General features: G+C 37.3%; 2 protein-coding genes across 3 annotated transcripts; both read left to right on the top strand.

The window, feature by feature from the left end:
• The first annotated feature begins 15,411 nt into the window (after positions 1-15,411).
• Positions 15,412-60,511, top strand: LOC145634824 (putative hydrolase C777.06c). 2 transcript variants are annotated; one of them, XM_081686182.1, is made up of 9 exons: positions 15,412-15,640; positions 22,792-22,927; positions 28,145-28,272; positions 29,691-29,838; positions 31,709-31,814; positions 55,797-55,861; positions 56,121-56,156; positions 57,854-57,931; positions 60,386-60,511. In XM_081686182.1, the coding sequence occupies exons 1-9, from the start codon at positions 15,456-15,458 to the stop codon at positions 60,413-60,415; spliced, it is 912 nt and encodes a 303-aa protein (XP_081542308.1). In that variant the 5' UTR covers positions 15,412-15,455; the 3' UTR covers positions 60,416-60,511. The 2 variants fall into 2 exon arrangements, with proteins under 2 accessions (XP_081542308.1, XP_081542307.1); XM_081686181.1 differs by having other exon boundaries at positions 57,854-57,963; positions 60,386-60,510.
• A 5,814-nt stretch (positions 60,512-66,325) lies between these two features.
• On the top strand, positions 66,326-67,507 carry LOC145636884 (uncharacterized). The gene has a single exon (XM_081688422.1). It carries the CDS (start codon positions 66,326-66,328, stop codon positions 67,505-67,507), a length of 1,182 nt encoding a protein of 393 aa, XP_081544548.1.
• The last annotated feature ends 4,582 nt before the right edge of the window (positions 67,508-72,089 follow it).

Below are 72,089 nucleotides of genomic sequence, written 5' to 3'. Positions count from 1 at the left end.
GTCTCTCTTGATTTTTTTTTTATTTTTAATTTAAAAGGGAGAGACCTGTATGTGTTAGTACATTACAGGTCTCTCTTAATTTTTTTTATTTTAAATTTTATAAGGAGATACCTGTGTTGGTACATATATAACCGGTATCTCATTATTTTATATAAAAAAAAATTGAAAAACTTATTAGGAGAGACCCATGACAACTTAACCGGTCTCCCTAATCTACAAATAATATAAAAAGGAAATGAAACCCTAATAATTCACAAACCTTCATCCCGCCGCTCCTACTGCTTCGTTCTCCTTCTCTCTCTCCTCTTTCTCTCTCCAACTGCTCTTCCCAACAAATGAATTCACCACCACCTCCATGATCTATGTAACACCATAATAATTCTCTCTTTAAACCTGTGAAGACCCTGAAAAATATTCAACAGAATTATTGGCGTTGTAGGGAATATTTCAAGCATTATCCCAAACTTGAACCCCACTGTGATCATACACTAAAGTACGGTGTCGTCCAAAGGGAAAGAAAATAGAGCAAAAGAGTCGCCAACAAGTTTTAGGAACTTGTAAACCGTTAACGAGGTGAAGGTTACACCCCTTAACAATCCAGGAGATTGTCAACTTCAATAGGTCTGGATCAATGACTGGTAATTCGGGGATGAAGGTACAAATCCAACCTACAAGAGATTGAACCTGCCCTAATAATAAGCCTCTACTTTATTCTGATCGTATTCATGTGCGCTTTTCTGACTAACATGCAATCAATAGGTTTACCCTAAACCTGTTTATCTATGTTGGTTGAATTTAATGCATAAATAAATCTATTATTGGCGATCACTTGAATTATAATCAAATTAACCCTAAACAAGATTATTAATTATTTTATTAAGCGTGATTACAAGTACCAATTCCCTTTAAACATGCATAAAAGGTGTGATCAAGCAATAACAATAATAATATATCAAGCAACATAGTATAAACAAATTATATATAAGTTATCCGTTAATTAACAAATAACATAAAATAATTCGTAAATTAATAGATTATGTTAAACAACTCGTAAATTAACAAATTACATAAAACAATTAATAAATTAACAAATTACGTAAAATAATTCGTTAATTAAAAAATTACGTTAAATTATATAATTCGACACAACAATAATCATAATCATAATTATCATAATCATGTTAAAGCATAATATTAATAGCAAGATCCTAGGCATGATACTAACAATAAGTTTAATAACAAACCCTAGCATGTCACTAAACAATAAAAATCAAAGCTTTAACTTTAACATGATACTAACATGATATTAGGAAGAGAATAGGAAGCATCGCATGAATCATAATTGTCATATTTGATATTAGAAATTATAGTTGTTACCCTAAACATGATACTAGGAAGATCAAAACACTCTAATATGACACTAGGAATCATAACAACCTAGACATGATTTCTATATCATAATGCCAATAAATCAATTAAAGCACTTACTTGGATGTCTCGTACCTCTTTCTAATAATAAAATACACGCGTTAGTAACTTCAAGGAAAATAAAATCAAAGAATTAAATTAAATAATCATAAGAGAGATTTGGGACCAAACCCTCATAAATCAAACCTTTCACGTCTAGGGCGAAGGCAACTTTGAACTTGGCTAGGTGTGTCTAGATCTTGTGAATGCGGAATTTTGTTTGCAAAAGGCTAGTTTAGAAAACAGAGAGAATAAACTTTAGCGTAGAGAAAGAGTAATCAAGAGATTCTTGATGAGAATTGGTGAGAGAGAAAATTATAAAATTGATGATTGTTTATGTGAATTGATGATTATAAAAGGGGAGATATAACCTCTATTTATAGAGAAAAAAGAGGGTCGAAGAATAAGAAGAGAATCTGAATTCGAATCGAAATAGGACTCGATGGACAACAGTTTTTGCGGATTTTGTTTTTATCATATTTTTTTATCCAGAAGTCCAAATAAAGCATATAATATGTCGTTGGAAATCTCTTGAAGTCTAATTTCCAAACCAATTAGAATCATATTAAAATATTTTTTAGATAAAAAGATATGGCCGAAATAGTAGGACAGTGTCAGTTTTGGATAAAATCTTGTATCTCATTCATATCTTTTTCGTTATACCTCGGATTTAACATTATAATATATCATTGGAAAGATAATTTCAAGATCTATCCAACCATATAAAATTTGGATAAAGATTATGAGGCACAAATATAAAATCTGAATATATTACACTTCGTACATAACAAGGATTCTAAAAAGTAGTTTTATTCAATTTCAAACTCTTTGAAACATAATTATTAATCCTAACTCCATTAGGATTTAAGAGAACCTTCTAGAATATTCTAGAATAATATAATCAATCCTAATAGCTTTAGGAATGATAATTAATAATAGGTCCTCCTCTAGATAATTGGGCCGCATATAAAAACCAAATCGGGCCCAGTTTAGTATTTTGGCCATAACATCCTCATTATTCATCTGAATTGGGCTTATAATATATCGTTGGAAAGGTCTTTTCAAGCCCCATCCAACTACACCATTATTGGACCCTTATCATGGACCAAACTAAACTGAAATGCACGTTTTTTGATAAATAAGGTAAGAAAAGATTTATTTTCAAAAACAGAAAGAAGAGATATTTTAATAAAAACATCCTCATCACTAGACTTTTCACACTTTCGCTTTGTTCGATAATCAAATGACATTAAAGGTACTCATCACTGGGTTTTGTTTTGGGGAGACACAAATGGGTGTCTACAGGCGTGCTACCGCCACGTGTTTAAACGTTAAGGCTTTATCATAAAATAGCAGCGGTAAAACTAAATAAGTTATGAATAAGTTTCAAAACCAATAACCAAAACCAAATTAAATCTTACAACTTGGAACCCTTAAGGCCCTTATTCAAAACTCAAACTAATTGTAGTAGTACAAAAGTATAATTGAGTTTAAATAACTTCAAAAGTAGTTAACAATAAAAATAAGAAAAGCAGCCAAAACTCCACTCAAGATCCTACCACCTAGATACAGATGCTGCATGTGTAAGAACTTATGGTTAATCTTCTCCCCAATATTACAAGTGTAAAAATTGAACCGTTACAGGGTCATTGAAAGGCGAAGGCCATGACCAAAGAAAGACACACAAAGCACGCAATCAGCAAAGCTGAGTACATACAAGCTGCAAAACATAAAAGAAATCCCTAACATGCTACTAATAATCAATCATCACACATCATTAGTTTGTAAACTCAACACATGACTTAACTATTTACATTACTAAGACTGCACTAATTAATAATAGGTAAATCATTTCATTTTATTCATTGGATTATGCAATAGACAAGGTTGTCCAACCTATGCTCCATTTAGAACATCAATAAAAGAAATCCCCATGCCTACATTAGGAAACATCAATAAAACATCCAACGACCACGGGCGCGATTCCTTGACCGTAGCTAGTATGAGATCTCATCTAACTCCTAGTTTTAAAAAGTATTTAAAATAAGAGACTCGTAGATCAGACGACCTCAAGAAAAGTGCACGGCTAATTTTCCGTGTACCCCAACCCCTGATTGTCATTACTCCAGATGTGCACAAATCTAGAGTTTTATTACTCATCCATCTTGCACTTTACGTGATTTACAAGTTTAGAGTTGGTGATGACTCATATTCATAACAATACAATCAATCCAATATCAATTCAATCAAGCAAAGCAAGTTTCCAATTTCAATTCTTGATTTATTAGTGACAAACGACATCTATTATTTGATCCTTTAACTACCTCGGTGTATAAACACCTCGAGCGCATAAGGCACCCCACAAACTTAACCTCGTCATATAAGACTTAAATTCTTCCTTTACTCATCCTGTTTCCATAATCACGAATGAGTAATAAATTAATCATTTCACCAATCACATACCTTTGCCTCTCAGCGCACCTTGCATAATTAGAGCATAAATAATACTTGCAATATATAATAGTGCACGTCATACGAAATTCACAATGTATAACCAAACAATTTAATCCAGTCATCCCTATACATGATACTAAGTTCTCGATCCGTCCTTAAACATGCGCCTAAAAGCAAGGTTTTGTAACTTGTACGTACCTTGTGTAAACAATTCGGTTGGCCACTTTAGAACTAGAAGTCGCCTTCTACAAAGTCATCTCCTAAACCAAACAACGAGAAATAAATCAATACCCAAGCAAATAAATTTACAGCAATACTAAACTACTTTAAAACCTATTAAATCATCAAAATAAAGTTTTTAAATTGTTCCCATTAGTCAATAATAATAATATAACATCCTAACTATAAGTTTATGTGTTAAAATTATGAAAATATAGTGTATAATATGAAATTCCAGCAACTTTAAAGTAAGTAAATAAATCTGAAATTTTAGTTTAAGTATATAAAATAACCCCATAAGCATACTTACTTGAAATTATCATTATATAGCAAGTTAGTGTGTTAAAAACCCAAAAATACATCAATTCAATGTAATTAGAAGCTTCAAAATAATAACTTTAAAATCTGAAAATTTATTCTTGATACACTAGTGCAAAATTAACCTTAAGTAACACCCACAAAGTGTTACATAATGTGGTAAAAGTGCTATTATAGACAATAGGTAACACTTTAGTGGGTGATACATCCGCCCATGTTACCTTAGGTTTTATGTAACACTTTTTAAAGTGTTATCATAAACCCTCTTATGTAACACTTATTTATACTATAGGTATCACTTTTAAAGGGTTACTTTTTAATTCTTATGTAACACTTACTTATGTTTAGTAACATTTTTCAATCATATAATAACACTTTATCCAACATTTTGTATCACTTATACGAACTAATGTAACCCTTGTTGATTATTAGATAACATTTTTCAATCATCTTTTGACATATAGTATCACTATATTCGATATTATGTATCACTTTTTGCGAGCTAATATAGCAGCTTATTATTATTATTGTTATTGTTGTTGTTGTTATTATTATTATTATTATTATTATTATTATTATTATTATTATTATTATTATTATTATTATTACTATTATTATTACTACTACTACTACTATTATTATTATTATTATTACTATTATTAGTATTACTATTGTTACTATTATTAGTATTACTATTATTACTATTATTAGTATTATTATTATTACTATTATTAGTATTTTTATTATTATTATTACTATTGTTATTATTACTATTACTATTACTATTACTATTACTATTATTATTATGATTCTTATTATTATTATTATTATTATTATGATTATTATTATTATTTTGATTCTTATTGTTATTATTGTTATTATTATTGTTATTATTATTGTTATTATTATTCTTATTATTGTTCTTATTATTGTTATTATTGTTATTATTATTATTATTATTATTATTATTATTATTATTATTATTATTATTATTATTATTATTATTATTATTATTATTATTATTATTATTATTATTATTATTATTGTTATTATTGTTATTATTATTGTTATTATTATTATATATCTTAAAAACAAAAGTCCTACAACCTACAATAAATTAGTGGGAAGTCGAGATACAATCTGGGCCCCCACTCCTCTATCTATAGCAAATCCTACCCTAGTGGAGATATGAGCTGCAGCACGAGCCCCAATGTCTTGCGTCGTCGAGAACCTCTGAATCCGCTTCAGTAACGCAACAGTCTCCTTCTCTAATTCCCTAAGCGAAAAAAAGGAGAAGGGAATGAAACCATATCCAATCGTCTGACATCGAGCTTCATACTTAACCCGCTTCCGATGAGCAGCATAAGCCACAACCCGCCCAGAAATAAAGTCAGATAGCCCTGACTGTGTTAAAGGAGAAGACCCTGTCAAATCAACACAGACATCGCGACCACGATCCCATGAATAAAGTAACACATCCGCAGGTCTGAGGGCCTCGTCGCTTCCCTCCAGCCAACCCAATGTTAACCTCCTTTCTCGCTGAAATCCCACAACGATAGCAAACATCAACAAGGGTATCCCGAACAACATTATGCCAATGTTTAATACCCACAATACCAGCACAAGACACCGCGTGATCACCGACTTAGGGCACCGGTTCAAGGGCCAAACAGATGCCTTAGCTTTTATGCTTAAAAAAATGTAAAATTGATAAACAAAACATTATATATATATATATATATATATATATATATATATAAACTTAGATATTTTTATTAATAAATGCTTGTAATATTAGAATTTCATCAAAATTAAATAAAAAAAATTACAATGTACAGAACAGCAACAGCTCGAAAAACAGAACAGTAGCAGCACATACATAAGCAGAATAACAGCTCACATAAGCAGAACTGCAGAAGCAGTAGTAGAACATTAGCAGCACATATGCAATACATCAACAACATATATGCAGAACAACAGCAGCACAAAAGCGGAACAGCAGCGCACAAAGACGGAACAGCAGCAACAGGCAACATCAGCAGCAGCGGCAGTAGCATCAAGCAAGCATCAAAACCTTAGGACATATACTTGCTATGAGGAAGTCGGGCTATAAGGAAACATCTTAATATTACAGCTTATAAGTTGGAAGAATAGACAATAATATTACAGCTTATAACAACCCTTTCCTCTAATCATTCTGAAATTGCCTCACCTTCCAATGTTACTTTGGGTTCAATTGTAGCAAATCAGTCATATAAACTAACTTTGTTACCAGCCTTGCAATGAAAGTGTGGAGCGTAACCCAGCTCTTTGCTCGAGCACATCATGTACTTCACAGAAGAAAAAGAAAGCCTTCATTGCACCTGTAGCAGCCTATGTCGCTCTCTTTGTCTTACCTTCAGCTGGCCATGGTTCTCTTTCATTTTTGGTCTACACAAGAAGAAAGAAGCAAAGTATGAAACTTTATATATACTAATTTTGATCTTTCTTTCATTATTTAGTTAGAATTGATCAAAGGAAAAATGATAGTAGACAGAGACGGGAACAAAGAAGCAGCACCTGAGACATGACTGTAGATTCAAGTACCTGAGCACATAAAGAGCACTTGAGCACCTGATTGCACATAAAACAAAGTCTAGATTAATTGCTTACGACGCTTAGTAGAAAGAGTATTCCTATAAAAAAAGTCTAGTTTGAAGTTTTGAACCGCTTGCCATCTACTTTTTTCTACTAGTGAAACCTGCCTGCAAAACATCATATTCCTATAAAAAAAAAGTGGTAAAAAAACAACCAGCTTAAACTGACAATATATATTCTCACATATTTCATATAACAAAGATACACGCTAGGCAATACTCACAGCCTATCTAATCTGACATGGCATAGAGAGTCGAGAGTGAAAGTCACAAGTTCTCTATATCAATCTCATACGTGTTGGATTTATAAATATTAGCAATTGGCAAAGCACAACAAAAATTTCTTCCCAAATGGAACTCATTAGTAACCCTCACAAAATAAAAGTCCACGTGTAAGAATTATTTATGTCAGCACATGTATGGCATAACAATTGTCAAATTAGAATGCTAGCATTTAACTTATTTTTCATTAATAAAATTAGAATGCTAGCATTTAACTTATTTTCCTTAATACAATGACCATAATCCCAATCTCATCAGACAATTACTTGTTCACAAACTTTGCACAAGGATAGTACGAAGTAACATTCATTTCACATCTCAGGCAAAATTCTTTTTTCTCCCTTGATCAATCCCATTTTGTCAAATACTCATATCACGAGTAACAAATACCCTCGATAACAATCACCTTCATGTGTTGATTAGTAATGATTAATAAATTATCTAATGTAAATGTTTTTATAGATAACTTTCATGCAAAACAGTGAACTAAAACAACTAAGCTACCAATTTTTAAATTTTTTTTTCCATTTTACTATAGTATAATAAGAGGTTGATTTATCAAAACCATGATAAAAAAAAAGGGAGCGCTGTGCATAAATACATATACATTAGACTTATTATTAATCTTTACTAATCAACACATGAAGTATAAATTAGAAAATATGTCTCAGCAGATTAATTGAAAAACAATTAAATAGCCCATAAAAAAAAAATAACACAAAACAAAATACCTCTTATTGATTTTATGAATCACTAAGCAACACTTAGTTACACAGTAGCACCACCAGTCCAACCTTACCCCTTCTCTGCGTCCCCAATCAAGGTAACATTTTCATAGTAGTGTATTCCACAGATTACATGAATTTCCAAACAACTTATTAAAAATACTTTGTATAATAATAATCTGATCAAGAGCATAATCTGACCAAGAAATAAACATCATTCCCCCAATATAATTAGCATTGCCTTAGATTTCTGTATTTCTTCTGCCCACGTACAATTACTTGGGTTCTCGACAAGCTTATGATGAATCATTCAGAAAAGAAAATAATTAAATTAAAATTGGTCAGAGTAGTCAACAAACATCAAATTACAAGGTAAATCAAAATCTGCAGTAATCGAAATTTTTGGAAGAAAAAACAAAAATCCCAAACTCATCTAGATACTTCAACCAATTTATATAAAATCTGTAGTAATCAAAATTTTCAAAAATTGGAAAAAAACAAAATTCCCAAACTTATCTAAATACTTCAATCAATTTAGATCCATGCCAAATTCAGTATGAAAATAATGAAATTAAACCTGTTAATAGGCAAATTCAACATCAGATTAACAAATCATCAATAAGATTAGAGAGAGGGAATTGAAACCCTAACTTAAGCTAGCTCTAATTCTTGTTAAAAGTGGAAGGGAGAGGGAACTAAACTAACCCTAACTACCCTAACTTTAGGTGGAAGCCGCCGAGGATGAAGGTCAGTAGGTGGCAATTGTCGTCTCTTCAACTTGGAGCACGGGCTGTTGTGTATGTGTTCGAGTTGGAGCACAGGTTGCAACGGATGAAGTCTATGGTGGACGTGGGCTATAGTGAAGCACCGGGAGCGAGAAGGTGGTGGCGGTGGAAGCCGAGGAAAGGAGGTGCAGCATAAAGAGACTGTGAAAGCTTGAGGGATGGAGAAATAATACAAGGGAGAAAAAAGTTGTGACTTGTGAGGCTATGACTCTATGAGGGTCGATTTTGATACAGTAAAAATAATTGACAAGGAAAAAAAGAATACGGAATATCAAATTAAGTGTTTTTCTTGCAAAAAAAAAAAAAAAAATTAAGTGTTACAACCAAGTGATACCTAATATTAAAGTGTTACAATAAAGTGTTATCTAATATTAAAGTGTTACAAAAAATGTTACCCAATACCACAATGTTACAAAAGTGTTACTTAAAAATCAAATAATCATGAAAATTTTAAAGTGTTACCAATGGCTGTTACTTAAGCTCAATTTTGTAGTAGTGATATTAGACTTTAAAGTTCAAAGCTTTTTAGATTATAAAATACCCACAAAAATTATTTATAGGCTTAGAAGCATAAAAAAATGAAATTAGCATGACATGCTCATAAAAATCCAAACTTCAATAATCTGAAAATTTATATATGGTCAAACTAATTACTCTTTGATGTAATTTAAACATAGTATAAATTAGATAACTTAGTTAGTATGTTTTCAAGCCCTAAAACACAAAATTTCAATGATTAAACCTTAAATTTTATACATACACAAATCTGAAAATTTATATAATAAATTAAACATGTCAAAACTCATAAATTTATAATCTTTTATAATCTAAACATACTATCAAACCATAATAATACAATTTAGAACAAATTTTAATTAAAGGTTGAAACTTTAAACAATTTAATTAAGATAATAAAGCAATAAAAAGAAAAAAAGTAAGAGAGGAAGAAAAGGGGCGAACGGGCAGCAACAGGGGAGGCACGGCAGGTGGCCGGCGGTGGTTGCAGGCGACAGCAGGGGAGCATCGGCTGGTGGCAGCAAGCAGCAGGAATTTTTTTTTTTTTGTTGTGTGCGTGAAGGAGGAGAAGAAAGTGTGAGGGTTTTTATTTTTTTGTTTTCACGTGAAAGAAGAGAGAAGTGAGGGGAAATAAGGTGGGTTTAAGGGTTTATGTTTTTGTAAAAGTATGGGCTTAACTTTCCTAATCCAAGTAGAATTAGGATTGTTTTTTAGGCTTGAGTAAGTTAGTGTGTTAGGCCACTAAAATTAAAAGGAGATTTTAATTTCAACCAAAAACTTAATTGTTTTAGTTTAATAATAATGAAAATCTTATTACTTTACATCAAAATAATTCATTCTTATAAAATTAAAATAAAAATATTTGTATAAATAATAAATAAATACATTATAATTAAGTTGAAAATATGGGGGATTACAATCTACTTCCTCCTAATCTATCTCCTCACCCGGTTTATATCCGACCAAGTCGAGTGAAAATAATGACCCGCATCCACCTCGCTCTATCAAATCCGCCATAACAAGACAGTCACTTCAGAGAAGACGGCATCGAAAGTGAGTCAAGCAAAAAATCATTAGAGACAAGGTGATGATTTATGGTATGATAGGCTTCAAATTTTGTTATTTGATACTGTAATTATGTTGATTTGTAGGGTGATACTTGAGATTTATTTGAGAATTTCTAGTTTGACATTTATGCTGGTGACTAAATTCGTCCAACATGAGAATTGTAAAATGATTTGAACTAATTATGTAATGCAAATTGATGTTAAATAATTTTAATCATACTGTAGTAATTTTATGTGAGTATAATCATATACCATAGAATCTCCGATGTACTGTTGTTGATTGTTTAGATTTTTGAGAAATTTCACTAATTTTGGGTTTATTTAGGTATTAACGACATGCAAACACTAACAATTGCAATATTCCACTGCAAGAGTCCGCGTTTATTGTAGATCTGTTGTTTGATTTTGCTTTTATTTGTTTAGTATTCATCGTTTTAATGGTAAGGTAATTTTTTTTAGTGTTTTTTTTTATTTACTTGCGTCTGGATTGATCGATTTTAACTCTCAACTATCAACATATTTTTTGGATTTGTTAAACAATATGGGTCTTGATCTTCTATGTCTTTTATTTTCATCTTTCTTTTAGATTCAAATAATATTCGTGAATTTTTGTGCATATTGAGTTAATCTTTTACTCATTATTTATATATCAATTAATCTTTTCTGAATTTATTAACAATTGATTCTTTAGTGAGTTAATCTTTTGTAATCTTATACTCACTAATTTTAATTTTTCTTAATAATCTTAATTATTATTGATTAATTATGTGGTTTTTTCTTTGACAGATATGTTACTTTCACAAAACAAAAAAAATAAAAAAAAAATCTCAAAACTAAGGAGACGAAGAAGTTGGAGTACTTATGATTAGCTACATTTTATATGTTAATGTAATTATTTTTGTATTGCTTACAATAATTTATATACGAATTTGGAGTACATTATTTTCAAGTTTTCTGTATTTGATACTTGTAATTTTCCAACAATTTTATATATTGTAATTTAAATTTTAAATATAAAATAAAATTCGTTTATTTTTTTTATTTAAAATGAGACCAAAGAGACCCGTTATACCTAAAAAGCGGTCTCAATTTCCTCTAATAAAGACTGCCTAATTAAGATAGGCGGTCTTAGTTTTCTGAAAAGATAGACCGCTTTTCTCATAAAGGCAATCTCAACTTTCTCAAAATTGAGACCACTTATCTTCAAGAGGCGGTCTCAACTTTCCCATTCTAGAGACCGCCTCTAATAAAGCAGTCTCTTTGCCAAAGATACCGCTGTGCTAGACACCGCCTCTAAGGCAGTCTCTTTGGCTAATTCGAACGGTTCATTTGGCCAAATTTGTAGTAATGTGAGACAAATGGTTTATACCTACCAAGATATACAGGAGTTTGATGAACAAATAAAAGAATTGCTTAATAAAAAGCTAACTAGGAATAGCAAGAGTCCTCATAATAGTCCAGCATTCATGGTAAGAAACCATGCAGAAGAGAAAATAGGTAAAGCTAGAATGGTCATTAATTATAAGCAGCTAAATGACAATACTTTTTTATGGCTATTACATTCCTAATAAAACTATGTTATTTAATATAATACAAGGAGCCACATGGTTTTCTAAAATGGATTGTAAGAGTGACTACTGGAAAATTAAAATGGAAGAAGAAAGCATTCCATTTTACTGCATTTAGTGCCCCTCAAGGGCATTATGAATGGCTAGTAATGACTTTTGGATTAAAAAAAGCTTCACAAATATTTCAGAGAAAAATGGATAATATTTTTAGAGAACTTAATCATTGTTGTTTGGTCTATATTGATGATATCCTAATATTCTCAAAAGATTTAGAACAACATAAGAATGATCTTAAAGTAGTAACTCAAAAATGTGCAAAGCATGGTATAATCCTTGGAAAAGATAAATGTGTTTATGCTAAACAAGAAATTGAGTTTCTAGGATTAGAAATGAAAGCATTACAAATAATACAACAAAAACATTTTCTAGAAAAGATTGAAAAAATTCTAGATAAAATTAAAGATAGAAAACAACTAGAAAGTTTCTAGGATGTTTAACCTATGCTTCTGATTTCATAGAAAATCTTGCTTTATTAAGAAAACCATTACAACAAAACTCAAGAAAGAAATAACTTGGAACTGGAAGGAAAGTGATTCCAAAATTGTTCAAGAACTAAAAGTTATGTGTAAAGATCTTCCTGTACTAACACTACCTACTAGTGAAGATGATTTAATCCTTAAAACATATTCTAGTAATGAGCACTGGAGTGTTGTGTCAAAAATCAAAGAAGGAGAAAGACTTTGCAGATATAGCGGTGGAAGTTTTAATAAAGCTAAGTTAAATTATCCTACAATGCAAAAGGAAATCCTTGCAGTTATTAGAGGGATCGAGAAGTTCTTAATCTTCTTAGCCCCTAAACAGTTCTTAATAAGAACAGATTGCAAAGGCATACTCGGTTTTGTTAAAAAGAATTTGTCTAATATGCAAGCGCAAGGGAGACTCTTGCGTTGGCAATTATGGCTTAACCAATTCTCTTTTACTGTTGAACATATACAGGAGAAGAATTCTTTGGCAGATAGTCTAACCAGAGAATAGGCTAATGGCGAAGAAACACAAGACATCAGAGAACCTCCTTCCCATCAACTAGAAAAGATGGAGGTAGAGAGAAAAACTCTTATTGAAGAAACAGATAAGGCAATGGAGCGGGTTTCACCCTCCACTTGGGCCTTGATGGAGGCCATGATTGTTTCATCAAAAAGAAGATCTTAAGATGGTTTAATTAAATTTTGTCATGTAGCAGTTCGAAGGTTCCTAATGTACGAAGTGATGGTCATTATCCTGAGATTCATTCCTGATATTCAGGATATAATAATAAATAAAATAAAAGACAATAATTTTAGGTTCTGGTATGATTTAATTGTATCAAGGTCATACAAGATGTATGATGTCTATGATATATGGGGAAGTAGAATAATATTCAACACCAATTCCAGAGTGAGTACTGTGTCAATTCATCCACATTCACCAGAATGGAGGGCACTTTATGTAGCGGAGCACTACAGAGCTTGGGATTATGGGATGGTTCATAATATTGTACCATTTCCTGATAATAATACTACGTTCTTAGGTAAGCTCATGAAATTCTAGAAGTATGTTTTTAGGAGAATTTATGAAGCAATAAGATATAAAGGAAGAGTTGAACAAGTCCAAGTGCAAATTGCAAACATTGAAATGGTTGAAGGAAAAGTTAACTCTCCACATTTCCTGATCATGTTTGAAGACGTTCATCGCAAACTCAAAGATCCAATCTGTATCCAGCAGACAGAGACGAGTAAAAGATCCTACGGAGGCAAGAGCTTATGGAATTTTTCTACATTGCTCAGTATCTTAACCATTTCATAGCGTTAAAAGAAGAACCACCAGTCATAATACATGTGGGAAATACTACTATAGTAGCACCAAAATGGTTAAGAAATTATTTAGAAGAAGGAGTATTACATGGTGAATCACTGTATGATTATCTCAAACAAGTTGAAGCTGGGAGATATTTATCCTTAGAGGGAAAAGAGCACTTATTGGAGATCTTTGTCACATGGGATGGATCCTATACTGCTAAATGTGTGATGGATCTAGGTATAGAAGAAGACAACCCAATGTATGTCCATTATGAAGACAACGAGGACAACAAAGGTAGTCTACAAGATATGATAGAGTCCTGAGCCCACACCAACAATTATGTATTTTACTTTTACTGTAGTAACAAGTTTTATTTGTTTTAAAGAATCTTTAGAAAAGCAGTGAACGATATTCACTTGCTGAGTCATGGTTTTCTTTAAGCCATAGAAAGTGTCGGTGACCTTTGTAAGTCTTCCCCTATATGAAGGGCATTAGGCAAAGAAGTGAAGGCGGAGTTGGAAGAGTTAGCTAGAGCATTTCTCTGAAAGCATTAGAGAGTCCTCTAGAGAAAAAACTCACCTTAAGAGAAAGATTGGTTCTCCATCTCTCTTAAAGTAGAGAAAACTCTAGTTCAGCTTATGTCTATTTAAGCTTTCAGTTTGTGTGCTTGTTGTAATATATGAGTGTTGTAATCTTTTCAAATTAAATAAAAGTTTCGTTCAAGAACGGAACGTTATCCCCTTGAACCCTATATATCATATGAGTTATCTTTCTGTTTAAGAAGTTCCATCATAAACACAATAAGGATTGTTTAATTAGAGATTACGGCCTAAGGTAGGAAACGAATTAGATTTGTGCTGAGCCTAATCTAAGGAAGACAAGGTTGGGGTTAGCTACCTTGGTAAAGTCGGAAGCTCAGAACGCCAAAGATTCCAGTGTTGACTAAGTTCAGGTATTGGTCAAAACTCTCTAGTTAAATAATTATTATTGCGAAGCATGGTGGGCTTTTAAACTGTTAAAATAATTTATTTTGATGTATAAGTATTAGAGTTGTGATAATTAGTACCGTTAAAAGTCATTAATTAAAAACAAGTGATTATTACTCTTAATTATAAAACGTTATTATTAATTGTTCTCTTTAGTAGTACTATTAATATCATCAGTGGTAAAATATACAGTGTAGGTCGTATTATTGATAGTTCCAGTGGTACTATAACGAGTCCCAGTAGTATTATATAAAATTGTTAAAAAAAAAAAAAAAAAAAAGGAACCACTTGTAATGTATAAACATATAAATAACTAACCTCCCTTTTGAGAGTCCTCAGATTTAAAAGGTTTCATTCTCTAACCAAATCACTTGTCCACAAGGGAAAGCTGTTTTTTTTTTTTTTTTTTTTTTTTCCAATTAATAGACTCACACCTAGTGCTTACGCAAGTCTTAAACTAATCTGGTACTTAACCACTAAAGCAGGTGAAACCTATAATAAATAATCAAACCTTTTTCCTCTATTTCCTTTCAAGTTTCAACCATTCAAATTCAACACAAAACTCTAAACTTTATTAAAAAAAAAAAAAAAAAAAAATGGAGGAGCAAAATGTAGCAACAGATTGTAATGGTAGTAAGGGTGAGTCCGCGCTAATATTCTTGGGCACTGGATGCTCTTCTGCTATGCCGAGCGTGAGGTGCTTAATTAATCCGTCTGATCCTGCTTGCCCTGTTTGTTTTCTGTCCTTGAGTATTCCACCTCAACACAATCCTAATTACAGGTTCATCATCTTATATATTTTCACATCTCTTTCATTTGTTAGATTATTTGTGAATTTGAATTTTGTATTGTTGGGTTTGTTTTGATCGGTTGTTTAGAAGTCAACTTTAAGTCATGAAAGTTCTATACCATGTTAAGATGATTTATTTAATTTGGGTCAACAATAATTTTGAGATAGTCTTTCCATGATAACTAGGTTAATTGGTAAAGTTATATGTAGTATGATGCCATTGATAATTTTGTCGGGAATTTTTCTATGAGAAATTGGCATATGAATAATAATTATGTCAGCAGTAATTACTTTAGTGAGTAAAGCACACATACAGTCCCTGAACTTACGTATTTGTGCCGTTTTAGTCCCTCTTTAACTTTTTGAGCTCTTTTAGTCCCTCAACTACCCACTTTAGTGTTTGTCAGCCAAAACTTTAGGGACTTTGATGACTAAGCAATACTTTAGGAACTATGAGTCAGCAAAAAAACTTTAGGGATGTTGATTTATCATTTCTGAATAAAGTTTAGGGACTATGACATAGCAAATAGTTTAGGGACTTTAACCCATTAATATTTCAAACAGTACAAAGCAAATTAGGAATATTCTAACATGAATCCAAAAACTAGCCGTTAACAAAATTAAAGGGCTATAAATCTTCGATTTTCATGAAAAAAAAGCGCGGTGCATCAAATTTACATAAAATTTGTTGGATATAGTCGTATTTGCTAAACTTTATGATAAAGTATAAAACGTAAATCTAAATTGATGGTTTCTTTATATTGGCAAGGCAAGAGGCGTTATTAAAAATTGGAATAAACGTATGTGAAGGTGGCAAATCAAACAAGTTAAATCTATTTAGCAATGTGTCATTAGGCGCATCCAGATTAAGTGGGTGCCTCTCTATATACTTAAAACTTAAGCAAGTATTGCCCTGATTATACACTCACTTTAGTTGATAATAACTTGATATTATACCACACATTCAAGCTACTGTTAGTGTTACATATAGACGTCAATTGTTTCGAATTCTTAATGGGTTTGTTAGTTGATCGAAAAATACAATGTGATGTCGTTTTAATTTTCAAACATATTATCAGAAACCATTAGTATAATCATTAGGCTAAATTTGGCCATTACAACTGTCCCAAGAGGTCAAGACTATTAAGACTTAAGAGTCATATTATTTCTTCACATCAAATTATATACAATATGATTAAAAAACAACAAAACTTTGCTTATTAGATGGACGGTGTAACTTTTTTTTGAAAACCGCTAGAAGCCTTCAATTAATTAAGGGACAAAGAGTCCATGAGTACATAAGAAGAAACTTCTTGGGGAACATAATTCTCCCAAAATTTTGCTTATTAGATGGACGGTGTAACTTAAATAATAATAAAAATAAGAATATTACATTTTACAAATATGCTTCCCTCATTCACAAAATCTGAAACAGCTGACATTATTCATAGTCAACTACATAAAATTTTATAAAATGAAATTAATTAAAATGTAACATTTTTTTATTATTACATTAAAAAATATTCTTCCTTGTTAATATTATTTAATTTTTTAGTTCAATTGGGATTGCAGTGCAAAACGCAACGTTTTGATAATTAACCCGTCCATTGGGCCACGTGGCTAATACTCATCCCTAAACTTTCCTTCATCAACTCAGTAAAAAAATAAAGCTTGCTGAAGAAGATTCATGGAATAAATATTAAAATATACAAATCTGACTCTAAGTCCCTAAACTTTTGATGATTCAACATCCCTAAACTTTTTTGGATGAGTCAAGGTCCCTAAAGTATTGCTTAGTCAGCAAAGTCCCTAAAGTTTTGGCTGACAAACACTAAAGTGGGTGGTTGAGGGACTAAAAGAGCTCAAAAAAGTTAAAGAGGGACTAAAACGGCACAAATACGTAAGTTCAGGGAATGTATGTGTGCTTTACTCTTACTTTAGTTATACTAGAGTGTACCCGTGCAAAATGCACGTGGTGCATGGGATATATATTTTACAATATGATATTAAAAATAAATCTAATAACAAAAATTATTTTTCAAATGTAACATATAAATAGTGCAAATTCTCAAGTGATGCATTAAAAAAAAAAAAAACCCGAAGGGAGTACTTTATTAGTTTTATAGGGGTTATCCATTCAGTGTTATAGAGGTAACTCCGTCAGTGTTATAGGAGTGACTTTGTTCCTTTGCAAGCAGCTACACTGGTGCCTTGTCACACGAAAAATATGTTTATTTTAATTTATATTTTTTTTTGTGTTGATAATTATTGAAATAATAATAAGGTAGTTACTAAACGATTATTTGAAATATTAGTCAATGTTAAAAATGTTGCTTTGTTCTTTTGCAAGTGGTCATACATTGTGGCTAGTTGCATAGAAAACATAATGTATACATTTAATGTTTGACAAATTTTTATATGTGGTTGGCACATCGTGTGGGGTTGTTTATTTAGGGGTTACTCAGTCAGTCCGGGGTTACACGATATGTCAAAGGTTACTCGATTTGGGGTTACTCTGTCTGTTAGGTGTTATTCGGTCAATCAAGGGTTAATCAGTCAGAGGATACTTGTCGGGTAAGGGTTACTCAGCTCGGTCAGAAAATTACCGAGATAGTGTTTTTTGTGTTCCAATCGGCAATGCGTAGAAAACGTGCTATTTTTGTTTTGATAGTTATTAGATTAATAAATTGGTAATTTTTTGTGTCATTTTTTTTTTTTTTTTGTAATATCAATTAAAATGGATAGTATGTGTGTTATTAGGAAAAATAATAATAAAAAAAGGAAAAAATACTAAAAATAGTAGAAGTGGAGGTTTTTTTTTTATTTTTGGGAAAGAAGTGGAAGTTATTTGGAGGATTATTTTTGACTTTTGTTTTAAAAAAAACATGGAAGTTATTTGGAGGATATTGCAAAAAAAAAAAAAAAAAAAAAAAAAAAAAATGAAAAGGGGGAATGCATGAGAAATAAGCATTGGGGTTTTGGAAAAACCTCATTAACTTAATTACTCTTAAGTTATTATATTAGAGAAATATTAAATATATAATATATTTAAAATATAGGAAGTTGATTTTGATGTTAACTTAGACCTTATTCTTTTGAGCTGTTATTGTTTGTTGTGTACTTGTGGTTTGATTTGCTCTGCTGAAGCCTGCTTAGCTATGCCACTGAGTATTAGTAATACGCGAACACTCGTTCTGGCTTGCTGACATTTCTCTTCTCTGTTGAAATATGATGTTCTTTGCTCTACTTAAAAGAACATGGTCTTACTCTTACCGGTGGCCACGTAATGTGGCCAACTATTATGGGATTTAGTTTGTCAAAGTTATAGAAGTTACTCGTTCAGTATTATAGGGGTTACTCGGTTAGTGACATAAGGGTTGTTCTATCAATGCTCTAGGAGTTACTTTGATATTTTGCTAGCAGTTATTCGGCGAGGCCAGTCACGCAAAAAGCGTGCTGTACATTAATACCAAAAAAGAAAAAAAAAAAAAAAAAAGGTGGTAGGTGTAGTTATTGTTTTTTTTTTTTTTTAAATATAAAAAAATATAAAAAAAAAATTTGAAATAAATAAATAAAGTATGGGATAAGGGTGGGTAGTTATCTTTTAAAAAAATAAAAATAAAAAAAATAAAAATAAAAAATAAAATAAAATAAAATAAAAAAAAAAAAAAAAACAACCTCAAATGCATGAGAGTTTAGCATTGGGGTTTTGGAGGCTTCTCATGCATTTGAGATTTTTTTTTTTTTTTTAAAAAAAAAAAAATAACTACCCACCCTTATCCCATACTTTATTTATTTATTTCAAAACTTAAAAAAACAATAACTACACATAACACTTTTTTTTTTTTCTTTTTTCTTTTTTGGTATTTTTCCAAGGGACTACTACTAAGATTTCACTTTGTGTGTGTGTGTTTTTTACTAATCATAGCACTCAAAAACCCCAACCCTTCAATTATATACACTTTTTAGGGACAACCCTCTAAACAACATCCTTCTCTAATCATTAACACAAAAAAATCTTCTCTAATCATTAACACAAAAAAATGTACATCACGTTTTTTGCGTGACTGGCCTCGCCGAATAACTGCTTGCAAAATATCAAAGTAACTCCTAGAGCATTGATAGAACAACCCTTATGTCACTAACCGAGTAATTAACCCCTATAATACTGAACGAGTAACCTCTATAACTTTGACAAACTAAATCCCATAATAGCTGGCCACATTGTGTGGCCACCGGTAAGAGTAAGACCATGTTCTTTTAAGTAAAGCAAAGAACATCAGATTTCAACAGAGAAGAGAAATGTCAGCAAGACAGAACGAGTGTTCGCGTACTACTAATACTTAGTGGTATAGCTAAGCAGGCTTCAGCATAGCAAATCAAACCACAAGTACACAACAAACAATAACAACTCAAAAGAATAAGGTCTAAGTTAACATCAAAATCAACTTCCCATATTTTAAATATATTATATATTTAATATTTCTCTAATATAATATATATCCCGTGCATTTTGCACGGGTACACTATTAGCCAATTAAATAAGGAGCCCTTTCCCTAAATAATGTTGGGAAATTATCTAATTCCCAAATTACAGCTAGTCTTTTTTTAATTCCCACCATACCGTCCACGTCACCGGTTCAGTGGGAATTTTAAAAAAAACGGGTTTATTAGAAAACCGCTACTTCAAGTAGCGGTGTGCTACTGAAAACCGCTACTTGAAGTAGCGGTTTACATATTAGAAACCGCTACTTGAAGTAGCGGTTTACAAAATTAAAACCGCTACTTGAAGTAGCGGTTTGTTGCTGGACCGAGAAAAAAAAATCGGTTTGTTTTCCTTAGCTGACGTGGACGGTATAATAGGAATTAAAAAAAGAGTAACTGTAATTTGGGAATTAGATAATTTCCCAACATTATTTAGAGAAAGGGCTCTTAAATAAGAGATTATTAATTTCTTTTAGAATTAAATAATTTAAATGCCATGTAAGCAAAATTGGCGAATGAGATTTTTAAATTTAAATTAATTAAATATTATATATTATCTTTTAATATTAGGAATTTTATCAAAATATATAACAAATTTTAGGCTCATAAATACAAAAAAAACATTATTTAAAAAAAATCAAACAAACCGTGCATCGCACGGGCTTAATATATATATATATATATATATATTACTATGATATTATTAATTTATTTTTGTAAATATAATAGAGGAAGTTATTGAATTTGTTTAGTGGGAGTTATAAAATATGAAGTTATGAGGGATTTTTTTTAAAATTTTTTTTTAAAAAAAAAAATGTAAATTAACAAAATTTAAGGATTGATAGTTTGGAGTGATGTGGTTAAAAGTTGGAAAAATGACTCTTAAATTATAATATAGATTTATAAACATGTATAATACAATATTGGAGTAAATAATTTGTATTGAAGTTTGTTGAAAAGTAGAAAGAAGAATATTGTGAGCATTACAAATGCATGACCTGAACAGAACTTTATACTAGCTATTACAATGTGTATGATGTCAGCACTCATAGCAAACTCGTGCCAAAGGATAATCACATCAATGCAGGAAGCTTCCAGAATAGTTAGTTAAAACTTACTTGATGAGGTGGCACATCATGCTAACTCAGGGAGGAAATAATTGAGCATATTCTCCATCTTCAATACCCCCGCAAGCTTGAGGTGGTTGAATCAACCAAACCAAGCTTGGAGCTCAAATAAGTGTGGTGATGAACAGGCAAAGCCTTAGTGAGAATGTTAGCAAGCTGTCCGGTGAAGACAATCTCACCATCCCTCGATCTCCCGCCTCGCTCCTTTCCATGAACAACCCCTCCCCAAATTCCCCCACCAGACGCGCTACCTTCGCTCCTCCCATTTTTGTCAACCCGATCCACGCATAAACGCCCTCCCTCCCCGAAACGCCTCCCCTAAACGACCCTATTCCCTAATTCGTCGGCCCCAAAAATCTTAAACATTACCCAAAACAACCCAGATCGAAAATCAACGGGAAAAGAAGACGCGTAGGGTACGGTGGGTTTCGCAGGCGGGAGAAGGGTAATGAGCCGGCGAGATGGGCGCTGGCAAGTCAGGGAGAGGGCTAGCTAGCCGACCACGGCAGTCGGGGTTAGGGTTCAGGTTGGGCTAACGGACTGGTGGTGAAAGTGGTTGGGTTGGTCGTTTTTTAAATTATAAAAAATATTATTTTTAAAGTTAATTAATTAAATAATTAAACCAATAGTATAAATATAAATTAGCCCTCAAAAAAAAAAATATAAATTCTAATAAAATTTATTTTTATCAATAAAATGATAACATTTGTACATTAATTTTTTTTTTAAAAAAAAATTACATGTTTAGCAGGTTACTGGTCACCTAGGACCATTAAAAACAAATTGATATTATAGTTCTCGGATTATCAAAAAAATAATCGAAAGTTGAAATTATTTTGAGCGAATTGAGCAAAGTTGGGATTATAAATTTTCCTTTTATTAATGTCAAGTTTTTATAATTTTTACGTGTATAGAAATAAAGTTATATGTTTTAAAACGCGTTTTGGATACCGAGAACGTCCTTTTGCGACAAATAAATAGGGATATAAGGAGTAATACATAAGCTATATATTAAAATTTACGGATTTTTCATCATATGCCCTAGCTTGAATTTTTGGTTTTTCATCATATACCCTTGAACTTTTTTAAAAATTCATCATATACTCCCGATTTTTCACAAAAATACACCATATACCCTTGATGACTAATGATTGTTAATTTCGTTAATCATTATGTTTAATTATGAACCGAAACCACCCAAAATACATTCCTTTACCCCTGAAACCACCGACATCATGAAGATTTAGAGTGGTTTCGAAGGCTGGAGAAGGATAAAAGTGGTTTTGGGGATGAGGGTAGAGATCTATAGTGATTTCGACGTATAATTAATAAAATTCCACTTATCTTATTTTTCATTAGGGATGTATGGTTAATTTCTGTATCAATTTAGGGGTGTACGGTGAAAATTTTCACGGGTAGATGATCAATAAGAACAACCGTCATAAATTTATAAGAGATCTTGCTCAAGATAGGTAGGTACGTTAATGTATATTCGCTAACAAATGCTAAAAAATACTCTTTGTTGTACAGGTGCAACACATCTTTGCTCATTGATTATGGTCAAGCTAATGGTGAGCACAAGTATATTATAATCGATGTGGGTAAGACTTTCAGAGAACAAGTTCTTCGATGGTTCACACACTACAAAATTCCTCAAGTCGACTCTGTGAGTTTATAGTCTTATATTTCTCTTGCAGAAAAATCAAAGCTGTCAAAATTTTGAAGGGGAAATTGTAGGACTAATTCTATCCTTATAGGCTTATACTTTAATTTCGAAAATATTTTGCTAAACCATTTTATTGAGGATATATTTTGGTATATTTTGGTAGGATATATCTTTTATATTGTTTCCTAATTTCTAGTAACCTAATTAAGGTAATTCTAGGAATTAGCATTGTATATATATGTTTTGCCCCGATTAATGAAAGGTTAAGCCGTAAGTTTATACAATTCTACATGGTACCAGAGTCTTGATTTATTTTCTCTGTAAACACCAACAATGGCCATCGGAGATAATCCTCTACCGCCACCTCCAAAAAATTGAATCCAATTCTCCTTTCTACCTTGGACCGCAAGATCTGCCCGGGGATTTCATTACCTCACAACGTCTCAAATTAGATAATTTTCATGATTGGTCTCATGCCGTGCGAATTGCTTTATGCTCTCGCCGGAAATTTGGTTTTCTTGATGGTAGTATCACCACCTTCGATCCGCCGTGTACGAAGGATGATTGGGTTACAATCCATTGTATGTTGGTTTCTTGGCTCATGAACACAATCGATCCCGAGGTAAAATCTATGCTTTCCCATTATGATGATGCTAAGAAGTTGTGGGATGATTTACATGAGCGTTTTTGTCTTGTTAATGGCCCTGGAATTCAATAGATTAAATCTGACATTAATCGTTGTGAGCAAACCAAAAACATGACTGTGGCTGTACATTATAGCAAATTGGCTGTTTTGTGGGATGAACTTGATAAACTTGAACCCTTAATTGCTTGTAACTGTGGAAAGTGCTCGTGTAATGTGGGACGTCAACACGCTGATTGGCGTGATGGAGATCGTCTCCAACAATTTGTGCTTGGCCTGTACTCTGAATTTTATGCTCCTACTCGATCTGCCCAGCTTTCACAAGACCCTCTGCCTTCTTTGAATCAGGCATACCAGCGAGTCTCGCAAGACGAGAAAGTCAAGGGATTTTCTCGCCAGAAAGAAGACCCCTCCCCTGCTCTAGGTTTCGCTGTCCGTACTGGTGCAGGGAGGGCACGTGGTGGTGGCTCTGACCGGCAGTTGCCGGTGTGTGAGAAGTGTAAGAAGGTGGGCCACGAAACCGCAAAGTCCTGGTCCGATAAAATCTACAATTTTTGTAAAAAGAGAGGGCACGAAGAAAATCGTTGCTACGATCGCTACGGTTGGCCAGAAGGCGCTGCTAGCAGTCAGGGGGGCAGGCTATGGCTGGGCGTGGTCGTGGTAGCAGTTCGGTGAAGGAAAATGCTGTAACAGGTGGCTCGAGCATGGACGATTCTAGTTCCTTAGCTTCGGGTAGGTTATTTTCCAATGAACAGTGGAAGGCAATTACGGGATTGATGGGTAATGCTACAATTTTTGACAATCGATTAAGTGGTAAGTTTGATGATACCTCTTGGATAATTGATACAGGAGCTACGCATCATGTAACTGGTGAAAAAGGTTAGCTTTTTGACACAAAAAGTTTTGAATGTCCGGTTGGGTTACCGAATGGTGACACAGTTTTGTCGTCCTTTATTGGCTTTGTATGCTTGTCCGATCAAATTACTCTCACAGGAGTCCTCTATGTTCCTAATTTGAGTTGTAACTTGATTTCTGTTTCTCAACTCAATGATGATCTTAATTGTACTGTCTAATTTAACTCTTATACATGTGCTATACATGACCAAACGAAGGAGCTGATTGGAACGGGAACTAGGAGGGACGGATTATATTACTTTAGCAAATCAGATTCGGTGCATCATGTGAGTGCTATTGCTACAAATTTAGAGTTGGAGTTGTGGCATCGTCGTATGGGTCATCCTTTCGAGAAAGTAGTTAAGTTACTTCCTACAGTTAGTAGTAAAGCTTTTTTAAATAAAGGATGTGAAGTATGTATGCGTGCTAAGCATCCTAGAGATAGTTTTCCTCTAAGTGACAATAAAGCATCTAGAAATTTTGAGAAAGTACATTGTGATTTGTGGGGCCCGTATCGACATGTTGCGCGTGTGGAGCTCGTTATTTTTTTACTATTGTTGATGACTATTCTAGAGCTGTTTGGGTTTATTTGTTGAATGATAAAACTGAGGTTTTTTGTACTTTCTTGATGTTTGTTGCTATGGTAGAACGACAATTTTCTCAAAACATTAAAGTTGTGCAAAGTGATAATGGTATAGAGTTTAATTGTTTGCATGACTATTTTGCTACTATTGGGATTATTTTCAAACCTCTTGTGTGGGCACTCCTTAACAAAACGGGAGGGTAGAGAGAAAACACAAACATATTTTGTCAGTTGGGAGAGCTTTGAGATTTCAAGCAAAATTACCAATTTATTTTTGGGGTGAGTGCGTTCTTACCGCAGCTCATCTAATAAATCGAACCCCCACTCCTTCGCTTTCCAATAAATCTCCATTCGAAATTTTGTTTGATAAACCCCCATTGTTTGATGTCATTCGTACTTTTGGGTGTTTGTGTTTTGCTCATAATCAGAAAACAAATGGAGATAAATTTGCTAGTCGGAGTCGAAAGTGTATTTTTGTGGGTTACCCGTTTGGTAAAAAGGGATGGCGTTTGTATGATCTTGATTTGAAGGTTTTCTTTGTGTCTTGGGATGTCAAGTTTGTGGAAAATGTGTTTCCGTTTGCTACTCCGGAAGATGTTAATATTGAGTCACAAATTTATGAGTCGAATTATGATATTCATGATGATTTTGTGGAGTTTGATTTGTGGGGTAGTAATGATGGCAATGATGATGTTTTGGGTGCTAATAATGGTGATATTAGTGTGGCCGAGGACACGCGTTCTGCCCCAGTCCAGCAGCTCGTCAATGGGGAGCCTGCGGGTGCTGGAACAGCAGGGCAGCAGCACACTAGCCAGGCAGATGAGAAGCCAGTGGGCGCTGGTGTGACTGCCAGTATCGCAGCCCAGCAGCAACAACACGACTCGCTGGCTGGGACTGCCGAGCATCACCAGCAGCAGCTGGCTGGGACTGCCGAGGGGGACAGAAACTCCGCAGCCCAGCAGCCTCATGACACGGCTCTCTTGGGCCGTGGTTTCTGGGAGAAGATTCCCTCGACTCGTTTTCGTGACTATGTGACTCACTCAATGTTTGCTAAAAATCCGTCTCCCTGCACTCTGTCTTCCAATCCTCCTTCAGGTACTCTCTATCCTTTAGCACATTATATAAATTGTGACAAGTTTTCTGTGAATTATTGTAAGTTTCTGGCAGCTATTGTTGGTGGTCATGATCCAAAATCTTTTAGAGAGGCCATGAAACATGAAGGTTGGAGACATTCTATGCAGGAAGAAATTTGAGCCTTGGAAGATAACGACACTTGGACCTTAGAGCACCTTCCTCCTGGTAAACGTGCTTTAGGGAGTCAATGGGTGTATAAGACAAAATATTTGTCTAATGGTGATATTGAACGGCTAAAATCCCGTTTGGTTGTTTTTGGTAATCATCAGCAGGAAGACATTGATTATGGTGTAACGTTTGCTCCAGTTGCAAACATGACCACGGTTCGGGCTTTTCTTGCAATTGCAGCATCGAAAAATTGGGAACTAAATCAAATGGATGTCCATAATGCTTTCTTGCACGGTGACCTTGATGAGGAGGTTTATATGAAATTACCTCCCGGGTTTGAGGGTGAAGATCCTTCACTTGTGTGTCATATGAGGAAGTCTTTATATGGGTTGAAACAAGCGCCGAGGTGTTGGTTTGCAAAGTTAATAACGGCTTTGAAAGGGTACGGTTTCATCTAATCTTACTCTGATTATTCTCTTTTTACATATACTAAAGGCACACTTCAGATTAATGTCTTAGTATATGTTGATGATCTTATTATTTCTAGAAATCATTCCGCTACACTTGTTGGTTTCAAAGCTTATCTTAGTGATTGTTTCAAAATGAAGGATCTAGGTTCTTTGAAATATTTTTTGGGCATAGAAGTTGCTCGTAGTGCTTCAGGTTTATTTTTATGTCAACGAAAATATACGTTAGATATTATTTCTGAAGCAGGTTTGTTAGGGGCTAAGCCGAGTGGTTTTCCCATGGAGAAAAACCACAAACTTGGTCGTACCACAGGTCATCTTCTTGCAGATCCGGAAGTGTATCGTAGGTTTGTTGGTCGTTTGATTTATCTAGGAGTAACTAGACCAGATCTAGCATACTCCGTTCATATCTTGTCTCAGTTTATGCAAGAGTCGCGCATTGAGCATTGGGAAGCCACTTTTCGTGTTGTTCGTTATTTGAAAGATACTCTGGGTCAGGGTATCTTGTTCAGTGCTACTAGTGATCTCACTTTGGAGGGTTAGTGTGATTCGGATTGGGCGGCTTGTCCACTAACTCGTCGCTCTGTCACAGGTTGGTTGGTGTTTTTAGGTCATTCGCCTATCTCTTGGAAGACTAAAAAGCAACCAACTGTGGCGACGTCTTCTTGTGATGCCGAGTACAGGGCTATGTATGCCGCCACTTGTGAGCTCAAGTGGCTTAAGGGTTGTTGTTGAGTTTGGGTGTGCATCATCCAAAGGCAATTAAGTTATTTTGTGACAGTCAATCTGCTTTGCACATCGCAAATAATCCGGTCTTTCATGAAAGGACCAAGCATATTGAAGTCGATTGTCACTTTGTTCAAGATGCGATTATTAAAGGCTTGATTACTCTGTCTTATGTTCCTACGACTACTCAGTTGGCCGACATTTTCACAAAGGCTCTAGGGAAGTCACAGTTTGATCATGTTTTGTCCAAGTTGGGCACTTATGATCCTAGTGCTCCAACTTGAGGGGGGGTATTGAGGATATATTTTGGTAGGATATATCTTTTATATTGTTTCCTAATTTCTAGTAACCTAATTAAGGTAATTCTAGGAATTAGCATTGTATATATATGTTTTGCCCCGATTAATGAAAGGTTAAGCCGTAAGTTTATACAATTCTACACATATTTTCCCCTTTGGTGGTAGTTGTTTGTTTTAAATTATGATTTACTTTTTTTTTCTTTTTTTTTTGAGCGGGAAATTATGATTTACTTGACTGTGCTATTGGGTATTCAAGGCCTCAAGGGCACATTGAGTTGTTTCCTTCAATATTCGATAATGCAGTTCTACGGTCTTGAGCACTGGCATTGGCAAACACTTAAGTACTATCTAAAAAAACTGCAGGTTATATTGACACACGAGCATGCTGATGCAGTCCATGGGCTTGATGACTTATATTGTATGAAGCAATCTATATGCAATCACGATGTTAATATTATTCCAATTTATGCCACTCAAGAATGTGTTGATAGGTATGTATGTTACTTGTCTAATTTGGGACTAAGTAGTGATTCTGCACTCTTAATTGAGGCCTTGTACCTTACCCTTTGCCTATAAGAAATAAATGTCCTGTTTTTGAATTCTCGGTACTATATTGATGTGATTGTGTCTAGTTCCATTGACTGCCTTTAACATGTGATCAACTGTAATGTTGTATTCAGTAGTATTAGTTAGCATAATAAATATTTTGTTAAACAGTATTATCTGTTGTGGCCTTGCAATATCGTCTGCCACATCTTGTATTGCTCTGTAGTCTCTGCTGGTGTTGCCTACTGAAACTGTCGTGTGTGTGTGTTTTTATTTAGTTACTTTTCATTTTCTTATAGAATAGAGTTGCATACCTAATGAATTTAACATGATTAAAACATATCCACTTCTATTTGAATATCCTCAATGTGGTTCACCCTTGTAACTATCACAACCTAGTTTCTAGTCATTAGACGAGATGGGACTTAACTTATTAACCATGTTAGATCACCATCCTCTCTGCCAAGTTAACTCAGAAAGTGCTCGACACCCTCTCTTCCGTAATGTGATGGCAATCTCTGTATGTCTGAGCAATTTATGCTTTTGATAAAACAGTAAAGCAGTTGAACTAGAAGCCCATGCCAACACATTCATATATCTATGTTGTCAAATTAGTGGTTAAGTAGCAGTCCAATTAATGCATGTTTTAGCTACATAACTGTTACTAATCTATGACTCTATGTAACTTAAGTGAATACAGAGGTGTTAACAAGACTAAGGATTAAGGTTGAATAATGTTGAATAAAGTTGGTTTATTTACGAAAATGTCATGTTATGAGAAATTAGGGCATCCCGTGTTTAAATGCTTACCTGTTAAAAAAATGCACAACATGAATGAAGTGTAATTAGGTAATCTAGAAGACTCAAACCATTGAAATTCTAATTCTACATGAAACTTTATCTCATCCTTGCACTTGCCAAAAAAAAAATATTTACTATACTTCTATACTCAAGTCTTCTAAATCTGGTTTAGTTGGTGTTGGAGCATTTGAGCATTACAGATTGTCTTATGCAAACATTTCAACAGCTAATATGTATGGAAATTTCCTATCAGATACTCTATTGATAGCCTGATTATCTTACATTTGAGTCTTAGTACAATAGTCATTCAGATAATAGAAATAAGTTCATCACCAGTAAATTGCGCAATGTTTTCTCGTTAGTCTCTTTTACATATCCATGCTAGTTATGTTGATTAAAAGTTATTTGCCATTAATCTCTATAAATGACTGACAGAATCATACCTTTATGCGATTCATGATTGGGGTGGTCGTTTACATCCTTTCGTGTTTAATTGTATAATGCAGCTGTTATTCAAGATTTTGACTGTAATTCTCTTTTTCCATTTATTTGTTTATTGCAGTGTTGTGCTTAGGTTTCCTCACCTGTCCAAGACAGCGGTTAAGCAGAACACAACAACTGAAAAAGTGTCGTTGCTAGATTGGAAAGTCATTGAAAATAATATTGAAAAGTCATTCATTGCTTCTAGACTGCAATTTTATCCATTACCAGTAAGTTCTTTATTTTTTATTGCTTTTGAAGATTGTGTTAGCAATCTTTTGTTACTCGTATATTTCTTCAAGTTCACTACATATCTTAGACGATAAACATGTGGTTGGATAATGGAATTTAGATGGTAAGGAGGAGAAATGAAAATGAATTAAGGAGACAATTTCCGTAGATTTGATAAGTTTGCTAGGCTGCTAGGGCTCTAATACCATGCCAAGTTTTGTGTAAATGGGTTTCCTTAACCATGTATTGCATAACCAGCAGGTATATATATATGATGTAACCTAAATTCCAATTAGGACTTAAGCGCAATTAACACAACTATACAATATATAACAGAGCATATAGAATGAGGAAAATTAATTAAGGTACAGAAAGAGAAGGAAAAATTGCCCGGAATAATCAGACCTTTGGCTCATCCGCTCAAAATAATCTCACCTACTACTTGACACATGTTGCCATGTAATTTGTCAAAAAAAAATAAAAAAATAAAAATTTTAGAAAAAGTTAAAATTTTTTTTTTTTAAAAATAATAATAAATTTAATAGTTATTTAAATACCACCACCATCCCAAGCCTTCCTGCCACCCTTGACACCCCATCCTAGTGGCTCCGGTCACCCAGACCCCCCTGGCGACGGCAGCGCGCCTAAACCCCCCGTCTCCCTCCCTCATGAAACAACCGTCTCCCTCCCTTCCTCACGAAAGCACCAACCCCCAACTCCAACTAAAGCGTTGGCGCTGGCGTCGCGACGACCCCTCTCCTGAACCATCAACACCCTCCCTTCCCCACGAAATCCAGGCATAGGCGAGCTTTTCTGTTTCCTGATCCTATCACGATCCCAACCCCCTCCCCGTTTCCCATCTTTACAGTTGCGCCGATCTTCCCTGTCCCCCATTCCCATCGCGCCTTCCTCCCTGACCTCAATTCAGGTCAATTTGGGGGGTTTTCAATTTTTTGAAGGTGGTTATGGGGATTGTTTGGCTGGGGTGGGGTCCCGGTCGATTTCTGGAGCGGTGGACGGTGGGAATTCGGTCGGTTTCTGGGGTGGTGGGAACTCGGTCGGTTTCTAGGTGGGTTGGTGGTTCTGAGGTCTGGGTTTGGGTGGTGGTGGGGAATGGTGGTGGCTATGGTGTGGCTTAGGTAGTTAGGTGGTGGTGGGTTTTTATTATTAGTTTTTACTTTTTTAAAAAATTTTTTTAAACAAATCAAGTTGTGACAAGTGTAAAATAATTTATTTCTTTTTTTAAAAAAAATTACCTCTTCAAGGTCACCCGGGAACATTTTGAGCGGATTGGATATAAAGGTTGGATTATTAAAAAATAACCCAAAGGTGCGATTATTTTAGGCGGACGCCCCAAAGGTGGGATTATTCCGGGCAATTTTTCCAAAAGAGAATCGTCCAAATCAATTTTGTTAGTTCAACTAACAAATCAAATCACTAGATTAAGCCCGTGCGATGCACGGTTTGTTAGTATTTTTTAATTTTTTTTTCTTCATTTTTATGTGATTAAAATTGTTATTATATTAGTTTTAAAATATTAGATAAAATTCCTAATCTCAAAAGATAATATTTTGTATTTAATTAATTTAAATTTTAAAATCTCATTCGTCAATTTTACTTACGTGGCATTTAAATTATTTAATTGTAAAAGAAATTATTAATCTCTTATTTAATTGGCTACCACTTAAATTTATAATCTTACATGACGGGCTAAAAAAACTAAATCCTACGTGGTTCTTTAAGAACTCGAGGAAAAACTCCCCTTAAAATATATATATTATATTCTATTTTCCTCCATTTTCCTTTGTTCTTCTTTTCCTTCATCGCCTCCTCCTAGAGTGAATTTTAACAAAAAATAAACTATGGCAGGTGATGCATGGTGAAGACTATGTTGCTCTAGGTTTTATGTTTGGTGACAAATGCAAAGTTGCTTATATCTCTGATGTTTCTCGTTTTCCTTCAAACCCAGAAGATGGTAAGCACTCTTGGCGTTTGGTTCACATAACTAAGGTATAAGGTAAGGGTTTAGAATGGTTTAAACTCATACCTTATGTTTGTTTTATGATTTTAAGAGTTTCAAACCCATACCTCAAAGTAATTAACACTTCATGTTGATATTATTAACTTTATTTTACTTTTCTAAAAAAAAAAAAAAAAAAAAAAAAAAAAAAAAAATATTAGCCTTATTTTACTTTATTTTGAAGTTGTAACTTCAATTTTCATATAAACTTGTACTTTGTCAAGTTCCATTTTAAATTGAAGTGCTTCTTTTTTTGAGAAAATTAAAATGAAGTACATTGTATTAGATTTTACCATCAGTAATTGTAAAATTTTATTGACGAATAAATGAATTGAAGACTAAGAAGACAAATCTGAGTAAAATTTACAATTATCATCTTAATTTTTTCATATAAAAAATAAAAGTAAATAAATTCAGGTTGTAATCGGGTTGACCCGAACCCCAAAAGATCAGGTCCGGGTTCAGAATTCTGACCTGAAAAGTTAAATAGGTCAGGTTCAGGTTGGGGGTTTTCAACCCGAACCCGAACTGACCCGAACCTGAAAGTGACACGACCCGACCCAATTGCCACCCTTACCTCAAACCCCAAGGTATAAGGTTTAGAAATCTTGGGGGGGAGGTGGGTTTGGCTCATTCCCATAATACTTTTAGGTATCTAATAAAAAGATAAAATTGCATTCCATAAGCATACCAAACATATGGTATTAAGAATCAAGTTCCAAACTCATACCACTATGGTTTCATTCCTAATTCCAACCCTATACCAGTTTACGAACCAAACACCCCCTTTAGTAAACTTTAGGTCTATATCTTGCAATTATACATTGCTTCATAATTTTTGGTTTGGGTGGAAATAAATGAAATTGTTCTTTGGGTGTTTAGTTCGAGTAATTTAGGTATGAGGTATCTATATTTTTTTTTCAAGGAAATCGGACTACTGCATATTTATTAATCAATGGACAACTTGTCCATTAGAATATATGAGGATACATCGGAGGGACAATGATTTTCCTACACCTGTTCGTCACCTAAAAGGGCACTATCTTGGAGAGATGATGAGCCACAGTATTACCATCTCTTTTTACATGGGATCAAAAAACAAACTCAAAATTCTTACTGTTTGGGTCCAATTATGCCAATTGGGCCTAGTCATTAAACGATTCAATATGCCAAGGTCAAGGCCCAATCCTCCATCCTGCCAAGTTAACATTAAGTCAATATGAAGCCAATGGCCCAAGTCATCATGGTCAGCCCATGTGATATCCGGCCCATCCATTCTCCTTGTATGCTAAGGTATAAAAGCCTTCAATTACATCATTTATTACTCATACACATTAAATCCTCAAGCATTAATTCTCTTGCATATCTTTCTCTCTATAAACACTGTTTGGCTTCGGCATCGGAGGGGTCTTCCTCGGATCCACCCCCGAGGCCAGTTTTACGTGTGTTTGCTGTGCAGGAAACCTTTGGCCCAACATCATTTGGACCGGACTAGTCTTCATCCACTTCTTTGGACCTTCGACAAGGTCCCATTGTTTTCACCCGAAACAATTTGGCGCTGTCTGTGGGGAAGACTTTTAAAAAAAATCTTTAAGCCAATCAAAATCATCTTGCAAAAATCTTAGTAACAGTGGCTAAGAATCGCAAGAACAAACGATTAAGTCAAGGAGCAGGCGAAAGGCCTAAGACTCCTACACCATCACCTTCTCCGGACCGGAACTCTTCTAAGGGTGCCAGTTCGGGAGAAGCATACCGGGAGGATTCCCTTTCTCCCGTAATTCACCAATATCATCATAGACCGAGTCCACCTCGGTCTAACAAAAGTCAGTCCGATCGTAGGACCCAGTCAGTGCCTCAAAGGAGACCTTTGAGCATCCACTCTCACTCTCACACTCAGCCGAGGACCCCTTTAACGGGGCCTAGCTCGGAAGAGGTGGCGAGAGCGCTGGCGGTGCTCATGGAAGCGATGAAAGCACAAAGCATGCCTCCTCCTCGTGACCGAACTCCTCCGCATACCAGGCATCAGTGGAGGAAGCTCGACAAAGATGGGGATAAACCTCCCTCCTTCAGGGAGCTGGAAGAGTGGGAAGAGGACACTTGGAGAACTGAAAAAGAGAGGAAAAAGAACCCCCACTTTTTCAAAGGATCCTATACCTCTCGGCCAGAAACTCACAAAAGCATCAGCTCTGCCTCTCGGCCAGAGACTGTTCGCCGAAGCGTCCTTGACCGACTCGGTGGCAAGGAGCCGAGTGTGCATAGCTGCCTCTCATTCCCTGTAGCCGAGGCCCGAACTTCCCAGCCAGGGAAGAAAACCACTCTTACCTCTCTAAGAGGGCAGAGCGCGGTCCCTTCGGCCAGGAACAAGGGTAAGGCCGTAATGCTTCCTACCAGCTCTCCATTCGAGCAATGGATTCTGGAAGAGCATGTGCCGACGGTTAAAATCCCGTCGCACATTACATACGATGGGACTTCGGACCCGAAGGACCATATTGCCTCTTATGAGGGGCACATGCATCTTTGCCCCAGGTTCGAAGTGACCTGGTGCAAATATTTTCCCACCACTCTCAAGGGGGTCGCGCAAGCGTAGATCTCCAAGGGAAGTAAAGGAAGGTTCTATAACGGGGTGGGATGACCTGTCCACCAAGTTCAAGAGCAAATTTTCCATGGCACACCGCCGAGAGAAGACCACTGCAGAGCTCATGGGCCTGCAGCAAGGGGAGACCAAGAGTCTCCGAGACTATCTGACTCGTTTCAGTAACGAGTCATCTAGCGTTTCTCAGATGGACCAAGGGCTAGCCGTCTTTGCAATGCAGAATGGCTTTCAGCTTGGAAAATTCCTTGACTTCATGGTCATGCATACCCCGCAGACCCTGCTGGAGGCTTTGAACGCCTCGGATAAATTCATCCGAGCTGAAGAGTGGAACAAAACAAAATCCCAACCCCAATCTGGGGGTGGGAAGCAAAAACAATCGTCTAAAGGCCAAGGCCAGAAGACGAAGGGTAAGGCGAAAGCCTCTGAACAATCTTCGGCCAACGAGCCGAAGAAGGAAAAATCAGCTCCCTTCACGGGGAGATATGAATCTTATACTCCGCTGGCCCTTCCGCGCGCTAAGATTTATAGCGTGACGAAGGAAGAGCAGAGTTATAGAAAGCCGAGACCGCTCCCTGAGTGGTATCAGCGCAAAAATAAGAATCAGTGGTGTGAGTTCCATGAATCACCGGGACACAACACTGAGGAGTGTATCCAGCTGAAGGACCAAATCGAGGATATGGTCCGGAATGGATATCTGAAAAAATATATCGCGGATCACCGCAAGAAAAAAGAAGCTGAGAAATCCGAAAAGGACTCTCGGCAATAACTCGATTTCCCCCAAAAGAACAGCAAAAATGCGGAGGGAAAATTTCCTCCAATTAACGTTATCTCGGGAGGAATATGTTCTCGGAGGGAGCACAAACGTCACCTTAGGGCTTTGATCTATCAGGTGAATAATGCTAGTATTCAACCGCCCCAGTCGCCGGTGCCGAACATGACGTTCACATCCGCCGACTGTCGGGGGGTGACATACCCTCATGAGGACCCGTTGGTGATCATCACCACGGTGGCAAACCACGACGTCAGCAAGGTTCTTGTTGATGGCGGCAGCGGAGCAAACATTTTGTTCCAAAAGGCCTACAACCAAATCAAGCTGAAGCCCAAGCACTTCACGCCGGTACCCTACCCGGTATCCGGATTTAATGGGGCTTCAACTTATCCAGACATGAAGGTAACACTTCCTGTCACCATCGGTTGTGATGAGGCAGCCAGGAACGTCATGACCGAATTCTTGGTCATCAATGCTCCTTCTGTGTACAACGTGATCATGGGGAGACCCATTATTCACGAGATCCAAGGGGTAGTCTCAACATACCACCAGCTGATGATCTATGTCTCGGATGCTGGCTACCCCGAAAGGATCGAGGGCAGCCAAAAGGAGGCCCGAAGGTGCAACTACCTCAAGCCATCCACCAGTCGTACAAAAGATGACGACGAGGATGAGGAGGAGAAAGATAGGAAGCCGAGCGCGAAGAAGCCGAAAGGCCTAAGTGCCTCGGCTCAAGGAGACCTGGACAAAGAAAAAGGGTCAGTAAAAGAAAAGGCTAGCTCATCATCTGAGCCGAAAGACTCAGAGAGCCATCCGAAGAAGAAAAAATCTGGAACCCCTGCGGACATAGACAACAGGCCAGAAAACGAAGAGTCCAGCCCCACGGCAATGGAGCTGGACCAGCAGACCGAAACGGTCGAGTTGACCGAAGGAAACACCAAAAAATGCGTTACAATCGGGCTAGATCTTGATCCGAAAGTCCGCGTTGAGCTCATCCAACTCCTTCGGGACAACCAAGATGTGTTTGCTTTCTCGGCAGCTGACATGCCCGGGATAAGTCCAGACCTCATCTCTCATAAGCTTAACGTCGACCCAACGTGTCGGCCAGTTAAGCAAAAGAAGCGAAATTACTCCGCAAATAAGAACCGAGACATCGCAGCCGAGGTCAAAAAGTTGCTGGATGCAGGCTTCATCGAACCCTGTCAGTATCCAGAATGGCTGGCCAATGTGGTGATGGTTCAGAAGGCAAATGGCACCTGGAGAATGTGCGTTGACTTCACGGACCTAAATAAGGCATGTCCAAAGGATTTCTATCCCTTGCCGAGGATCGATCAGCTAGTTGATTCGACAAGCGGCCATGCTTTGCTTAGTTTCATGGACGCATTTTCTGGGTATCATCAGATCTTCATGCACCCCGACGACCGAGCAAAGACGGCATTCGTCACGAACGCCGGGGTGTACAATTACAAAATGATGCCCTTCAGATTGAAAAATGCGGGGGCAACATATCAAAGGCTGGTAGACCAAGTTTTCGCCGATAAAAAAGGCCGAAACATGGAAGTCTATGTCGACGATTCCATCGTCAAAAGCAAAAAAGACAAAGACCATGTTAAGGACCTGGCGGAAACTTTCGCCACTCTAAGAAAGCACCAGATGAAGCTGAATCCGAAGAAGTGTGTATTCGGCGTAAAGTCAGGGAAATTCCTTGGGTTCATGGTCAGCAAAAGAGGGATTGATGCCAATCCCGCTAAGGTGTAGGCAGTGCTCGATCTTCCCGAGCCGAAGACAAAGAGGGACGTTCAGCGGCTCACCGGAAGAATGGCAACCCTCTCGAGGTTCATTTCTAGAGCCTCGGATAAGGGGTTACCTTTCTTCAAAGCCCTGAAACTCCCGAAAACAAAAGAGCTCGTTTGGGAGGACGAGCAGAGAGAAGCCTTCAAGCAGCTTCGGGAGCATCTAAATTAGCTTCCAACACTGGCTAGCCCAGTAGAGGGAGAGTCCCTGTACTTATACGTGGCTGTCAGCCCAGCCACCATAAGTGTCGTGCTGCTGAGGGAAGAAAATAAAATTCAGCAACCGATCTACTTCGTCAGCCACACTCTGACGGATGCCGAGACCCGCTACCCCTTACTCGAAAAAGTTGCTTATGCAGTGGTGGTAGCTGCTCGGAAGTTAAGACCCTATTTTGATTGTCATCAGATAGTGGTTTTGACCGATCAGCAGCTGGAAAAGGTTCTCGGCAAAGTTGAAAAATCTGGTAGGCTGGCCAAATGGGCTTTCGAGCTCACAGAGTTCAGCATCAGCTACCAGCCGAGAGCAGCCATAAAGGCTCAAGCTCTGGCGGACTTCCTGGCTGAATGCTCGTACCAGGAGACGCTAGACGATGAAAAGAAAACCTGGACCATTTTCACGGATGGATCCTCCACCGTGAATGGTTCGGGGGCAGGGGTGGTTATAACCTCTCATGAAGGCAAGTCCTTTGAGTATGCACTGAAATTTTCATTCAAAGCTTCGAACAACGAAACCGAGTATGAGGCAGCCATTACCGGCCTAGAATTGTGCATCTCATTGGAAGCCGAGCATATTTGTCTGAGGACAGACTCTCAGCTAGTTGCATATCAGATTGGTGGCAGTTACGAGGCCAAAGAGCCCTCGATGATATCATACCTTGCCAAGATCAAATCAGTTATTGCAAAGCTGAGAACTTATGAAGTTCAGCTGATCCCAAGGGGTCAGAATGCACAAGTCGATGCACTCTCCAAACTTGCTAGTTCAACTCTCACTAAGCTGAACCGATCTGTTTATGTGGAGGTGCGACGAGAAAGAAGTGTCGACGAAGCACCTGAAGTGTGCTGCGTTGACCAGGAACCAAGTTGGATGGATCCCATCCTAGCTTTCAAGCTTCGGGGAGAAATTCCTGAAGACAAAATTTTGGCCTCTAAGTTGAAGCGAACCGGTTCAAGGTTCATTGTCTTCAAGGGGGAACTGCTGAAGAAATCCTTCTCAGCCCCGTTGCTGAAATGCGTGGGGCCGACAGATGCAGATTATATCCTTCGGGAAATCCACCTCGGCATCTGTGGGAACCACATTGGGGGAAGGACCCTAGCCCACAAAGCATTAAGGGCAGGGTACTATTGGCCTACCATGATCTCAGACGCTAAGGAGCTGGTCAGAAAATGCGAAAAATGTCAAAAATTCGCACCAGTCATCCATCAGCCAGCCCAGGAGCTTTAGCCCGTGCTAAGTCCACTTCCATTTGCCCAATGGGGGTTGGATATCCTTGGCCCATTTCCGGATGTCGCGTACCAGAAAAAGTGGCTGATAGTCGGTGTCGACTATTTTAGTAAATGGGTTGAGGCCGAAGCAGCATCGAACATTACAGAGCAAACTGTCAGGAAATTTATCTGGCAGAATATCATCACTCGTTTCGGCATCCCGAAAGTATTTTTCTTTGATCATGGAAGGCAATTTGATAATTTGCCGCTGAAGCGGTATACAGATCAGTTCGACATCAAACTGGCATATTCAGCGGTATGCCACCCGCAAAGTAATGGACAAGTCGAAGCTGCAAATAAACAGATTCTGAATGCCCTCAAAAAGAGGGTTGAGGATCAAAAGTCCAAGTGGCTGGAGGAGCTCCCAGGAACTCTCTCGCCCCTTCGGACAACCGAAAAAGAAGCAACAGGCCATTCACCCTTCGAATTGGTGTATGGTGCCGAAGCCGTTCTCCCAGTGGAAATTGGCACTGAAAGCCTGCGAGTGCACCACTTCTCGGCCGAGAATGAGCAACTTATGAGGGAATCTCTCGATTTCCTTGACGAATTAAGAGACTCGGCCTGAGTCAGAATGGCTGCATACAAGCAGAGAATCATCAAATTTTACAACCGAAGAGTTCAGGCAAGGCCTCTCAAAATCGGAGACCTCGTCCTTCGGAATGCTGCTGCGGTTCAGAAAAGCCGAATTCATGGGAAACTCTCAGCTGCTTGGGAGGGACCCTACGAAATCTATGATGAGCTTCAGCCGGGAACATACCGACTTCGGCAGTTGGATGGAACTGAGCTGAAAAACCACTAGAATGCGGATGTACTTAAGAAATATCATGTGTAAACCCTTCGGGGCAGAACAATCTTTGTAAGTACATTTTAAATTATTAATGAAAGGCCTCCGAGCCACTATTTTCTACAAACATTTGCAATCTTTACTCTTTCATTTTTTCTTAATTCTATCTACTCTTTAAGGGTTTCCTTCGGCCCTGTCTGAAACCTTCGCCCACAGGGCACCAGGTTTCGGATTACCGATAAACTCACCTTTTTAAAGAACACTGGTCTTTCAGCTGAGGTGGAAACCTCAGTAAGACTTGTTCTACAAGGCAATGAGTCCATGGACAGATTTGGGATATTGCCTTAACTGAGCCCTATATCCTAGAAAGCCATTATTTGAAACACTGCCTTCAGCTGGCCTTGTGTTTGAAATATCCATTTTTTTAGATAGACAGAAAGTTAAGAGCAATAGCATAACTGATAGAAAATAAACAAGGAAAAGAAAAATGATCCCAGAAATCTGAAGATCAAGTCTTCAAATCTCTAGGGGGGCAAGAGGCACCACAAGTGCAGACTGCCTCAGCTGAGGCCTCGAAGCTGAAGCTTTGTACTTAGCAATTTTCAAAAAAAAATGGACTCTCATTCAAAGTAAGCCAAATATTCAAACATGCAAGTTTAAAGCAAGGCAATAAGAGGAAAATGTCAGATTCATAAATGGAAATCATGCTCGGATTACAAGCTACAAACATAAGTGTTTAAATAACGAGAAAGAAAATATCGGCAGCCGCCCACAAGCGGAAAATAACAGCTGCCGAAATACGTAGAAAGACAAAAAGTAAACTGTTTGTACATCAAGGCAAGATGAAGCAAAAAACAAGGCAAAAAGAGATTCAAAAAGCGGCAAGTTTAAAGTTAAGCTCATGTCGATCCGCAAGATTCTGAAGACGACTGCCCGAGTTCCTATGCTTCAGGCGGAGGGTCAGGCTGGTCAGCAGTGCCTGTCCCTGGGCAGCCTCAGTTCCAGCAGCAGAAGAGGCAGGTTGGGCTCTCGTCTGGGCATCAGCAGCTCTCTGTTCAGCCTCCATCTCCCTTCGCTCGGCTTCCTCCTCGGCTGCTTCAGCCTTTAGAATCTCGAACTCAAAAGGAGTGGGATACTTCATATGTGGATCTTCGGGATACTGAACCCAGAGCGCGCACTTAGCCCAATCCAGCGAGGGCTTAGCATGGAGAGCCAGCCTCCGGGCCACCCTAAACCCATTTGTATAACCCATCTCATACTCTTCTTGGGTGAAGAGGCGAACCCGGAGCAGGGCTTCAGCATCAGCCAACTTCTTTTGACTTTCCTCCAAATCTTTTTTAGATTCTTCTAGTTCTTCAGAGAGTTTGGAGGAAGAAGTCTTTTGCTCGTCAAGATCCAACTGAACCTTTGAAGTTTCGGCCTTCGCTTGGGTCAGATCATCCTCCTTAGCCTTCAGCTGATCCTCCAGACCTTTCAGCTTCTGATCCTGATCCTCAACAGCAGCTTGAGCAGAGGATAGTTGAGTGTCCCTGGCCTGATGAGCTTCTTCAGCAGCCATCCTCTGCTCCACCTCCTGGACCTGCCCAACTGCTTCGGCAGCCACTCGGCGTGAGATGGCTGCCTTGAAGCTAGGGATGTCGAAAGCCCCAAACTCGTTGATGACTTTCTCCCCGACCATTATATTGGGGAAGACTTCAGTCTCCATGGCGTGGCAGAAAGTCTGAAGGGCTTGGGCAGCCTGCTTCTCATACTTCTCGGCTGCCGCCTGTTTCTCCTCAGCAGCCTGCTGCTTCTGCCAAATTTGCCTCTTCCTGGGCAATTTTGGTGTCTTCCCAGGCACGCTCCAGCTTGTCCTGAAGGGTGTCTATCAGCTCTACACTGAGAGTCTGATTGTGCACAATCTGGTTGCAGGAGCACGTCAGTAAAAAAAAAATAAAAAAAAAAAGAGAAAGCACAAACAGAAACAACAACTCTGAGCTGAAGAGCTGAATTAGGAGAGGAGAAAAATAAACGGTTAAGTACCTGCATCAGCAATCGCTGGTTGTCTCTGTCAGGGTCAGGGACCCTTCGGCTAGACTCACCCATTCCAGCAGTGGCCTTCAGCGACCACACCCTAGCTCGATCTACCTCGGACATACCAGTAAGGTCGCCGAAGTAGCCTGCAGCTCCTTCTCGGTTATGGCCCCAAATACGTTCCCAACTGGTTCGGGGATTGTGATGTGGGGGGCCGAGAAACCCAGGTCTCCAGAATTCAGCGTCTGGAATGAAGGAAAGGAAGACGAGGGAACCTCCTGAGCCTTATCCGGCTCATTACTCTTTTCCCCTTCGGTGGAACCCAGCTGGTCCCTACCCGGGTCAACAATAATGACCTCTTCTTCCTCCCCTGGCTCGGGTTGACGGATCAAGGCGTCAACCTCCCTCTCAATATCGCCTGAGAAACCTTTAGCAGTGGGTTTCTCAGCGGCTTCAGTAGAGTGCCCTACAGCACTCCCTTGGTTCAGATCTTCTCCTTGAACCCCTGCCTTCGGATCAGGAGTTCTCTGGTCCACCTCCATTTCTTGAGTTTCGGGAGGTGGAGGAGGGGTTCGAGGAGGCGGGTTTTCCGGCGGAGGGGGAGCCCTCGGCGAGCTTTTGCCTTCATCGGGCTCCCTTATATGTATGCCTCCAGTAGGCATCAGCCCCGTCTGAAACTGACGAGGACCCAGCACTGCTATCCTCCTCCTCCTCTTGGCTAAGGGTTGTTCGTCCTTTTCTTTAGATTCAGATGAAGGCGAATCTTCAGGACGAGTAGGAGCTTTCCCTTCTCTCCTTCCGCTTCCTTCCTCAGACTGCAGAAATGGGGGGCAGTAAAGGCTTGAGTAAAAAAAAAAAAAAAAAACAAAAAAAAAACAACAAAAACAAAACAAAAGCTAAGGAGCTCACCGAAACCCTCAGCTAAGCTTCGGCTGCAGAAGTACCCTGCTCGGCAGCACGAGAAGGAGTTAATCGCCCTAGTCACGTCTTCAGCTGAGCAGCCTGTGCTTCTTCGGGTAATAGGGGCCTCAAGGGATCCCGCTTCTCCCACCAAGGCTTCTGCTTGGTATAATCTGCAGCAGCCTCGATCTGAAGGCCCGTTGAATGTAAATGCAACGGACGGTCCTTCGGAGCAGTGATCGCCGGAGCTCGGTCTAAAATGACCCTTTCAGCGTTCACCCCCAACCGATTGTAGTCGATACCCGAGGTGGCCTCGCTCAGCTCTGAAAAGGCGTAACGAAGGTTAGACTGAGGGAATGAACATCAAAAGTAAGCAACAAGAAAATAAATAATGCAAGTCCTCGGCCCCAGCCGAAAATACTTACCGCCTCTGTGCTTTCGGATGAGGCCGACAACCGCCGACATCTTCTCTTGGAAGACGTAATGGTTATCTGGAAGCCATCTCGTTGGGATGAACTTCATTCGGCCAGTTCCCCTAGGATTTTCCTGCTTATCGAAGAAACTCATCTGCTCATAAATGGGATGACGAGCGGCATCAGGGTCTTCGAGGCCCAAATCCTGCATGTTCGGATCGGGCCTAGAGAGATAACGGGGAGCCCCGAAAAAATGGGGGTGCTCCGGATCGGCGGGAACCCTTACCTAGATCTACTGGCCTCTCCAATCCTTATCCGAAGAATCGTTCGGCCACATAGTCAAATATTGTGGATGACTCTCAATTCGCCACCAGCCAGGCCCGTGATGACCATATATGCTATGGGTGTTCTGCACCAGCTTGTGCATCCTTCGGAAACAGTGCAAGTTCGGTTCAACGGTAAAAAACCGACATACCCAGAGGTAGGTCATCACCCGCCGAATGCCGACAGGCGTTAACTGGCACAGGGAGATCCTGTACTTAATCAGAATATCCCTGACGAAGGGATCTAGAGGGAACCGAAGCCCGTACTACAACTGCCGAGTATATACCCCTATATACCCATGAGGGGGACGATGAATTCTGTCAATAGGCGAAGGCATTCGGCACCAGTACCCATCCTCCTCAAAAATGCCGTAATGCAATTCTATTTGTTCGGCAAACCGATAGGCTTCGGCGTGCCTAACCCACCAAGAGTAAGGGGCATTTTTCGTCATAGCTCGCTGGGCTTCGGCATTCTTCCACTCAGCATGCCCAGGGAGCGAATTCCAGAGCACAACAGGAAAATCCTCTACCTGCTCTGCATCATTAGCCCCGGCGTCTTGGTGGGGTGCCGCGGCGTTCAGAGGAACGGCCGGAATACCCCTTTCCGGGTCTTCCCCGAATCTTTCCCCATTCCATACATCGGCACGGTCCCGGGGGTCCCTAGCCTGACCCCGCCGTCCAGGTTGACGTCCCCTTCCTCAAGCCATAATTTAATTCGAAGGAGAAAAGTTGGGAAAAGGGGAATTCTTTCAAAAATTCAAGAAAATCAAGGGAAATTCGAAGAAATTTACCTTTAAATGGGTCGAAATGCGCCGATTAAGTAAGTCGAAGCAACGGATTCAAGTGCCGACCTTTGGTTCGGAGGTACTGAGCGATGTTTTCAAAGCGGAATATGGCGTTTCTGTGGAAATTCGAGTGTGAATTGGTGAAGAAATGAGGAGAGAGAGAGCAAATCCAGCCTTATATTTCCAGAAAAAGGAATTTTGAAGGTCAGAATGTTTAATCCCTCTTAAATACCTCCTTAAGTAACCGTTAAACACACTTCCTTCCAGTTAACTGCCCATTATCCGTTCAACTTCCCACTAATTATCCTAATTACAGTTATTTCGTTAATGACTGTTTAAAATTTAAATATTTTGATTTAATTAAATCATTTACTTCCCTCCATTTTTATTGAATTCAAACCTGAACCGTCATCCTTCCAAATCGGGTCTGGGGGGCAAGTTGTTTGGGTCCAATTATGCCAATTGGGCCTAGTCATTAAACGATTCAATATGCCAAGGTCAAGGCTCAATCCTCCATCCTGCCAAGTCAACATTAAGTCAATATGAAGCCAATGGCCCAAGTCATCATGGTCAGCCCATGTGATGTCCAGCCCATCCATTCTCCTTGTATGATAAGGTATAAAAGCCTTCAATTACATCATTTATTACTCAGACACATTAAGCCTCAAGCATTAATTCTCTTGCATAGCTTTCTCTCTCTAAACACTGTTTGACTTCGGCATCGGAGGGGTCTTCCTCGGATCCACCCCCGAGGCCAGTTTTACGTGTGTTTGCTGTGCAGGAAACCTTCGGCCCAGCATCATTTGGACCGGACTAGTCTTCATCCACTTCTTTGGACCTTCGGCAAGGTCCCATTGTTTTCACCCGAAACACAAACTAACAAATAAAAAATCATCAGGAACAGAATCTAAGCCAGTGAAGTATGTAGCACACTTTGAGAGAAAATTTATGACAATCTGGCTATCCGATTCAACAATTATCCTTTCGAAGCCATGCCTAGCAGCAGTTTATGAAAGGAATAGTGTCCTTCGAACAAGTGTATTATTCTGATAGCGGGTTCAGAATTATTAGAAAGCTAATATATTCAGCAAGGTCAAGTGATCGGAATGCCTGGGTGGAGGCCGCTTCCGATCAGTAATATTAATATAATTAATATTACAGCTTAATCTTGACTGAACCCTTCGGGTAACACCCAAGCAAATATATGCGAACCAACTCGACGAATTAATTCGGAAGAAATTAATTCGTCGCCCGAGTGTTAAATAATTAGACATCGGTAATTCGAGCTTAGAGCGTCGAAACCGATCGTCGGAAGTCGAGTCTAAATGATAAAAGACGAGACGCGCAAAATAATAATAAATCAACAATATTCCCGAAAATACCCCTAGCATCGGAGTGCCCCGAGCATCCGAATGCTAGGGGCAAGACGAGCCGGCGCACCGTGCTGGCAGCCACGGCCAGCCGCGGCTAGGCACAGCAGCAGCCGCGCCGCGCCATGGCAGCAGCCGCAGCCGCACCACGCCACAGCAGCAGCCGCGCCACAACAGCAGCTGGTGCGGGCTGGGTGCGGGCCAGGTGCGGGCTGGTGCGGGCTGGGCTCGGGCCGGGCTCGGGCTTGGCTCGTGGCTTGGCTCGGGCCATAGGGCCGTGAATAAGGGGAAGGTTGGAATATGGGAGCAAGTGGGTTGCCATGTGGCACAAGGTGAGGGAGAGAGTGGGGAGCAAGTTTGGACCCCATCTCCAAGTGGTCCTCACCTACTCTCTCATGTATGCTTGACACTTGTTGATTTATTACTAGTTTGCTTAATAATTTTATTTTAGCTTTAAATTAAAATAAGAAAATCTCATTGTCCCACATTGATGGGAGAGATTTTCATACTCCCATCATTCCCTATAAATACCCAACTTTGGGCATTGGAAATGATGCTTGAGTGGGAGTTAAAAAGAGCATTCCATAATATTGGAAAAACTCTTAAACTCATATAACACTCGGGTTTTGGTCGGACCTCGCTAACCCCCAGGTAGTAGACCTTAAAGTTGTGTTCGCCTTTTTGTGGGTGGATACCGTCGGAGGCGCGGCGCTTGACGTGCTCGTAGCTTTCAAATAAGAGCCCCGGTTTTTGGGCGAAGCTCGCTTCGAGGGTAAGATTCGTAATCTTTTCTTTGTGATTATTTATTTATGCTTTATGATTTTAATTATTGCGAGTGGTTCCTTGGGTCGGGGTTTGTTTCCGCGGTGAGTCGGACTCACCAAATCCCAACAGCGGTATCGGAGCCCCGCTCGTTTATTTTTATAATCATGTTTTTCAAGGTTTATTTTGGCTTAATTTTCTGGTTTAAGTTGCTAATTAGATTAGTAGCTCGGTTTTATTTATTTTAATCTTGTTTTTAATGTCGATTTTGGCCCAGAACCCAGATTTTCGCCCAAGACTAGTGAATTTTGGGTGGAAAACGTGTTCTGGAAAGGTTTTTATTCCCAAAGGGGACTGTGATTTTAGCCAAATTCTGACCAGAAATGCCTTTTTCAAGGGGTTTTTCGTTTTTGACGAAAAATTTTAAGTCTTTTCTAACCTTGAAATTAATGGCATAAATAGTTGATTATATGGTTGATTATTTGCATTATTTTCTGCATTTTTATGTCCCCTTAAAGCACACTTACTTGGTAGTATTTGATGCTTAAAGGTTGATTTATTTTCACATAATTACAAACTAATTGCTTTTTAGTGTGAAAGTTTTAATTTTGAGGCTTCCTAAGTGTTAAAGATTCAATCTTTATTTGTGATAAGTGATTGAAACTTTAAAAACCACTAAATTCCATGTTATTTTGTGTTAAACTTTGATGTTTTAATCATTTTGAGTTGATTGGAAACATAAAGTTTCGATTTTTGTGATAGAAATTTTGTTATCTTCATGTTGGAAGATATAATTTTCAAGGATTCACAAAATTTAGATGTTGGAATTTTCATTTGAACATTAAAGTTCATATTTTTCCAACTTCCCTTTACTTTGTCAAATTCTCAAGTTTAATTTAAATTGATTAAATTGAAAGTGAGAAATTGCCTCAATTTTATGTTGCACCAAGATAAACCAATTTAATTAAGAATGGTTCTTGGAATTATTTTGGTTATTTGCACTTTGAAAATTTTATTAAGTTAGACTTGTTTAAAATTTTATTTTGCTCTCTAATTAGTTCTAAAATTAATTTAGAATTAATTATTGTTGTCTCGCGAAAAGGGATCAAATCCCGAGGCCGTGGCACGCAAAACGAGGCAATGCATCACCTTGGCGAGCCGGGCTGCACAACAGCCCATATGTGGCTGCCAAGGTGGCAGCACCACCTTACTTGCGGCCACGCAAGGCAGCAGCACACGCGGGCTGCAGCAGCCACGCGCGACTGTGCCGTGGCAGCAGCTCGCGGCCGTGTGCCGTGGGCCGTGTGTTCGTGGTCTTGGCGTGTGTGTATGCTTGGTGCGGTGAGGTGGCTAGCCGTAGTAGGCTTGATGTAGCTTATTTTGCCGTTTTATCTATTTTAATTAATTTTGTTTATTTTAATTAAAATTTTGGGAGGCTAGGCCTCGGTTTTGAGCGGCATTGGCAAAATTTCATTTTGACAAGTTTGGGTGCTACCGACTTAATTAATTAGATTAATTAAGGAAATGCGGAATTTAGTGGGAGCTTCAACTATTAATGACGTAAATTATATAATCGGTTAAACAACTTTGACTAGTTTTAATTAGGCGTGTTAATCGGATTAACCACCTAGATTAGTTACTAGTGTGCGCATTGTTTAATTGCATTTTACTTTGTTTTAGTTTGTAAATTGCATGGGCCATTCACAAATAGTGAATGGATGAATGGAATATATATATATTCTCTCTCACAGGTTTTATGAAATGGCAACTAGTGGGACCCGACTAGGATAGAAAATACGGACTACGTGCCGTTATGTATTTTTGTAAATCTAAATACGGTCTACGCACCGTTAAGTATTTTTGTACTTTAATATTTAGATCATTCCTAGTTGTAGACACTAGTTTTTGCATAGTTTTGGTTAAGTCTTGAAGACGGCGTATCTTGGAAGACAAAGCCTTGAATTGCAAATGAAGACCTTTTGAAGATATGAAGATCTCAAGGGATCATGCTAGTTGCCAATATGCATCTATAATTTCGCTTTATATTTTATGTTTATATATATATGTGTGAATTATTCGTTAGATGCATGTTTAGGTTTTCTTGATGTTGCGATGATTAGTTAAGTTCACTTAAATCAACCAACATAGAAATCCTAGGTCCCTGATAATATTGAGTCAAACTTGCCTTTCCAAAACAACACTTACTAACCGAACGAGAGTAATGGTAGGCTACGCCAAAGCGAGGTGCCATCACTTCTCTAAGGGGCATAAGGCACATCGGGTGTGCACGTTGGTTTTGGTTTAACTCATCGGTATGAGTGAGGAGTCCTCACATACCGTGGCAAAAGAGATACATCGTCAAAGATGCATTAGATGCGACGATTGTCTAACCAAGAGTGGCTTAGAGCCATTAGCAAGGCAATGCTTACCTTAGAAGATTGAGTGTTTAAGACAAGCCAAAGCATGCTTAACCACTCTTTGTTTCTTCGGATCTTGGAATCGCCTTATTTTCGCCGAATAGGGACAATTATTATGCGTAAATAAGACGTTTAATAAGATTGAAGTTTGCATGAATGCTATTAAATTTCAAACTTATTATGTTCTTGATAAATGGTTATACTTAGCACTTATATTTATAGTATTCTAAATCAAATAATATTGTTTCCATGATTGGTAAAGGAAATCCTTGAGAATAGTTCTCAAAGAAAGGAAAATCATTTCTAAAATACAATTCTCATAAATGACTTTTATAATTAAGTCCGAAAGGACGGTTGGACATCATGTATTCAAAATACTAGGTAGTTTTGATAAAACATGAGGTATTGAGTTGCAAACTCAAGATTGTCAATGTTTGACAACCAATGTATCTTTTCGCATCACAATTGAGTAGGACTCATTGATGTAGTAATTCGAGTAAGAATTAATGGAAAAGATGAAACTTTGTTTAACGGCGCACTAGGTGCTTGATTATGCCTAACAAAGTATAAGAGTCAAGGTACTTAAAGAAATGATTCTTAAAGTAAGATTATGAGATATTGTTTGATAAGAAATATAGGAAAGAAGGAACGAAGAAAAGGAATTAGATTTCATTTCAACTCATGAGTTCATGTTATTGTAGTTAACTTAGCAAATCGTTATCTTCACAAGTATCGGATACTGCTTGAGTGTTCCACTATGATAGTGACCTCAAACTATTGAAGTTAAGCTAAGTTATCAACTTACAAGCTTAGAATGAAGCAAGAAGAGCTACATCAGTTGTAAGGTCGTATGTTTTGTTTAAAGACCTTTTAAGCCAAAGGCTGGAACAAGTAATGGTTATTATGTTCCATAATCAGCATCTGATCCGTTTACACACGGAAAGACTCACGTTCAAAGTAATGAGCAATAGTTGCGAGATTTATTTGAATGGCATGGTTATCCAAGCATTGGGTCAAGAATGTCTGATTATAAACAAACATTTCCCTAAACATGATAAACTCACTAAGTTCAAGTCATGGGATTGATTTGCATTCCGAACATCTTTAGCAATGTCACATCGACAAGAACGTACTCAAAGGCTCTATTAGATAGACTCTTGATAGTTGCTCGATTTGGAATCGTTCTAAAGACAAGCAAGTCTTACTTGTTGAAATCGACAAAACAGAGAGCTATTGTTCTTGGTATAGACAGTTGATTCCGAAGGCTAAAGAGGATTCAATTACTTCAACGTTTCACAAAGAATTTGAAAGGATATGGCTATATTCATCAAATGTGAACAAACTTGACTTGAGTAGCTCAAGAGTTCAGTGAAGTACAGAATCGACTTGGCAAGATATCAAAACGTCTAGATTAGATCGAGCGATGTTTGCTTGAGCCAAGCGTGACTATCTCAAAGTTATGAATGGAAATTTTCATAAATAACTCCACAAAGAACATGGTGTGTCTTCATGGAGACCTCGGTGTCTTTTGAAAATGACTCGAACGATGATGGTTCACAACCCTTCCTATAAAGTTCTTAAAGATTTGCACAAATGACTAATGTTACACTAAACAATGTGTCGAAGCTAAGAAAGGACGCCATATTCAGTTATGGATAGAAATAACTTCTATAAGTCTTTTCAAGTATATGTCTAAGGCTCTTAGTCTCAGTGGGAGTTCACTAGCTCAGTGGGAGCAAAGTGGCTCAGTGGAAGCTAGGTAACTCAGTGGGAGCTGAATGGCTCAATAAAGACTAAGATAGCTCAAGTAGGAGCTAATTGTTTGTTTCACAACGAACTTTTACCCAAAGACAATATACATGTCTCTTTGTAAGCATTCAAGTGATACTACGGGTATTACCTCCACATCCTAATTGAGAACAAAAATTGTTTGTTGCTCTAAGTAGTGTCTTTCTGGAAAGTAACACGTTTCCAAAACGACAAGTGGGAGGAAAATGAACTCGATGACCATCGATCTTAGCAACAAACTAGAACTGAGAATCTTGGAAGACCTTAAAGGACTTCATGAGAATGCTTGATCAAGAATACTCAAAAGGACTTTACAAGTGCCTTAAAAGAGAATTCATTACTCACAAAACATTAAAAATGTTGGAGTAAGATCAACATAATAAAAGGGCTTTGAAAGCGCCTTAAAACTCAGTGTTTGATGCAATTGCCCCGTATAGGTATAAAATTCACCAAAGGCTTGGATTGAATCCTATAAATTTTCTATTAAGTTAGAAAAAAACCTAAGACTTACAAGCATACTACTTACTATTAGATAGTAAAGGAATAATGTCTTGTAAGATAGCTACGACAAATCCAAATTCCGAATAATGGTTAAAAGCCATGAAAATCCGAAATAGACTCCGTGTTTGAAAATCATGTTTGAAACTTGATTAATTTGCATGAAAGGTGAAAGACCCATCGATTGCAAATAAGTTTTCAGGGAGAAAACTAACAAATGTGGAAATGTATATGCATACATAGCTAGATTGGTTGTAAAGGATATAATTAATATCAAGGAGTTGATTTTAAAATCCCATTCACCAATCGGAATGCTCAAGTCTTTTCGTGATTGATCTAGCAAAATTGCACATATGAAATATGGCAAAATAGATACAAAAACCGCCTACCCAAAATAGGATTTTGGAAGTGACTATGGAATAGTCGAAGGGTTTTGAAAATCTAAATAATGCTAGATTTGAAAGCAAGCACATGGAATCCGTCATGGGATTAAAGGAAGCATTGCATGAAGGAATTGGAACGTGTTTTCTCATAAAGTTAATAAGAGGATTGACTTATGGAGAAACATAAAAAATTCTGATGAACAAGAAGTTTAGTGGGAGCAAAAGTAATGGTCCAACAAGAAGTTTACGAACTCTATTGTGAAACAACCATCAAATGCTAAATGTTTAGATTTGAAAGTATTTTCGACAATGGACCGAGCTAAAGACGATACTTAGTACATGTTGGGAATTAAGTTCTATGGTATAGACTTAATTAAATGTTTAAATGAGTAAAAGAAATTACCATGTTAAACATGAAAGACTTTGTAAGGCTTTCGACCCATATGTATGAAGCTAAGTAAATGTTTGAACTAAGTATAAGCTAGGCTAAGTACTAAATCAAACAAGAAAGACTCTAGTAAGAGACTTTCAATCATATCATACAGCGAACAATTTGGCAAGACTCGGTGTAACTATATGAGCTAAATGTCACATGGATGGAATAAAATTGAGAATCATTCTAGAATTAAATCCATCATGTAAAGCTATGATATGGAATCGTCAGATGACTTAAATGCTTAGAGCATGTGAAGTACGTATATAATACCAATCGACATTAATCTAAGTATTAGATCATTAGATTATAGTCAAGAACATCCAAAGAACTTAGATAAGTAGTTGGATGAGTTCTTGACGCATGGAAACAAATATAATTTGAGTTTTGATGTTGCAAAACACAAACCTTAACAAGGATTAGATCCTTAGCAAGGAAGCCATTTATAAGCACGAGGCAAGAAGTGTCGTGGCTTGAGAATGGTAACATGGATGTGCATCCATGTATAATGTGCGGGAATTTAAGGAAAATTTCCATGATCACAAGTGATTAGGGTATCCCAAATCGTTGTGAGTCGCTTGGAGTAAAACCCATGCAAGGCATCATCGGGGATTCTACTAAAATATATGTTGAGAATATTGTTGCCTTAAAGGCAATAATAAGATAGATGTTAAATGGAAAGGTTCGTTGTTGAACATTAATGATTGTAGGTTGTCAAGTAGAAGGTCTCAAATCATGAAAATGAGTGGGATCCATTGCTTGGACAATAAATCCTGAATCACATGTAACCCATTAACACTCTCAAAATTTTATCATCTTATTATGGAAATGGTGGATAATGAAGATGCTAAGGTTTGCAAAGTAATTATAACTAAACCTATACAATAAGTGAACGACAACATTCATAATTGCATGAAAGAAATCAAGCATATCAAATATGGGTGTGATTTCTATGAATGTTTTATGAAGAGTATTACTCTTTAAACATTTGGGAAAAACCATTTATCATAAGATGAAACATTGTGAAGTTTCATAGTGGAATAAAATATTTCTAAATATTCCACAAAACTATTTAATTGTGGTTTAGAATTAAATAATGAGTCCATTCGATTTTAATAAATATTCAAAATAGGGTATCAAGTCAATGGCTTGGATAAAGAAACACCTATTAAGTGAACATTGAATATTTTAGTCGAAAATTATCCCTAATCAAAGTCATATTTTGTGGACGATTGATGACCATCAGAGATTAGTGTGTAGTATGATTTATAGCACCGTTTCTTGTGCTATGAGGATATAAATCATTTGCACAGGTATTGGTTTAGAACCATACTGGATCGACCTATGAGGATACTTTAAGAGATTTAAAATCGTCATAAGTATTTTCTCATTATTACTATCGGAACTCTTTTCCTTTGACCATGAGTAGTGGGAGATCTCTTGTTTGAGTACTGGTCCGCTTTGGTATCCGCCAAACGTCTGCCGTAACTGGGGATTATAAAGACAGATATTGGGCGGGTGAGTCCTCTTAGTAAGAGAAGCTACATTACAAGACTGGAAATGTCCCCCTACTAACAATAGGGAACATGTCTTGTTGTTTACAAGGCCTCTCGAAGAACGAGACTGTGAAAAATGCATGGCCGTGCTCAGATGGATTTTAGAAATCATCTGCTTATTGACAGTCAAACTCGGATTTCGAGAAACACTTCTGGACGTAACAGAGATGACTAGTAATCTTACTCTGTAGTTCATGAAGAGACATGAAGAGACATAGGATAAGGGCTATACACTAAATGCACACTTGTCCGGAAGGACAAGTGGGAGATTGAAAGGAATAGTGTCCTTCGAACAAGTGTATTATTCTGATAGTGGGTTCAGAATTATTAGAAAGCTAATATATTCAGCAAGGTCAAGTGATCAAAATGCTTAGGTGGAGGCCGCTTCCGATCAGTAATATTAATATAATTAATATTACAGCTTAATCTTGACTGAACCCTTCGGGTCACACCCAAGCAAATATATGCGAACCAACTCGACGAATTAATTCGGAAGAAATTAATTCGTCGCCCGAGTGTTAAATAATTAGACATCGGTAATTCGAGCTTAGAGCGTCGAAACCGATCGTCGGAAGTCGAGTCTAAATGATAAAAGACGAGACGCGCAAAATAATAATAAATCAACAATATTCCCGAAAATACCCCTAGCATCGGAGTGCCCCGAGCATCCGAATGCTAGGGGCAAGACGAGCCGGCGCACCGTGCTGGCAGCCACGGCCAGCTGCGGCTAGGCACAGCAGCAGCCGCGCCGCGCCACGGCAGCAGCCGCAGCCGCACCACGCCACAGCAGCAGCCGCGCCACAGCAGCAGCTGGTGCGGGCTGGGCTCGGGCCGGGCTCGGGCTTGGCTCGTGGCTTGGCTCGGGCCATAGGGCCGTGAATAAGGGGAAGGTTGGAATATGGGAGCAAGTGGGTTGCCATGTGGCACAAGGTGAGGGAGAGAGTGGGGAGCAAGTTTGGTCCCCATCTCCAAGTGGTCCTCACCTACTCTCTCATGTATGCTTGACACTTGTTGATTTATTACTAGTTTGCTTAATAATTTTATTTTAGCTTTAAAATAAAATAAGAAAATCTCATTGTCCCACATTGATGGGAGAGATTTTCATACTCCCATCATTCCCTATAAATACCCAACTTTGGGCATTGGAAATGATGCTTGAGTGGGAGTTAAAAAGAGCATTCCATAATATTGGAAAAACTCTTAAACTCATATAACACTCGGGTTTTTGTCGGACCTCGCTAACCCCCAGGTAGTAGACCTTAAAGTTGTGTTCGCCTTTTTGTGGGTGGATACCGTCGGAGGCGCGACGCTTGACGTGCTCGTAGCTTTCAAGTAAGAGCCCCGCTTTTTGGGCGAAGCTCGCTTCGAGGGTAAGATTCGTAATCTTTTCTTTGTAATTATTTATTTATGCTTTATGATTTTAATTATTGCGAGTGGTTCCTTGGATCGGGGTTTGTTTCCGCGGTGAGTCGGACTCACCAAATCCCAACAGTTTAACCCCAAAGAGGATTGCTCTGCATTCTGCAATTTCAGGGGGCCATCTTCCTTGCATTCTTTTCGTTCCCGCCCACAGTACATCACCCTTCAAATCTCTAATCACAGCACCTAAGACCACCCAGCCATCAACATTTAAGCTTGCATCACAATTTACCTAGCTTGATGAAATTAGCCGGAGGGGGATGCCAGACATTCGGGCTTCTGTGGTGCTTCCTGCTGCTGTACCATAGATCCTTGTAGTATACTTGCCACAGTCCTCAACAAGCCTGTATGAGGTATCTATTTAGAATGCATAACTTATACCTAACTTGTGTTTGCTTAAGAGTATTTCAGCTTTATGGGGTTAAAATTCAATATTGGGGCAAGTTGGTATAGCTAAGTTGTTTATATACTCCCTCCGTTTTTAAATACTTGCTCCATTTCTATATTTTACACTATTTATTTATCCTACTTTGACTAATGTTTGTGTTTTATACATAAGAAAAAATTAAATATAGTCGTGTGGGTACTTGTTGGAATCATCTCAATGAATAGATTATTAATTTTTAATTGCTAGAAGTTATACCTACTGATAATTAAAGATATTAGTGATCAAAGATTAGCATCGGCATTCTTGTCCAAGAGAAATGGAGCAAGTATTTAAAAACGGAGGGAGTAATAATTATATTCCGTGAATAATCCAATTGCTTTATAGCAATTATGTACATTATACAAGATAACTATAAGCCCCTAATTTAGCTATATACAAGGAAACTAAATATCCTCAAGGCTAACAACTAGGAAACCGAAATATATACTACCTCCGCTTCGCATTACTCGCAACAAAGAGGTATTATTTGTGAGACATAAAATATTCCTCTGTTGTAAATAATGCTAAGCGGAGGTAGTATAATATATGTACATATATATGTATCTTAACAGTTTATTTATTCATCATGATTTAAACCTAACACATGGTATTGATAAATTCTAACTCCATACCATGATACCATACACCTTGATCTCATTCTGAATTCAAATTCATACTACAATGTGAACTAAGCACATACCAGTAATGATATTGGCACATGTGATTTTATTTAGGAAGAGACCAAACTTATAGGGTTGGGCTTGGATTTTTGTTTTCCACGGCATGACCTCCTCACTAGGTATGATGGGACTATGGGAGGTTGATAACTGAAATTAATAAGAATTTCCTCGCAAATAAATAAATCAATTTAAGGTGTAAATAACTAAATATTACTTGTACGTAGTTTGGTATTGTACCTTTAATTAGTTTCAAGTTTTTGTATGTATAGGAATTACCAATACCTTTTTAATTTTCTATTCAACTTCAAATTTTCATTAGTGATAATGTCATAAAAGTATTACTTTCCAGCTATCTCTAAGGGCAGAGGAGTGGAGCTAGACCTTCTTATCTTGGATACAAATTGCATTTATTTGGTAAGTTACACTCAGATTTATTTGTTATGTACCCTATAAAAACTTTATTCTCTTTTAGAAAAAAAATTATTAATATTTACGTCAAAAGTTTGAGCGAATGAATCCTAAAATTTAATTTATTTAAAAATAATTCAAAGTTGGAATTGTTTAAGGAGAAAATGTAAAAGTTAGGATTATTTTTACGAACTTTTGCCATTTTAATTTTTGATATGTACCGTCATCAATAATTTTAATTGATATCTTGTTTTCATTTATTCAGAATGGACTTCGTAATACACACTTTTGCTTCCCGGAGGTAAGATTTTTGTGCTCCAAATTGTTTATTTATTATTAAAATTAGGTTAAGTCCCGTATCATGTACAGTAATTTTTAATACTTAATACTTATCATTAGTTTAACACTATTATTTAATGATTAAAAATTATATCTAATTGCAAAATAGGATGAAAGTTCTGTAATTACAAAAAAAATATTAAAAAATTTATCACACAAAGAAAATAGAGCGAATAATATATGCACGACAAATAAAAATAACTATGAATTACATTACAAAGTTATAGATATCAAACTATTATTGCATATTATTGTATAAAAAAAATAATATCTTTGTTTGAATGTGTACAAATGGAATATACTTATCAAATAGGAAATGAAATTAATATGGTACTTGTTGGAAATAAAGAAAGGAACAATATTTAATTGTTTGTACAAGATCTTTTTTTGAAATTTCGACTCACTTACTATTCATGTGGTCAAAAGGACCGCATTTTATGACTTATACAATAGAAATAAATTAGCAGGATCTTATTAGATTTCCCTTATTGTAAAATTTTCAAATATTAATTTTTTATAATTTTTACTTATAAATAGCCGAATATATTCATGGTAAAAAATGTTCATTGGAGACCGTGCAATTACAAAATGAGTCAAACTTTCAGAAAAAGGGAGAGTATTTTATAAGGTGTATAGATTTTTAGCTACAAGTTCATCTTTCTTAGAGCAGTTGGCCAGTTGCAATGGTTTAGGAATAAATTCCTATTCCTATTTTGCAATTAACAAATATTACTAGCTACGTACAAATTAGGCAGTGTTGAGCAACTCCACTTAGCTTGTAGCTAGCTTGGACGAAGTACATTATTGTGGCTAGCAATATAGTTTCACACCTTTCAAGGAGTGAGTTGACCTGACCGGCTACTTTAGTTAATTTTGATTAATTTGCAGTTTTATTTATTTATTTAAATTTTTTTTTTTACATGGACGTTCATGTTAAAGTAGATTATTTGTCATGCAAAGCATGGTAGATAGGTCCAAATCTTCATTACTTTTAGGTGTTTTTTTTTTTTTTTTTTTTTTTTTTTTTTTTTTTTTTTTTACATGGACGTTCATGTTAAAGTAGATTATTTGTCATGCAAAGCATGGTAGATAGGTCCAAATCTTCATTACTTTTAGGTGCTATGTGACTAATTCTGAACTATAATAAAGGATAAACAAATAAGCCTTTTCCTTTTATTTTCTTTCTCATTTTAAACATCAAGTAAACTAGTGGGTGGACCGGGCTTTGCCCCGAGTGATACTTTGAATAACTTCATTTTTATATTTGACGCTTTAAAAGACTTATAAAATTTTTTAACGTGGGTAAATTATAATACAGTGACAACAACAATTTATTCTACATTCTAATACGTGTATGTATTTATATATAAATTTGGATAAATAGAGCATGAATTAATGCTACCTAAGATGGTATTACATGTGGTTTGCATTAATGAGGTTTGGGGTTCAAATCTCTTTGCATGTCTTTTTAATTATCATCATTGGATGATGATGTTGCATGAACTTAAAGGTTGCTGGATGATGATTTTATGAATGTCTTTTAATATATATAGTATAGATTATTGGCTATATCAGTAATATGATAATATCACTTTCCTTGTGCATGTATTGGTGCGAAGATTTGTAAGTTATAACTTCTTGTATTTGTCTATCACAAAGACACTTATTGCAGTGAAGACAATTTCTCCAAAGCGTGCATTATTAATCGGAATGAACCATGCATATGATCATGATAAGGTGAACGAATATCTCTTGGAATGGTCAGAAAGGTAAAAATGTATCTATTTCATGTCTCCATTCTCTGCTTAATTACCAAATAGTACTCGGTCGAGTGATAAAGATTGTCTTCTTGTGAACTTTTTGGTATTAATCCCCACAAAGCCAACTTTAGAGTATGATTCCCTAACCCTTTTACGTACCCATCATCAACATGGACTTGACCGGTAATCTGAATGGGTTGACGTGTACTAGACAACATTTCCTTATCTATCCAAAATAAGGGAAAAAAAATTTTTAAAAAAATGAAATTGGCCCTGTTTTTTTTTTTTTTTTTTAGTCTCCTTCACAATTACGCAAAAAAAATAACAATTACGTGTAAGAGACTATTAGCCATCTATTTCATAATGCTAGTCTCATATGGGATCAATCACATAAAATAAGAAAAAAAAAACTATATTTGGAATCTAACATGATATTACAAAATAATTCATAATTACTTTACCTTATTTAAGTATTTTTATTTTTATTTTTATTTATTTAATTTTTTTTTTTTTTGGAAAGTATAAGTCATAATTGCAAAATTCAAGGTAGAGATTTCCTTATTTAGAGTCATGTCATCAATCCACAACCAATTAATTCCAAAAAAATTAATTTAAAAATGGAAAATATTCAATATGTGTATATCTTTTTTAAACACCAAAATAGTATATGGTACTAATATTATGAAACGGAGAGAGTACCAAAAAAACTCCAACATAATATTACACTGTACTCCCTCCATTCCACATTGATGTTCTTGTTTGGAATCTTTGACCTTTTTTTTTTCAAAAAGAGAGAATTTTCTAAATTTCTCTTAATCTATAAGAACAAATATAGTATCTAATTTGATTCGTCTTGGTGAATACATTATTAAATCTAACTTTAATAATTTTTGCTAATATGAGATTAAAAATATTTGCGGTCAAAAATGGGTAAAAATTTACATCGATTTACAGGAACATCACTCTGAAATAGAGGGAGTACTATTCTCGTTCTTTTTTGTTTCTCTAATTCAATTACTATTCATTAGGTCATACTACATAAATTGTGACCTTCTATTATTACTTATGCACCAATAATAGATTATCACGTGCCGTGTGATCTTGTTAGAATTGTTTGAATGTGTGGTACTCCAGTATTATAATTTCCTAATTTATCTAAAAGTAATTATTGACACAAGTATAAATAGTCAAATATGTATGCTGAGAATACAAAATGCAAAATGCAAATTTCGGATTAGCCGTAAGGGTGGAACACTAAAAAAAAATGCAAAATGCAAATTTCGGATTAGCCGTAAGGGTGGAACACTAAAAAAAAAATGCAAAATGCAAGCGAATAGATTTAAAACAATACTAGTTTTGTGCCTCGTGCGATGCCCGGGTTGTTTATGGACTTTTGAGATAAAATTATTTTATAATTCAATTTGATTGAAAATAGAATTCTAAATTATCTTTTTTTGCTACAAAGTCTATCTATATTTATCCAACGTGGTATGACACTTGGCGAAAAGTTAAAACACTAAATGATGATGTTGTCTTGTGGCCTAATTGTAAGGTTATTATTTGGTATTTTATTGAAAATAAAACTCTAAACAACAAACTTATTCTAAAATTCTATCCTAATTTGATTGAAAATGGAATTTTTAACTAACGTTTTTATCTTATAAAGTCTATCTAAATCCATCCAAGGTGGCGTGACACTGATTTTTATCTGATGAAGTCTATTTAAATCTATCCAACGTGACGCGACACTTGGCGAAAAGTTAGAACGCCAAGTGTCGATGGCTCATGATATGGCTAAAAGTTTAGCTTTATATATTAGTTATATGATAAGGATTACTAATTACTACAGATCTTTAAAAATGAAATAGTTTCATATTATTCAATTCATTGATTAATTTGACTACATGTTTTTACTATTGATTTATTATTATTTTTTAAATGTTACTCCGTATTATGCAATTGTAATTTAAATTTTTTAAAGACCAATGTATTTTTATTAATTAGTATAACAATAGTGCCGAATATGACACTTTTACTAAGGGTCTGTTCTCATTTACTGAACTCAGCTGAACTGAACTGAACTGAGCTGAGCTGAACTGAACTGAACTGAACTGAATTGAGCTGAATTGAGCTGAATTGAACTGAACTGAAATGAATATTTTATAAGAGAAGGAAATTAGGAGCTGAACTGAACTGAACCGAACTGAGCTGAGATGAACTGAACTGAACTGAACTAAGCTGAACTGAACTGAACTGAATTGAATTTCAATGTAAGAGAACAGGCCCTAATTCATAAAATTAGGATTATTAAACTATTACTCCCTCCAATCTCTTTGCTCTTCCCACGTACTTTGATTTAATTTTTTTTTCAAATTCAGAATGGATGAGAAAGTGTACTTATATTAAACAATTTATACTTTTTTTGGTTTAGGGAAAGGATACCGGTTCAGCTGGCTCGTGATGGACTAAGAATTCCAATGGAGCTATGTTAAGGTAATTAAGAAGCTCCTCTGATGACTTAATTTGCAAAAAACTGTGGGAGTAACTTGAGCATAAAATTAGATCATCTATGTAAATAAAACAAATGTACTAAAAACATGTACCATGACATCTTTGACGATCTAATTTAAAACATGTTGTTTATCATTAACGAACCCCAATTATGCACAAATATGATACCATGTATTCTAGATAAAGTGTACTTTCCATCTAAGAATTGAGATAAATGACATCTTTCATGTTTGTTTCAAATTATTTGCATCACTTTGTCAGGGTCTGTTCACATTTACACTAGTAGAAAAATACAAAAAGGCACCGCTCTATGGCCACCGGTTTTTGAAAACCGGTGGCTTAAAAAATGGGCGGGATAGGCTAATTTACATTGCCACCGATTCAAACCGAACCGGTGGCATAAATGGTAAAGGCCACCGGTTTGAACCCGTGGCAATAATCAGTTAAAAAAAAAAAAAACCCCTTATAAACCCCAAACCCTACCTCTCTCCCCTCTCATCAGCCGCTCTCTCTCCTCTTTCTCTCTCTCCTCTCTCCTCATGCTCTCCCCTGTTCTCATCTCATCTCTTTCTCATCTCCTTCTTCGATCCTCCTTCTCCTTCTTCGATCCTCCTTCTCCTTCTCATCTCCTTCGCCCTCTTCTCATCTCCTTCGCCCTCTTCTCCTTTGATCTCTTCGTCTTCTTCTCTTTCATTTCCGCCATCACCAAGACCACCACCGCCACAATAAACCACGAATACATGCACCACGAAGACATGCACGAGGTTTTTGTTCAATTAATCGATTTTTCTTGGTTAATTAATCGGATTTTGTTGGGTTTAATTGATTGATTTTCCGGGTTTAATTAGTCGTTTTTGGAATTGTTTGAGTTTCTTAATCGATTTTAATTTGGTTTTTAATCGATTTTAATCAATTAATTCTGGGTTTTTGTTTTTAAGTTCGTGAATCAATTTCTTGGTATTTTTTTTCCTCGGTTTTTTAACTTATTTCTGGGATTTTGTTTTTATTTTTGTTTTTTTTTTCTGGGTTTCCTTCTGGATTGTTTTCTGGGTTCGTGAATATTTCTGGTGTTACTGTAATCGAATTTTCTGAGTTTTTTGGATTTTAATCAATTAAATCGAATATTGTTTTCTGGATTGTTTTCTGGGTTCGTGAAAATTTTCTGGGTTTTTTAAATCGAATTTTCTGAGTTTTAAAATCGATTTTAATTTGATTTCTATTTGATTTTTATTCGATCTTTTATGGGTTTAATTCGATTTTAATTATGGGTACATGCTTTTTCTGGGTTTATTTTTATAAAATGATTTTAATCAATTTATGGGTACATGCTCGATTTATGGATACATGCATAGTGTTGTAATTAGTCGATTTATGGGTACATGATTCTGAGTTTTTTTTTTTTTTTTTTTTTTTTTTTTTTTTTTTTTTTTTTTTTTTTTTTTTTTTTTTGTCGCAGCATATGATTTATTTTTTGTTTTGGTTGATGCAGGTACATTTATTTAGATCTTAAATCGAAGAATCATGATGCAGGAATATTGTTTTTGATGTTGTATATATGGGTTTTTTTTTTTTTTTTTTTTTTGATTTATATTGTAATTTTTTTTTTTTGATTTATATGTTGTAATTGATCAATTTTATTGATTTATATTGTAAATAAAATTTCGATTATATAGATTGATATTGTTTGATTTATATTTTGATGTTTGTAATTTTTTTTTTTTGACTGAATTGTTCTGTTATATTTCGTTTTGAAAAAGACGAAAAAAAAAAATATTATGTATACTTAACCGGTGGCAAAAATAATTAATACCCAAAAACAAAGATGCGCGAAACGATAATTGCCACCGGTTAACCGGTGGCAATACCCCTTTTTGCCACCGGTTTTGAACCGGTGGCCTTGCTTTGGAGTATTGCCACCCCCCAAATGACCACCGGTTCAAAACCGGTGGCATAGGGGGGTTTTGAACCGGTGGCCAATTGATATTTTCGTCTAGTGTTAATTTCAGTTCAGTTTAGGGCCTATCACATTTACTTAATTTTAGTTCAGTTCAGTACAGTTCAGCTCCAGTTAGTTCAGTTCATTTCAGTTCAGCTTCCAATTTCCGTCTCTCATAAAATATTCATTTCAGCTCAGTTTAGTTCACTTCATCTCCAATCAGTTTAGTTCAATCCAGTTTAGTTCAACTCCAATCAGTTCAGTTCAGCTTAGTTTAGATTATGTGAACAGACCCTTAATTCAACTCCAATCAGTTCAGTACAGCTCTAATTAGTTCATCAGTTAAGTTTATTTCCTAATTTCCCTCTCTTATAAATATTCATTTCAGCTCAGTTTAGTTCAGCTCCAATCAGATCAGTTCAGTTCAACTCCAATCAGTTCATTTCAGTTCAGTTCATCTGAGTTCAGTAAATGTGAGCACACCCTCAGTGCAGTGGCAGATCCAGGATTTCTAATGAGGGGTAACATTGATCAATAAGGCCGGGAAAAAAAAGAGAGTTATATATTCTATAAATTATTACTTTTGTTTGTACTCCGCATCTACTACTCATAAGGTTAAAAACTACGAAGTATATGATAATTTGTACAGGTATATTATAAATATAAAGATATTATTACTCATATAAAATTAAACTAATTAAGAATAAATATATTACGACTTATCAAACATGTGCATTGAAAAGTGCAATTAAAATGAGAAAAATTTCTTCTAATATAAATAGTAATAAATAAAAAGATATTATTACTCATTTTCTATTTTTATCTTTATATTTAATTGGTACTCGTATCATGTACGATATTTAAAAAATGGTTAAAGTTTGAATATAAATTTATATATACAAGTATTATTATTTAAAAATCATAGATTCTACTTAAATGAGAGACTTTAGGGAAAAATGGATGAATACAAATTAATAATGCACACGCGCACATCAAAACATACAACTATACAAGTAGAAGAAAAAGTATAAAAAATAGTCAGAAGAAAAAGTTTAAAAAAAAAAAACAAAAAAAACCCTAAGAGACCTGTTTTTATACATAAGTACATAACAGGTCTCTTTAGGTTTAAAAGAGGAGCAGCGCAAGTTAGTATTAGTTTGCTATGCGTCATCAAAGAGACCAATTATTTCAAAAAATAGGTCTCTTTGGTTTACCATTTTTTTTAAGGGGTAGCAAGTGATACCCCTTGTGACTATGTAGGTCCGCCACTGCCTTACTAAAAATAATTAAAAATAGATAACTAAAAATATATATATATATATATATATATATATATATATATATATATATATATATATATATATATATATATATATATATATATATATATATATATATATATATATATATATACAACATAAACTAAACATCTTACATATTAACATTTCCGTCAATATTTTAACAAAGAAAAGGTACAAAAAAAAAAGTGTGTAAATTATGTAAAAAGTGAAAATGACAAGGAGGACAAGTCAATTCATAGATCCTTACGGTGTGTTTGGATAGAAGGAAATGGAAGGAAAAGAAGGGGAGGGAAATAGAGAGATGTGATATCTTTCATTTGGATAAATGAGAAAGTAACAGTGTGTTTGGATAACATAAGAGGAAGGAAAAGAAGGGGAGGGAGGAGAAGAGGAGGGAGGGAAAGGGATGGGAGATAAGAATGATGAGTTTTCCTTCAAAATCTCCATTGTTGGATGGATCAATTTCCTATAATTTAATCTCTCAATTTCTCTCCCCTCCAATTCCTTTACTTCCTCATTTGTTATCCAAATGAAAGATATCACACATCTCCATTTCCCTCTCGTTCTTTTTCTTCTATTTCCTTCTATCCAAACACACCGTAAAGGAATTGGAGGGGAGAGAAATGGAGAGATTAAATTATAGGAAATAGATCCCTCCAATAGCGAGATTTGGAAGGAAAACTCATGGTTTTTCCCTCCCCTCCCCTCCCTTTCCCTCCCCTCCTCTTCTCCTCCCTCCCCTTCTTTTCCCTCCTCTTATGTTATCCAAACACACTGTTATAGATTAACCACTTCTCATGCATCCCTAATCAAATTTACTGTCATGCTACAATTGGTTAGCCAAAAGAGTAATATGCATCAAAGTAAAGAAGCACGTATAAAGAGGGGAAAGACTAGGGGAGTAGGGGTACACATGGTGTACAATATACTTTTGTACACCACTAATCACATTTTGTCAAGTCACTATGTCCCACTAAGTAAAAGTAGGAAAACTACAATTAAGAAAGGGAATTATGAACGGCAAAGTCTTTGACATTAGGCGGGAACAAAAGAGTGTAAGTGGGAAACTTAAGCATTGGATAATGTATTAGGAAAGAGAAAATTAAGAACCTTTATTTTTGTTGCTAACCAACAATCAGATTAGCTTCAACTTCAAAATCATATTCAATGGTTTCCACCTTTTTCCTAAATTAATCAAATTAATCTACAATTCTCTAATTTTTCTGGGAATTCAGTTTTTTTGGGTAATTTTGTTTGTTTGTTTGTCTTTTTTTTTTTAACTAGAAATATGATAGATTGAGCACTAATTATGTTTATAGCAAAAGCAAATTGGAGACAATGGAAATGTTTATAGAAAAACCTAATTCCTTCTCCACAATTTTCATTTCTAAACCTCAAAATTATTTATTTTGCTGCTGTTGAAGTACTTAATTCTCCTTTGCCTTCAGATATGTCATTGTCACTGTTATGGGTAAAAATCTGTACATATATGTCAACAACGGTCAGATAAAGTCAATGTCGAAGACTCATCTTGACGGAAGCAGAAGTAGGATGAAACATCTTCAGCAATGACGGAGGACAGAGTCAAGCAACGACTTCCTATTTTCTAGGAAGGGATAAACATGGAGGACCAAGTCCAAGCTCAGCTTATCTTCTGTGGAGAATCAAAACAGAAAAATATATTCTATGCAACTATAATCCGAAATTCGTGGAACAGGTTTATCTCCTTGCAAACGGCTAGAATTTAACCTAGCAATGGCCAATATAAATGGGAGAGCATCGACGAACAAAGGACACAACAAGCTTAGCTATTTTCTTACTAAAAAACCTACACTGTAAACTGTTATCTTTGATACTTTCTTCATAGTGAAAGTTTGGTAGATCCTCATTCTACCCGCGGTTTTTACCTTCATTGGGTTTTCCGCGTCACCAATCCCTCGTCTCATTTAATCGCTTTCGTTCTATTTTCATCTTTGATTTTATTTAGTTGATCCGTAGCCTAGATTTTAATTTGATATATATTCAATCCCACTTAAAAAAAATTAGCATAAACAATTTGGCGCCCACCGTGGGGCTACAACTAGGTAAAGTCTAAAAATCCTTGTTCACCCCTTAATATGTCAGCCAGCGAAATGACCCCAGAACAGCTGAAAGAAGCTTATGAGAAAGCTCAAGCCGATCTTGAAGTGGCCAGGGAATCCAACGAGCGCCTCAACAAGGAAAAGGAAGCGTCGGAGTCCGATGCAGCCACTCTCCGTCAACAGTTAGAGTCAACTCAGAGCAATTGTTGTCGCCGGCCGAGGCAATTAGGTCTGATCCCAAGGATGCCGTCATTGGATGTCATCGAATCGCCGCACGACATTGATACTGAGTCCAGCGACGGGGAGATGAATATGGACCCCCCGGTCAGGAACAATGGGCAAGGAAACCCCCGCATCCCAAGGACCGATCAGTTGACCCGCAGCCAAATCAAACCGAGATCCTGATCCACAGGATGGTCGCCCTAGAGAAGCAGAACTCAAGGGTATTGTCGATGATGAAGAGGATGCCAGGTGTCTCGATCCTCGTCTAAAGAGAAGCTCCAGATGGATTTGCGGCAACCCCGTTCTGTGATGAGCTGTTAATGGCCCGGATTCCCAGAAGATTGTCACTCCCGACGTTTACGTCGCTTTATGATGGGACGGCCTGTCCAGAGCAGCATGTCGAGTACTACAAGCAGCAAATGTGGCAAGCCTTAATCCCGTTCGAGTGTTGGGAAGCGTGCATGTGCAAATCGTTCGGCGCGACGCTGACTGACCCCGCTCTTAAATGTCTCGGAAAACTCAAACCAGGTAGTATCACTAGTTTTGCTATGTTAGTTAACAAGTTTTATTCCTATTTTGAAAGTAGCAGGCAGTTCGACAAGCAAACAAGTGATCTATATAGGATCGTCCAAGGTCCCAAGGAGACCATCAGGACGTATTGGTCTCGCTTCAACAAAGAGAAGGTCTCAATCAAGAACGTCGACAATAGAACTGCCATCGAAGCCTTCCTCCATGGACTGCATACAGATTCAGATCTATATAAGGATATGGTAAAGTACCCATGCTCTACGTTTGAAGAAGTTAGGACAAGATCTGTGGCCCAGATGCGCTTCGACGAGGACATCCCCAATCGCAGCTCCTACCCAAGCGTCAGAGGCTCATCCGTCCGCAAAGCCCTGAGCATCCAAAGGGGATCATGGGGACATCAGCCCTATGAGGCAACAGGTAGATCACGCTCTGTTAATGTTGTGCAGGTAGAACAGATCCTTGACGCTCCGCAATACCCTGAGATATCAGAGTATGGGTTCGACGTGAACATCGTAGCTGTGGTGAAAGAATTAGAGTCTTTGGGGAATAAAGTACGCTGGCCGATGAAGAGCAACAAGCCAGAATCGGAAAAAGATATGAGTAAATTGTGCAAGTTCCATAGCGACCATGGCCATAAGACGGAGGATTGCTATGCCCTGCGACGAGAAATAGCTTTCCAGCTGAAGAGGGGAAATCTCAAGCACCTGTTAGGGAAGAAGAAAAGCAGTGACACTGGTCATCCCAAAGTAGAGATGACGAATGGGCCTCCAAAACTGCCCGCACCTAAGGTAGTGGTCAATGTTATTACTAGTGGTTCCAATATTTGTGGACTAACTTATTCTGCAGCAAAGAGGATTGCAAAGTCGTTGATAGAAAATTCAGATGCTCCGGACGAGTTAAGAGATCCCTTGGAGAAGAAATTAGAGGTAATGTCAATTACTTTCGACGATGACGACGTCAAAAACATCAATTGAGAGCATGAAGATTCTCTGGTGATCTCTCTGTTAGTTAGGAATTGTCTGCTTTGAAGGGTGCTGGTCGACGGAGGTAGCTCCGCAAATGTCCTGTTCAGAAGCGCTATGGAAGATATGGGGCTGAAAGATAGCGACGTCACTAGAAGGTCGACGACTCTGGTCGGTTTCAGTGGTGAAAGCATGTCAACTCTCGGAGAGATAACCCTCCCAACCTATGCTGGAGGCCTCAACCCCCAAACCAAATTCAACATCGTCGACTGCCCGTCAGCCTATAATGCCATAGTAGGACGACCCTGGATTCACCGACTAAAAGCCTCCCTTCTACCTACCATCAATCAATTAAATTTCCTACCCCATGGGGAATCCAAGAAATTAAAGGAGAACCCCGTGAAGCCAGACACTGCTATAAAACAACCCTTAATCCAACCATGAGAACCGCATAGTAATTACACCATGGCCCGACACCAGACAATCCCAACGACCTCGAAATCGACGTGATACTTTTAGACCCTTAAAAACCAGATCAAACCATCCGTGTCGGAGCCCCCACATGAACTCAAAGAAACTATCCTAACCTTTCTCCGAGAGAATAAAGACTGTTTTGCCTAGTCGCATGAAGATATGACTGGCATAGACCCGAATATCATCTCGCACAAGTTGAACGTCGACCCAAATTACAAGCCTGTCAAGCAGAAGCGTCGAAAGTTTGCTCCGGAACGAAACAAAAGCATCAATGATGAAGTGCAATAGCTGATCGACATCGGGAAAATAAGAGAAGTCAAGTATCCAGATTGGCTCGCTAATGTTGTCGTAGTCAGCAAAACGAACGGCAAGTGGAGAGTGTGCATCGATTTCACTGATCCTAACAAAGCATGCCCTAAAGACCCATTCCCGTTGCCGCACATCGACGCCCTGGTAGACGCAGCAACAGGTCATGAGCTCTTAACATTTATGGACGCCTACTCCGGATACAACTAGATCTTAATGCATCCCGACGATCAGGAGAAGACGGCTTTCATGACGGACAAAGGTATATATTGTTATAAAGTAATGTCTTTTGGACTAAAAAATGCAGGTTCGACGTATCACAGACTAGTGAACATGATGTTTAAAGATCAGCTAGAAAAAACGATGGAGTTTTACATCGACGATATGCTGGTAAAATCCAAAAAGTCAGAAGATCAAGTCGATCACCTCCGCCAGACCTTTGAGGTATTACGAAAGTATGGTATGGAACTTAACCCTACTAAATGCTCTTTTGGAGTGTTTGCTGGAAAATTTCTTGGCTATGTAGTAACTCAAAGGGGAATTGAGGCCAGTCCCGACCAGGTCAGGGCTCTAATAAATATTCAATCCCCCCGGAACGTTAAAGAAACCCAGAAATTGACAGGGCGATTGGGAGCATTAAATCGCTTTATTTCTCGATCGTCAGATAAATGCCACCTTTTCTATAATGTTTTAAGAAAAAAATAAGGGTTTTGAATGGATTGACGATCACGAAAAAGCATTGCAAGATTTAAAGAAATACCTAATGACGCCACCCCTCCTGTCAAAGCCCAGGACTAACGAACCTTTGCAGCTTTATATCGCCGTCAGCGCATTTGCCGTCAGCGCGGTCCTGACGAGAGAAGACGACGAGGCTGGGCAACTTCCAGTTTACTACATAAAAAAAACCTTCCTCCCAGCCGAGGTAAGATACATGTCCCTACAAAAATTAGCTCTTGCTTTAATTACTGTCGTTAAAAAACTGAGAAATTATTTTGAGACCCACCACGTAGTGGTGATGACTAACTACCCTCTTAAGTCTGTTTTGAGAAAGCCAGATTTAACAGGGCGATTAAGCAAATGGAGCATTTCACTAAGCACAATGGACATCGAGTATCAACCCAGGAAGGCAATCAAGTCCCAAGCCTTAGCAGATTTTGTGGCTGACTTCAGCCCCGACTTACAGCCCATAGCCGACAAAGAAGTAGAAGAAATCAATAGCAACCAGAGCAAGTGGATCCTGTTCGTTGACGGGTCATCCAACAAACGAGCAGCCGACCTGGGAATAGTGCTAAAGTCGCCACAAGGGGACATGATAGTAAGGTCTATATCTTGTGATTTTAAAGCAACTAACAATGAAGCAGAATACGAAGCTTTGATTGCAGGAATGATCGTCGCTAAAGAACCAGGTGCGACAGTTTTGGACGTGTACAACGACTCCCTCCTCACAGTCAGCCAAATGACAGGTGACTTCCCAGCCAAAGATTCCAAAATGACAGCATACCTCGATGTTGCCAAAGAAAAAGCCAAGCACTTTGACCCATTTATTATCTCACACATCCCAAGAGAACAAAATGCCCAAGCCGACGCATTGGCAAACCTAGCCTCCGCCCTCAAAAAGACCACCTTCACGAACATCCCTCTAACCCACCTACAGAAACCATCCGTGTCCACGAAAGAAATCCTACCCGTCGACGATGTCAATGACGACTAGACCAAACCCATCATAGATTACCTAACCAAAGACATCCTCCCCAGTAACAAAGCAGATCCCGAAAACTAAAATACAAAGCCTCCCAATACCATATTGTTGACGGAGTCTTGTTTTACAAGTCCGCGTCGGGGTTATCCCAAAGGTGTATCCAGAAGCATGAGCAGCAATCCATTCTTAGCCACTTGCATGACGGAATATGCAGCAGTCACGTCGGAGGTTGAAGACTAGCCAAGATCGCAAAAAGGCAAGGGTACTTCTGGCCGACACTCCATGAAGACGCAATGCAATACGTGACCAAGTGCGACAGCTGCCAACGGTTCGCCAACACAGTCCATAAGTCGTTTGAGCCTCTACATCAGACATTATCTCCATGGCCTTTCATGAGGTGGGGAATGGACATCGTCGGGAAACTATCCGCAGCGCCAAGGCAAAGGGTCTATATGTTAGTAGTACTAACCGATTACTTTTCTAAATGGATTGAAGCTATTGCTTTGAAACAGGTGACAAACAAGGAAGTTATTACGTTCATATGGACTAACATTATTTGCAGGTTTGGAATTCCGTCAGTGATCGTGTGTGACAACGGGTCACAATTTATTAGCGACAAAACTCGTTCATTTTTGCAGAAGTTTCGCATAGAGTTACGGACATCGACGCCTAGATACCCACAAGCCAATGGACAAGCTGAATCTAGCAACAAAGTTGTCATGGAAGCCATCAAGAAAAGATTAAAAGCAGCTAAAGGCAAGTGGGCCGACGATCTCCCAGCAATTCTATGGGCTAACCGAACAACGCCGAGAGAAATAACGGGGCAGACATCCTTCTCCTTCGTCTATGGTTGTGAAGCTGTTCTCCTAGTGGAGGCCGACTTCTAAACGTCCCAATTCGGTCTCATGACGGAAGAAAGAAACCAAGAGGAAATGGAGGACAGCCTAGACGCAACCAAAAAACTAAAAGAGACGTCATTGATTAGAATGGCGACACAACAACAGATCCTTGCAAGAAGCTTCAACAAAAACGTCAAGGCCAAAACATTCCAACTAGGTGACTGGGTACTAAGGAAATCGTTCCAGAACACGAAGAATCCGGCCGACGGGAAGCTTGCTCCGCCATGGGAAGGTCCATATGAAATCACCCCAGTCGTCGGAAATGGCGCTTATCGACTAACCGATCAGAAAGGTAACCCCGTTCCAAGAAGTTGGAACACAACTCATCTCAAAAAGTATTACTTTTAAGCAATCGTCTAAAGCATTTGTTGACGAAAAGGTAACGTCCTAGTGAAATTTCAAACCATTTCATTCATTTAAAACTCTTTCCTTATGACTAAGTGTACTGACTTAAGCATCGGAGGCGGCCAAAGGCCAACGGTACTTTAACCATGTTGGTTTTGCAGAACAACGATTGACGAAGTACGTAGTCAAGAAACGAAGAGGATAAGTCATGGTCTAGTTTTACAGAAAAGGCAAACGATAACAGACGTTAGTAACACTGACATCCTTTAGGGTGAGGAAAGCTGTCGTTCAAACGATACTCGAAGCATGATGAAGTCCGGGGAAAATTTGACCTTAGCGTCCGACGCCAAACACCCGATACCTGAACAACGAACTAGTCTTCAGTGTTCAGCGTCGACGCTAGGATGCAAGGGGCATTGACAAACAACGCAACGATAGGCCTAAAAAATAAAGCCTTCGACGAGTATACTACATAGTTATAAAAATATTTTTGCACTTAAGCATTCTCTCCCGATAAAACAATATTTAATAAAGATCGAAGTTTTCTTTTTAAAAGTTTTTGCACACCCTTAACATGTTATCTTTCCTTTAAACATTTTTTTTACTTAGCCATATTTTTGCACAAAACTCTAAGTTACGTTTTGCTTTGAATCTACAGAATACATGTTGATACCAAGCAACGACGAAAAGATAAAATACGTAGCATAAAAAAAGCAATGTCATACAAACAGAAACAGTCAAAAGACCACTTGCCCTCAAGTGGAACCAAATACAAAGACAACGGAAACCAAGTTTTCAAACAAAAGCAATAGTCAGTCAAAAGCATACAAAAACAAAAGTCTGAACAATCACAGACGATGGCCTTCAAGCA

This window comes from Chenopodium album, chromosome 6 (genome assembly GCF_948465745.1).
Source record: "Chenopodium album chromosome 6, dcCheAlbu1.1, whole genome shotgun sequence".
In the NCBI taxonomy this organism is placed as follows: Eukaryota; Viridiplantae; Streptophyta; class Magnoliopsida; order Caryophyllales; family Amaranthaceae; genus Chenopodium; species Chenopodium album.
Note: the sequence above shows the minus strand (reverse complement) of the source record. Positions and strands in the feature narration are given on the sequence as shown.

Coding starts and splice junctions, on each gene's coding strand:
- LOC145634824 (XM_081686181.1), top strand. CDS start 15,456: ATGGAGGAGCAAAATGTAGCAACAGATTGTAATGGTAGTAAGGGTGAG. Junction 29,839..31,708: donor TGCAATTTTATCCATTACCA/GTAAGTTCTTTA, acceptor AAACTATGGCAG/GTGATGCATGGTGAAGACTA. Junction 56,157..57,853: donor CACACTTTTGCTTCCCGGAG/GTAAGATTTTTG, acceptor TCTATCACAAAG/ACACTTATTGCAGTGAAGAC.
- LOC145636884 (XM_081688422.1), top strand. CDS start 66,326: ATGGCCCGGATTCCCAGAAGATTGTCACTCCCGACGTTTACGTCGCTT.